This window comes from Nicotiana tabacum, chromosome 8 (genome assembly GCF_000715075.1).
Source record: "Nicotiana tabacum cultivar K326 chromosome 8, ASM71507v2, whole genome shotgun sequence".
Classification (NCBI taxonomy): domain Eukaryota; kingdom Viridiplantae; phylum Streptophyta; class Magnoliopsida; order Solanales; family Solanaceae; genus Nicotiana; species Nicotiana tabacum.
Genome location: NC_134087.1, coordinates 115,516,245 through 115,588,333, shown reverse-complemented (window position 1 = coordinate 115,588,333; position 72,089 = coordinate 115,516,245). Strand labels below are relative to the sequence as shown.

Here is a 72,089-nt window from a genome sequence, read left to right as displayed (position 1 = left end):
CGGGGGGGTTCTGGGGTGTATTTTTGGGAGTGATTGGAGCCGGCCCCGCCACCGGAAGGCGGTGGGGAATGGCGGTGGCTGGTCTCTAGGGTTTGGGTGAGGAAGATGAGATGGGGGGTTATGAGGGGGTGGGGTCTGTTTGGTCAAATATATACTGGGGTGAAATTGGATCCAGGCCGTTAGATCAAACGAGATCAACGGCGTGGATCATCTGATTAATTAGAACGACGTCGTTTGAGTGATTTAAAGACTGGATCAGTCTCAGATAAAATGGGTCGGGGTCGGGTAATGGGCAAAGCTTTGGGGCCGTTCGATCAAATGAAATTGATGGCCCTGATAAAAACGTGTCCAAACAACATCGTTTGGTTCTGGTAGGGGTGGACCGGGTATGGCAGACAGGTCTGGGCTGGTTTGGGGTGGGTTTGGACGGGTTTTGTTTTGGGCTTAGGGATCTTTTGGCCCAAATTTGATTTCCTCTCTTTTATTAACTCTTTTTCTTTTCTTTTCTTCTTTTTCTTTCAAAAAAATTAAAACTAAAATCCTAATTAAATTTTAAAACACCAATTTAACTTTAAAATACTAATTAACTCTAACTAATAATTATCACAAATAATTAAATGCCAAATTAAAAGAAAATCACACAATTTGACTAAAATTACAAAAATATGTTATTTTTTTTTTGAATTTTCATTTTTGTAAAACACCTAATTATTAATTAATTCCAAAAATGTAAAAATCAAATCTTAAATGCCAATGCTATATTTTTGTATTTTTAATGCATTAATAAAATTAAACATGCCCATAAATATATGCAAACAATCAGGAAAATCACACATAATTAAAGACAAGACCTAATTTTGGGAATTATTTTGGAGTAATTCGTATGAGGCAAAAATCACGTGCTCACAGCTGCCCCTCTTTGTCCGGAAACACGAAGAGTTTTTGTGCAAAGATAAAGTGAGCGGATACGAGCGATTTTGCCTGTTTGAATACTCCGTGGGAAGCATTTTTTGAAAGATTTGACCGAACCTCTGCTTCAAAGGTTTCCTACATATCCTTGGCTATAAAGGAATCAGGTCAATGTAGTTCAGGAAGTTTTGGCGGCTGGGACTACCATGAAGCTGCGGTTTTGCTGTTACTGTTGTTGTTACTGCTGATACTGCCTACTGACCTCCTTATTACACCATGACAAATGAAGAAACTAGACTAAGCTATAATCTATACTTTATAAAGATTTATTTTCAAACTTGATCTTGTGACCGATGTTGCCTCGTTGACTTGTATTTTCCTCAGAAGTTCCTTGGTGGCCGACTTGAATGGTATTCTTTGAAATGCTTTCTCTTCTTCTCCAGGCGGGCACCTGACTGCTGAACCCCTTTAAATGTCTTCCTTTGACTATTGTTTCCTTTCCTCTGTTCTCCAGGCGGGCTCCTGATTATTTGAAATTTGAATTGCTTCTTCCCTTCGTTCTCCAGGCGGGCTCCTGACTACTTGAAATTTGAATTGTATTCCCTTGTTCTCCAGGTGAGCTCCTGATTGCTGAGACTTGAAATGTATTCCCTTGTTCTCCAAGTGGGCTCCTGATTTCAACAAAATAGACAAAAGCAAAGAAAATTTTCTGCCCCAGTTTGGTAGATGGGCATATATAATCATGTTACCAAATATCAGTAAGAACTTGAAAGTGAAAACTTGAATTGTACTCCCTTGTTCTCCAGGTGGGCGCCTGATTGCTGAAACTTGAATTGTTATTCCTTGTTCTCCAGGTGGATGTCTGATTGCTGATACTTTAACTGTTGTTCCTTGTTCTCCAGGTGGACGCTTGACTGCTGATACTTTAACTTGTTGTTCCTTGTTCTCCAGGTGGACGCCTGATTGCTGAATCTTTAACGGTTATTCCTTGTTCTCCAGATGGACGCCTGATTGCTGATACTTCGACTATTCTTTCTTGTTCTCCAGGTGGACGCCTGATTGCTGATACTTCAACTGTTGTTCCTTGTTCTCCAGGTGGATGCCTGATTTCAACAAAATAGACAAAATAAAAGAAAATTTTCTGCCCTAGTTTGGTAGCTGGGCGCATCTGTGAGTGTTAAACTGAATCATATTACCAAATATTATTAAGAATTTAAAAGCTATGTCCCATTATCCAGGGGGGTCCTAACAACTCTTAACTAAACGACAATTTTAAATCTAAGCTATATCTTTTAAAGGCATGACTTCTGCTAAATCTTGTTATCTAAACCAATTTTAAACTATGTCCCATTATCCAGGAGGGTCCTGATAACTCTTATGCGAACTTTGAAACCAACTTATATTCCTTTTGGTGCCTATTTGTCCTATATTTACTACTTATGATTGTTTTAGGGTTTAACCTAGGTCCCATTTTCCAGGAAAGTCCTAAAAACTCTTAATTAACGACTATCCTAACAATAAAAGCTTTAAAGCCAACTTATATTCTTTTGGGGTACATTTATACTAGATCTTGATACTCATGATTGTTTTGAGTTTTAAACTGGATCCCATTTTCCAGGAGGGTCCTGATCAAACCTGCATGGTACTTGCTTTCCTCACAGGGTACTTCCTGAAACAAATGCCATCTTTGCCCCTGTTTCAAATCAAAGAAAATCTTGTCAGTTTAAAATGTGGTAGTTAGTTGCGGCATTCTTGCTGGGGAGGGTTTTCTCTTTGCCATGCTTTGCTTCAACAAACTGCCTTGAACCGGTCGAAAGGACTGTTTTGACCTCGTGATTGATCCTTAACTGCAGGATCCCCAACTGTTGTTTTCACTTCTGACCCTTCTGTCTGAACTTGTATATGTCCCATGACATTACTGAACCATTCCACCGATTCCACTTTTGCTTACACCCTATGTCTCATTTTTCATCATATTATCTCCAGCATGTCCTAGCCGTATTTTGCTTTGTGCAATTTTGAATCTTGGTAGTATACTTCGAAATTCCTTCTTATTTGTTGGAACAATGCTAACCTTGGAAGAGCTTTAGGGGGGAGTAAAAATTAACAGCAATGAAATGCGACGATTTTGAGAATTAAGAATAAAGAAGAAAATCCAGATTTGGATGACTGTTGGAGATAGGAAAAAGGAACTTATCTGAGTGCAGTCACTGGCACCAATGATCATGGTATGAATTTTGGATTAATCAGCCCAGTCTATTTAACCAATCTCCTTTCCAACTGTTTTACTTTGTTCTCCAAGATTTCCACAACCCAATTTTACTTTCCGCCAACTTACGGACCTTGTTCGACTTGTGGTGCCCTGAAGGATTTTCACCGACAAACCTCTCTCATTTGTTTGTTCCTCAATTCCTTGTCGCCTTATGGTGCCCACGAAGGTTTTCACCGATAAGACTATCTCATTTTTACTTTCTCTCAGCTTTTGTCGCCTCATGGTGCCCGTGAGGGTTTTCACCATTAAGACTCTCTCATTTTCATTACTTTTCCTACTTGGACCAGAGTGTTATCCTGATATGAATCACCTCTATTTGCTCAAATTGGCATCTCTCGAAGACTGATCGGAAGGTCTTTATTTGGACCGTAATGTGGGCTTTTGGATGTGGTTAGAAAGAAAAGGGTATCGAAGGCTCAAAACAATTTGACATGGGTTTAAAATTACAACTCTTGGAATCACATTTCTTATTACAAGTACAACTTCTGCCCCAGTTTCTTGCTTGGGGATCTTTTGATATTTTATTTTACTATGACCGAGCCGTGAGGCTGCCTATGTATCCTTAACAGGAATCAGGTCAAACGTAGTTCACACCTGAATTTCCTTGTTGTTATACTTTCTCTTCACTTCTTTTCTTTTCTCTTTTCTCTTTTTCTTTCTTTTCCTTTTCTTTTTGTTATTGATTCCAAAAGAGGGGTATGAAAGAAACAAATGTGGTTCAAAAAGGGGGAACAGAGGGTAGAGTGTTTAGATAGCAGAATAAATTGCCTTCGTCATTTCAATCTTCGAAACGATGCCAAATACAAACAATCAACAATTATAACAAAGAAATCATACATAATATCTCTTGACTGCATCGGAATTGATAGCCATGTCTATGCATTTTCCTTCAATATTTGTTAAACATAAAGCACCATTGGACAATACTCTGGTCACAATGAATGGCCCTTGCCAATTCGGGGCGAACTTGCCTTTTGCTTCAACCTGATGTGGAAGAATACGTTTCAGCACTTGCTGACCCACTTCAAACTTTCGGGGACGCACCCTTTTGTTGTATGCTCTTGCCATTCTTTTTTGATATAACTGGCCATGACATACTGCTGCCAATCTTTTTTCATCAATCAAGCTCAACTGCTCCAAACGGGTTTTGACCCACTCATCATCATCAATCTTAGTCTCAGCGACAATCCAAAGGGAAGAGATTTCAACTTCTGCAGGTATTACTGCTTCAGTGCCATATACCAACAAATAAGGAGTTGCACCTACCAAAGTGCGAACAGTAGTGTGATATCCCAACAACGCGAATGGTAATTTTTTGTGCCATTGCCTCGAACCTTTTACCATTTTTCGAAGTATCTTCTTTATGTTTTTGTTGGCTGCCTCGACTGCTCCATTCGCCTTGGGACCATATGGGGTAGAATTGCGATGTGTAATCTTAAACCGTTGACATACCTCTTCCATCAAGTTACTGTTAAGATTAGCACCATTATCTGTGATGATCACCTTTGGGATTCCGAATCGACAGATGATATTTGAGTGAACAAAATCGACCACCGCTTTCTTGGTCACCGATTTGAATGTTTTGGCCTCAACCCACTTGGTGAAATAATCAATGGCTATCAGAATGAACCTGTGCCCGTTGGATGCTGCTGGCTCAATTGGTCCAATAACATCCATGCCCCAAGCAATGAAGGGCCATGGTGCCGACATTGTGTGTAATTCCGATGGTGGAGAATGAATCAAATCTCCGTGTATCTGGCACTGATGACATTTGCGCACAAAATTGATACAATCTCGCTCCATGGTAAGCCAATAATAGCCTGCTCGGAGAATTTTCTTTGCCAACACATATCCGCTCATATGTGGTTCGCAGACTCCCGAATGTACTTCGGACATAATAGCCGTAGCTTGTCTAGTATCTATGCATCTTAATAATCCAAGGTCTGGTGTTCTCTTATACAAAACTCCTCCACTTAAGAAGAATCCATTTGCCAACCGTCGAATTGTTCTCTTTTGATCCCCCGTGGCTTGCACTGGACATACCCTCATTATGATGTACTCCTTGATATCATGGAACCATGGTTCGCCATCAAGTTCTTCTTCAATCATGTTACAGTAAGCATGCTGATCTCGGACTTGAATATGCAGAGGAACGACATAAGCTTTGTCTGAATGGTGCAACATTGATGTCAGGGTAGCCAAAGCATCGGCGACCTCATTATGGACCCTTGGAATATGCCTGAACTCCACTGATCGAAACCGTTGACAAAGATCATGTAAATATTGTCGGTACGGTATGAGCTTCAAGTCTCGCATTTCCTATACTCCTTGGATTTGATGTACCAGAAGATCCGAGTCTCCCAAGACCAAGAATTCCTGGACATCCATGTCTGCAGCTAGCCTTAGACCCAAAATACAGGCTTCATACTCAGCCATGTTGTTGGTGCAATAAAATCGAAGCTGAGCCATAACAGGATAGTGATGCCCTGTTTCAGAAATAATCACAGCTCCTATCCCGACTCCTTTCATGTTGGCAGCCCCATCAAAGAAAAGTTTCCAGCCTGGTTTTTCAATTTACTCCAGTTCATCGATATGCATCACTTCTTCATCGGGAAAATAAGTTCTCAATGGCTCGTAATCTTCATCAACCGGGTTTTCGGCCAAATGATCGGCCAATGCTTGGGCTTTCATCGTAGTCCGAGTCACATAGATGATGTCAAACTCTGTGAGCAATATATGCCATTTCGCAAGTCTCCCTGTCGGCATAGGCTTTTGAAAGATATACTTCAACGGATCCAATCGCGAAATGAGGTAAGTAGTGTAGGATGACAAATAATGTTTCAATTTTTGAGCCACCCAAGTTAGGGCGTAACATGTCCTTTCTAGATGAGTGTACTTAACCTCATAAGCCGTGAACTTCTTGCTAAGATAGTTGATGGCCTGTTCCTTTCTGCCGGTGATGTCATGCTGCCCCAGTACACAGCCAAATGAATTTTCCAAGACTATTAAATAAAGAATCAAGGGTCTTCCTAGTTCTGGCGGAACCAGCACGGGTGGGTTTGACAAGTATCCTTTTATCTTATCAAATGCTTCTTAACACTCATCAGTCCACTTGACCGCAGCATCCTTCTTTAGTAATTTGAAAATAGGCTCACAAGTTGTCGTGAGCTGAGCAATAAACCTGCTGATGTAGTTCAACCTCCCTAACAGACTCATCACTTCACTCTTGTTCCTCGGATGTGGCAATTCTTGGATGTCTTTGATCTTTGATGGGTCCAACTCGATGCCTCGCCGGCTGACTATGAATCCCAACAGCTTTTCGGATGGAACACCAAATGCGCACTTGGCAGGGTTAAGCTTGAGGTTGTACCTGCGAAGTCTCAGGAAGAATTTCCTCAAATCCCCAACGTGGTTGGCCTGATGCTTTGATTTTATGATCATATCATCCACGTATACCTCAATCTCCTTATGTATCATGTCATGGAACACTATAGTCATTGCTCTCATGTAAGTTGCCCCGGCGTTCTTCAAACCAAATGGCATTACTCGATAGCAATAAGTTCCCCACGGCGTGATGAATGTCGTCTTTTCTGCATCTTCTTCATCCATTAGAATTTGATGATACCCGGCATAACAATCCACAAAAGATCTTATCTCATGCTTGGCACAATTATCGATCAAAATATGGATATTGGGTAATGGGAAGTTATCCTTCGGACTTGCTTTGTTGAGATTGCGGTAATCAATGCATACTCTGATCTTGCCGTCTTTCTTTGGCACAGGCACGACATTAGCCAACCAAATAGGATATCGAGTGACCCGAATGACCTTTGCATCCAACTGTTTGGTGATTTCTTCTTTAATTTTCACACTCATATCAGTTTTGAATTTCCTCAACTTTTGCTTGACGGGAGGAAACACTGGATCGGTGGGCAATTTGTGGACCACTAAATCAGTGCTCAAGCCCGGAATGTCATCATATGACTATGCAAAAACATCTTTGAATTCGATGAGTGCTTTGATTAACTCTTCCAGGATCTTTGGCTCGAGGTGGACACTTATTTTAGTCTCTCGGATATTATCTATGTCTCCTAAATTGATGGCTTATGTATCATTCAGGTTGAGTTTGGGTTTTTCTTCGAAGTGAATTAACTCCTTACTAATCTCTTTGAAGGCCTCATACTCATCGTATTCTGATTCGTAATCACAATCTACTTCTTGAATTATTATTTCGAAATCAGATTGATTTTTAAGACTGGGCTGAGGATTCCTTATGCATGCCATATCACTAGAGCCAGCGTAAAAAGAACTGTACAAAAAAGAAAAATAAAAGAAAAACTATCAGGAATGATAAAGAAAAGGGAAATAGCATTTCATTGAATGATGAAAAGATAACAAGGTTTGCACACTTCACACAGACTGGAAGATAAAAATCTGGATTACAACCCTGGAATGATCCAGACAATCTGAAGGAAAATCAAAATAAACTACCAAGACTCCTTTCGAGTGGGGAGAGGAGTGGCTTTCCAATTATTAAGCTTTGTTTCTGGCCCAACGAATTGAATTTCTGTGTTGTTAGGACCTTCACCACTTTCCACCATGTTCACACCATCAAACAACTTTTCAAATCTTTCAATTAACTCCTCGTCAGGATTAATCATAGAACTGGGAATTGTTGTTACCGGGCGACTTCTGGTACCGGACTTGACAAATGATTTGGAAAGACGTGGGACTGGCTTTGGAAGGACCCATGCCTTCTGTTTTAGCTTTCTGGCCTTTCTTATGTCTGCGGCAGTGGGCTTGAATCCCAAACCAAATGTTCCCAAGTTTTCGGGAAGAGACACCGGCTGTATGATGCCTTGCAAAGATGAGCCCAAACCTTTACCTAGTACAAAACCATTCTTTAACATCTCATAGGCTACCATGACTGATGCGGCGGTTATCTTTGGATTTGGAATGTATTTCCCCTCCGGAACTTTCTCTACCAACATCGTGTCCGAAACCTGGTAGACCCATGGTCCCTGGTCATCTTCCACTTCAATGACTGGTACAATGGCATTGCTGCGAGCACATAATCTGTCTTCCCCATGCATAACTATTTCTTGTCTATCCCATTCAAATTTGACTACCTGGTGTAGTGTTGATGGGACTGCTTTAGCGGCGTGTATCCATGGTCGACCCAACAGTAAGTTATAGGAAACAGCTATATCCAGCACCTGAAACTCCATTGTGAACTCGACTGGCCCTATCGTCAGCTCCAGCACTATGTCCCCAACTGAATCTTTACCTCCGCCGTCAAATCCCCGCATGCAAATACTGTTCTTATGGATCCTCTCCTCTTCTATTTTCAACTTGCTTAGAGTGGAGAGAGGACAGATGTTTGCGTTTGACCCGTTGTCAACCAATACCTGGGTCACCACAGAGTTTTCACATTTTAATGTGAGGTAAAGAGCTCTGTTGTGCTCAGTACCTTCTACAGGCAATTCATCATCAGAAAACGTGACTCTGTTTGCTTCGAAGATTTTGTTGGCTATTTTTTCCAAGTGATTCACGGAGATCTTATCGGGAACGTGTGCCTCATTCAAGATCTTCATTAAAGCTTGACGGTGCTCGTCCGAATGGATCAATAATGACAATAGGGAAATTTGAGCGGGCGTCTTTCTTAATTGTTCCACGATAGAGTAGTCATGCAGCTTCATCTTCCCTAAGAATTCTTCTGCTTCTTCTTCAGTTACGGCTTTCTTCATTGGTTCTGGATTATTTTTAGCTCTTCTTAACTCCTCGAGAGTAAAACACCTTCCTGAGCGAGTCAAACCCTGTACTTCACAGATTTCTTCCTTGACTTTTTTCCCTTTGTACATCACCGTTACCCGTTCGTAATTCCATGGAATAGCCTTGCTGTTGATTACTGGTATCTGGGTTACTAGCTTGATAATAACTCGATCTGCGCGGGCTCCTTCCACGATTATGATGGGTTTGCTGGCCGCTCCCAGTACAATCACCTTTACCCCTTCCAGTTTTGTTGCAACTTTGCTTAAAGACCCCTTCTCTACTGCCATAGATGGCTCAACACTCTTTTTGCTCTGCTTGAGCATCAACTTCTCATCTGCTAATTGTTCATCTATCTTGACTCCACTGGACCGAATCATCATGACGGTCTGTGATGGATTCTTGGGTTCCCCCTCCGCATACACTATTTCGATCATATTTGCCTCCTAATGGGCTGGCATCGAATTCCTGTTGATATTGGGTGCTTCGGGAGCTTGAACTTCAATTCTATTGGTATCAATCAGCTCCTATATCGCACTTTTCAAGTGCCAGCACTTTTCTGTATCATGACCCGGGGTACTAGAACAATACTCACAACTGACAGTATAGTCAAGATTCTTTAGAGGAGGATTTGGCAGTTTAGATTGTATCGGCCTTAGCATATCTAGCTGTTTTAGCCTGTGGAACAGACTAGTGTAGGATTCTCCCAACGGAGTAAAGGTTTTCTTTTTCTGCAACCTTTCACCCTTGAGTGCTTGACTCGGCCTGAAACTTGGTCCGGGAGTGTTTTGGTAGGCTCGTGGATGTGGATAAGTATTTGGTAGGATATGAGCACGCCATTGAGCGTGGGCAGGAGGTTGGTTGTATGCTTGTGCATGGTGGACGGAAAAATGAGGTTCTGGTGGGGGATAGTAGTGTTGGAGTGGATTGTGGTGATAAGTTTGTTGGTAGGGTCGAGGTTGATTGTAGTGGTAAGGTGAACCTCTGGATCCGGACCAAGTTCCTGAATCAACCATTGCCACTTCCTCTCTTTTCTTCTTCCTAATCCCTCCTATGCCGCCTTGAATAGCCTGAGTAGTCGCTTTGATAGCCGAATAGCTCATGATTTTATTTCGACTTGAGGCCTTCTTCTACCATGCCCCCCATCTTTACTACTTCGTTGAATGACTTTCCCACAGCTGAGACCAAATAGCCATAGTAAGTAGGTTCCAAAGCCTGTAGGAAATAATCTACCATCTCACTTTCCTTCATTGGGGGATCTACCCTTGCTGCTTGTTCCCTCCACCGGAAACCATATTCTCTAAAGCTTTCACTGTGCTTCTTCTCAAGTTTAGTCAAGGATAGTCGATCTGGAATGATCTCAAGATTGTATTGGAAGTGACAAGCAAATGCTTGCGCCAGATCATCCCATGTGTACTATCTCCCATGGTCTTGGCGGGTGTACCATTCCAATGCTGATCCACTCAAACTCTGACTGAAGTAAGCCATTAACAATTCATCTTTTCCTCCAGCTCCCCTCATCTTGCTGCAAAAACCCATCAAGTGGGCTACTGGATCGTCGTGCCCGTTATATAGATCGAACTTGGGCATCTTGAAACCTGCCGGTAATTGCACATTTGGGAACAGACATAGGTCCTTGTAGGCCACGCTGACTTGCCCTCCTAACCCCCGCATGTCTCGGAACGATTGTTCTAAGCTTTTAACTTTCCTGAACATCTCCTCCTGTTTGGTATTTTTGACTGGTTTATCAACTTCTATTGGGAGGTCAAAGCGAGGAGTATATGAATGGGTTTCTGAAGCTTTGAAAGTGGGCTCCGAAGGGTAGTATTGGTTGTCCTGGACCTGGAACATAGGCTCGCTAGGATATTTGTAGAGTGTAGCTGGTGGAGGTGCTACGAAGACAGGAGTTACTGGTGGAGGAGGGTATGGAATTGGTTTAGGGGGTGGCGATTGTGGTGTATGAGAAGTGGTGCCCCGGTAGTGCTGGTAAATGGGAAAGCTCGGGGATAGATCGGTGGCAGGATGATCCTGAGTTTGAGCTGGTGGTGGGGTTGGAAGTAGGGTTAGCAGGGTAAGCTGGGGGTGATTGTCCTTTAGACCAGGCCTGATACATCTCGGCCATTTGTTGCTTAAGTTTGAGCATCTCCTCTTTCATTTTACTGACGTCCAACTCCTCTACCTCAACACTTGTGTCGACATCCGGGATAGACATGATTTCCGGTATTGGTCCTTTTGATCTGGTTTGGTAATGATAATGTGCCAGTATACTCTAGATAAACTAACTGCTTGAATTCTCTGGAAAACAACAAACTTGTTAGTTTTTAGAGTTTAACACATATGCAATTACACGTTGGGATGCAATGCACCTAGGCAATTAACCATTTTCTATTATGTATTTGCTCGGTTGCTTGTGTCATCCCAACTTTTCCTGATCTTTCCTTTTATTGTCACTCACGCCTATCTTTTATTTCCCTCCCCTTTTCATTCATTTTATTCTTTTCTTTTGGTTGTGGTCGAATCTTATGAAGATTGCCTACGTATCATGACCCTGCATGAATCAGACCGAGCGTAGTTCTGGTAGAAACAATTATTATTATTTTTAACAAACGAAACAGTACAAAGACAGAAATGTCATTACATTTGGACAACACTTTAAGAAAATGGTTTAAAAGACTTGACATGGACTCAAACTAAAACATGACTATTATATGAAAAGTTTCAACAACTATGACTACGCTTCACTCCACAATCTTTTGCTTTTGATTACTGGAACATCTGCTCATGGTGGGGCTTGACCCAGCTGACCTCCTAGTGTACGGTACATTCTTTCTAACTCCATCACAAGATGACGGGCAAAAATAGGTGCATGCTCTAGAAACCTTCCATAATCCATCCCTTGGCAGTTTACATAACTTAGAGAGGTGTAAACAGCCAAATCATGGATTTGTGCTCTGAAATCTTGGAGATTTTGGTCTTGGTTTTGCAATCGCTGTTGGCGAGTGGTGGCTATATCTCTTATGCGATCTTCGCGATCTAAAGCTAACTCTAATTGAGCTCGAAGTCTGGCCTGATCGAGTCTTGCCTGTGCTCTTTCCCTATCAATATATGCGTGCTGATGTTCTCTATTGTACCTTCTCATTTCTTCTAACTGTGCATGGAGTTGAGCTTCTGAATGTATCCAATGGTCTTTCTCTCTCTTGAATTGAGCCATTTCTTCTTCACATCTCAATGCTTGGCGTTCCTTACTAGATTTGGCCTCCTCATTTAACTGTATGATTTTCTCCTTAGCTTTGTCTAACGCCTTTTCCGTCTTTGTCAAGATGGAGTCATAATCTTGCATTTTTTCCATCAGATTGGCAATGATTTTCTGATCTTTCCAACTTCTCACTGGCGCTTCAGAGGCTTTCTTCATTTGTTGAAACTGAGCGCGGAGAGTTTTATTCTGGCTAATCAGACTCTTTTTTCCCCTTCTGTTTCTTGTGCTTGTAAGTCTCTCTCCAAATGGAGGCTCCTCAGGCTTTCTTCTAAGGCACGAATAGTTGCTTTGTACCCCTTCTCCTTTTCACCCCAAGCCAACCGTTCTTGGATTTTGTCATCAAAGGCTTGAACATGCGATCTTTTTATGGGCCTTCGAGGATCAGGTTCTGGTGCATCATCCACATGGGATCTTTTCTCAAACCACCTAACATAACCTGGATTTATCTTACCTTTCGTAGGATCTGGAACTTGGGTATCATCTTTCAAGTATCGACAACCATTCCAAATCTGCTGGATTAAAGCCTCAGGGAGAGTGGCTTCGGGGTGTAGTTCGATCACTTGCACACTTAAATCTTCATCATCAGGCACCACTTGGTATCTTCCTAGCTGTCTTAGAACTCTCTGTGGCGCATACGGCTGGACACTTCTTAAACCCAACAACAGCAAATAACTCTTTGAGGTTGACATGTATATCACCTCTTTTACCGGGAGCCACCCCAAAGTCCACTCAATTTGACTCGCCATTAAAGATATTAAGTGGGATATCCAGGCTTCCACCCCTTCTGGAGATTTATAATCTTTTATTCTTTCTTCATAACTCTCGATGAAATTGTCCTTGCTTGGACCATACTGCATAAACTTGGGGTGATGTCGGAGATGTTTAGTCAACCACATTTGCAACAAAATATTACAACCTTCGAAGAATTTTGCCCCGGATTTACACAAAGTCAACGCCCGATAAATGTCTGAGAGAATGATCGGGGCAAGAGTGTGATGTTATTTGGTAGTGAGGACTTGTACAACTCTGGCTATGCGAATATCAATCGCCCGCTCTTTGTTTGGGAAAACCATGATTCCCAGAAAAGCCACCATGAAAGCGAAGCGTCGGTGAATCTGCCAGGTGTCTTTGTTTTGTTTGTTAGTAAGGCCCTTTTCATGAATTTCAAACCCATCCGGCTTTCCGAACCTTGAATATAGGAAGTTGAAAGAACAACACCCTTTGACAACGTTGCTTTTTCTGATTTGATTACTGATATTCAGAAGACCAAAAAATCGGTGTACAGAGGGAGCCTTTGGGAATATAAGATTCTGGTTTCTCAAATCTCCATCAAAACTGGAATATCCAACTATTTCTTCTAATGTGGGAGTAAGCTCGAAATCAGAGAAGCGAAAGACATTGTGAACAGGGTCCCAAAAAGTCACTAGTGCCGTAATCAAATCATTGCGCGGTTTAACTTTCATAATATCTGTGAGAGCTCCCAAATACTTAATGACCCGTTTCTGACCATCTCCTCCTAACTCATTCCACCACATCTGAAGCTGAAATAGAAACTCATCGGTATCTGTGAACGGTGAGTTTTGGATGGTGCTCATTTTGTACCTGTGAGCGATGTTAATTTTAAAAACCCAAAATCAAGACTCATTTTGAAAAAAATTATTAATATTAAAAAAAGATTCATATATAAAAAAAACACTTCAATGAAGAAGGTTTAAAGGCTGTGTTTGCTAACCGGCAAAATAGATTATTTTTTTTTAAGAAAAATGACCAAAGGCGGCTGTTCTTGCAAAAACAGCCTTCTGGCGCCCTTTTGGGGACATTCGGCATATTTTGGACAAGAATGACATCGCCTTACTTATGACAACACAATGACATTTATGTACCCACATTTTTAATTATTTATTATTTATTATCTATTTTTTTCTTTTTAAATAGTTGGGCCCGATGTGGGTTGCCTACGTATCTCACATCCGGCGAGAATCAAACTTACGTAGTTCGAAATAATAAAACCATTTTTTAAAAGAAACACGACATTTCCTTTCCTTTTCAGGATTTCAAAATATTTTGGAAATTATTATTATATTTTTTTTCGAGAACAGCCAATTTTCTTTCTCGGTTCTCACATTGATTTTCCTTTTCTAACTTTTTCCTATAAGCTGGTCAACATGCAAATCCGAAACAAATGAATGCACAAGTAGCAAGTAAGATGCATCAGGATGGTCTTTTCATTTCGGGTACACCTATCCTAGACAGACCCAACCCCTGTGTTGAGTCTCCGAAGTCAAATGTACATGATGCAAACAAATGTTCCTACTAGGGATCCGGCATGAAGCTGAGTTATTCTAAGTGTAAAACCTGGGGTATATTGTTCTAGACCTGGCTTACCCAAGCGGACAACTCGAGCCGAAGTGGGGGCAACGTACCGGGAGCACGAAAGTCTACTCGGCCTAGTTACTTGGCCCATCTTCGTTCTATTTGGTATGACTTTTAACAGAAAGGTGGGCCACGCGCACGTGTGCACCATAAATTCAGAAGACTCATAAAGAAGAAGGGTTTCGTAGCAGTTTAATATACAGTTAAGATATTATCAAAGCGGTAAAACGCAACATTTAGCACATTAGGCCCAAACATGTGAGTAAAACAGATAATAAATAAAGCCAAATATAACAATTATTCTAAGCTCAAATTTTTGAACCCTGAACCAGAGATTCTGGGTTCGGTCCCCAACAAAGTCGCCAGAGCTGTCACACCTCCTTTTTACCTACACCCGCAAGGGCATAAGAGAGTTTTTCCAATTAAAGGACAATCGAAACGAGATTTATTATTAAAGATTTAGAGTCGCCACTTGGGAGATTTATGGTGTCCCAAGTCACCGGTTGAATCCCGAATCGAGGAAAAGATTGACTCTGTATTACAGTCCGCGAAGCAGAAATCTGAGTAAGAAATTTTGTTAACCCGGGAGAAGGTGTTAGGCATTTCCGAGTTCCGTGGTTCTAGCACGGTCGCTCAACTGTTATATTTGGCTTAAATTATCTGATTTTAACAATTATGAACCTATGTGCAAATTTTAACCTTAACCGCTTTTATTCATTTTTAAAGAAAATTGCAACGTCATTAAAACAAGTCTTGAACCACGTCACATAAATGCACCCGTGGTTTTTGGACATACTTTAACATCGTTGGGATTTGGATTTGGGTCACATAAATGCGCACCCGAGTTTAGGGAGGTAATGTTATTAAAATACGCGCCTAAAGAGACTAACGCGTTATTATTTTGGGGAAGGCCGTGAAATTCGCTAAACGGCCCGTCCCGAAATCTAAGTATTTTAATATATACAATTATCGAGGGCCCCGCAATTTATGTGTTTTGTTTAGCGAGGCTCATCCCGATTTATTATTTTAAAGTGCAAACCTAGAGCAATCTATAGTTTTCTACTTAATTTGTCTCTAATATAAAAGAAAGGCCATAATTAATTTGTTACTGGACTGATGCAAACTAAGTAATATTTTTGCACCAACATCCGACCATTGGGCTCCGATGTGAGCCCAACAAAGGGAATTTAAAACCATATATACACCATAAAATCGGCCAAAACAGACCTTGGCCCAGGCCTAAATGAGAAAGGGGTCAAAACTGGCCTAGGTCGTGCATCAATTATCCTGAGGCCCAAACGTTTAGGGACTAGCCTGTTAAGCCCTGTCTTTTACACTAAATGGAATTTCAATTTAATTAAGAACACAAATCTGATGAATCTACTACTAAAATTAACTAGCCAGTAAAATAAATTCAATGCAACATTAAACAAGAGTTGGAAAGCAACTGATTTCAGATTTCATGACCCACGTAAACTGCCTATGATCACAATTTCAAACATGGTGCATACTAGTTCAAATTTCAAATTCCCTACTATGACTCATTTTTATTAAAATGCTGACTCATGAACTTTGATTAAACACTAACGTGACCACATATGAGAATTGAAACTCGAGAATTAAGGATGCTGGACGAAAATGGATTGCCTAAATTAACCTTACGAATTACATATCTCATATCTACTTTTAACTTTCTGATTTCGAACCCACACACAACTACTCAAACTCAGAATTATAGATTAACTCACATCATCACTACTAAATATAAAGCTCTCATGATCAGAAGAAGTATCACACTACTTTAACAGTCTACAGCCTAATTAATCACACCTTGAAAATACCATTTATACAGATCTAGGAAAACCGGAAATTAACTAAACTAATAGAAACTATTATGTTAGTCCAACATGGAATTATTACAACGAATACTCAACTAAACTCATATGCATTTCTAAATATCTAACACACACTTAACGGTTCAAATGCACAAACTTATAATTAACAGTCCATCAGTACGGTTATTACAATATAATGAAAGCAGTAAATCAACAATAGGCCTCCACTTCAACAACAATAGGCCTCCACGTCATTCATTTTCAACTGGATATTTACATACATCGAGTTTCAGGACATGTACCTGGTATGTAGAACAGAAAAATGGGGTAAGCAATCAGCAACAACAAACAGCAAAATACAGCAGCAGAAAGCCCAACACAGTAGCTTCAACACCTCAATCCAGAAATCCCAGCAACACGGAGAAAACCAGTAAAAATGGAGAAGAAAAATAGTCCGAAAATCTCTCTTTGTTTTCTCTTTCTAGATTTGAACTCTCTCTGGTGTTCTTCCGCTCTCAATATTTCAGAAAATTTGGTTCTATCTTCTTTACTCTCTCCAAAATGAATTCTGCCACTGTATATCCAGTGTATCCAGAGTGTATATCGAGTATATACCGCTCTCTCCGCCCCCTTCTTTTTTCTTTTTCAGCTCCCTTAAATGGACATTCAATTAGTGCATTTTCCACTACCAACTTAACTTTTCATTTCTTTAATCCTCCACTCCATTGTCCACTTAATTATTTAATCCATTAGTGTAATCCTAACCCTACTATCCACTAGAAACTTCTTAAGTAGTTAAACCCTTGAATTACTTATATTAATCAGTTCTTATTGACACAATTAAACAAGAACTTAATACCAAACTTATTTAACTAATCCTACTTATTTTGACTGAGTGATTAACGAGATACAATTTCACTTTACAATAGCTGATATCCTAATTATACGAAACAAATCTATAAAACCAAATCTTAAAGAAACAATAGTGAACAGAAATAATTCATACCAAAGAACTGATCGAATTTCAAATGAAATTGACCAGAAAAAGAAAAAGAGACGAGGAAGACGAATATTAGAATAACACTAATGAAAATAAACAAAAACTAGGAAAGAACTCACTGGATAGGCTCGAACTTGGATTTGGTACTCTGAATCAGCCCAAAATAATACCTAACGTTTGTTCCTGATGTAGAACAAACGAACGTTATTATTTTGTGATGAAACAAGTTTGAATAAGCCCAGAAATCCAACCAAATGATCTTTCATGCATTGGTCGAAATTTTAAGGTTCTAAGGCTCGAACTCAGATTCGATATTCGAGGAGTTCTGGATACATTCGAGGGAAACTAATGATATATTGGGCCTAAGGGGGTTGTGGAGGTTGTGTGGTGTTAATTTGGGAGGGATTAGAGTCGGCGCCGCCACCGGAGAAAGTTAGGGCGGCGCTAGAGTTCATCCTTTTGAATCGATATTCGAAGGGATTCAGGCATGTTCTAAGGTAAAGGGTTACGGATCCGGGAAGAGGGGATCGAGGGGGTTCTGGGGTGTATTTTTGGGAGTGATTGGAGCCGGTGCTGCCACCGGAAGGCGGTGGGGAATGGCGGCGGCTGGTCTCTAGGGTTTGGGTGAGGAAGATGAGATGATGGGGTTATGAGGGGGGTGGGGTCTGTTTGGTCAAATATATACTGGGGTGAAATTGGATCCAGGCCGTTAGATCAAACGAGATCAACGACGTGGATCATCTGACTAATTGGAACGACGTCGTTTGAGTGATTTAAAGACCGGATCGGTCTCAGATGAAATGGGTCGGGGTCGGGTAATAGGCAAAGCTTTGGGGCCGTTCGATCAAATGAAATTGATGGCCCTGATCAAAACGTGTCCAAACGACGTCGTTTGGTTCTGGTAGGGGTGGACCGGGTATGGCAGACGGGTCTGGGCTGGTTTGGGGTGGGTTTGGACAGGTTTTGTTTTGGGCTTGGGGATCTTTTGGCCCAAATTTGATTTTCTCTCTTTTATTAACTCTTTTTCTTTTTTTTTTCTTCTTTTTCTTTCAAAAAAATTAAAACTAAAATCCTAATTAAATTATAAAACACCAAATTAACTTAAAAATACTAATTAACTCTAACTAATAATTATCACAAATAATTAAATGCCAAATTAAAAGAAAATCACACAATTTGACTAAAATTACAAAAATATGTTTTTTTTTGAATTTTCATTTTTGTAAAACACCTAATTATTAATTAATTCCAAAAAATGTAAAAATCAAATCTTAAATGCCAATGCTATATTTTTGTATTTTTAATGCATTAATAAAATTAAATATGCCCACAAATATATGCAAACAATCAAGAAAATCACACATAATTAAAGACAAGACCTAATTTTGGGAATTATTTTGGAGTAATTTGTATGAGGCAAAAATCACGTGCTCACATATGCTGCAAATGAACAACAACAAATGATAACATGTGAAAATACCACTATGAAGTTTAGAAAAAATGCATTACAAAATTACAAACAACATGACAAAAACTTAAGCATATTCAGTTTGAAGTGTTAGGCTGAAGTTTTAGCAAATAAGTTAAAAAACTTCAGCACTTTACTATGAATAAAGCTGAAGTTTTCCAAATTACAGTGCAAAAACTTTACTATAAAAAATAAGCTGAAGTTTTGGGAAATACAATTGAAAACCAATTCAAAAAACAAACTTAATAACTTACTTCATCCACAAGATCAAAGTCAGGATTCATAAGCTCGGTAAAGAGTGATTTTGCAATATCAAATCCAGCTAATCTGAATCGATTGGAATCATATTCACTAGCATCCATCTCCAACCACTCTATAAATCTTTTGATCAATCCACTATCTTGATTAACATAATAGAAGGGACACCTTCTTGTATTCTTTCCTACTTTCCAATCTTGTCCCCTGTGCTTTTTTTTATAAACTACATAAGGAGATCTCAACCAAATACTCTCCATACGAATCCTTTTCCCTTTTTTTATCTGGTTTTCCTTTTGCTTGCTCTTCCTGCTGTTCCGTCACAACTAACTGCTGCTGCTCAGCAGCAAGGGGGGAAACTACAGCTATCGTGGCAGATGCTTGACCAACTCCCTACTGTTCACGACGTTCTTGTGTCTCTTCATGAACAACAACAACAGCAGAATTACCTTCTGAATCAGTCCCTTGTGTACTACCAAGTGAAAATGAACATAAATTAAAATTGAGGATATCACTGGTGTCACACATAGGAGAACTGGAAATCTTCCTTCTCTTAGGTTTTGGAAGAAGTTCTGATGCATCAGATGAGATCTGCAAAAGCAAGGAAAATATAAACATAAATAAAACTGATAGAAAACACACATTCAAAAAAAAAAACAACAACTTGTAATTGAATTGCAGAAAATAACTACCTGGTCTAAGTGTTGCGACACAGATGATGTTTGCATTCCAACAGATCCTGTATCTTCATGCAAAAAAAAACTAAATAATACTGACTAAATTTTATAAAATAATACCAACACACTTCACACCTGTCTGTGAGACAACAGGTGTGAATATATGTATTTCTCCTTTTTCATATAGCTGCATAAGCTCACCAAATTCTTTTTGAGCTGCCTCGAGTCTTTCTGAAAAATTATTCAAAAACATAAAAAAGAAAATAAAGTATGTAAAATTTCAAACTGTAAAAAATATACTTCAATCAAATATAATAAATTCATGATCTATAGAATACCTTGACGTTTGTCTTCCGTTGTGATTTCCCTAGGCTGCATGCCTTTGTCAATATCAGCATTTACAGCTTTATTCATTTGTGAACCAACGTCGAGGAGCATTGGAGTATCCTCTGGAAGGTTTTTCTCAACTCTATCTTCATTCAATTCAGCATCATCTGAGAGTTTTTGAGTTGTGTCAATTGAAGCACAACTAGTTTCAACTTCCACTGCATATTCATAAAGAGGGTGAGTAGATCAACTAGTTTTTCTATATTTATAACATAGAAAAAATTTATACTTGTAGTGAAAATTTCACTACAGGATATTATAAAAAAATAGTTAAAACTTCAACTCTAAGAAGGCTGAAGTTAGACAGTCACAAACAAAAACTTCGATAGTTACAAAAAAAAAAATTCAGCTCTAGAGCTGAATTTCACCAGTTACAAAACAAAACATTCAGCAAAAAAACATGCTGTAGTTTTTACAAAAAACACAAACACATGAAACAAAACTTCAGCTCCAATCTAAGGTATCATTGAAATATTATAAACTTCACACTTTGTACCTGTAGTAACAATTTCTTGTGTATCACTACCTAGAAATTCTTTGCAAATAGTAATCCTGCATATCGATCATCTTTCCCAGTAGTACTAGACACATCACTCGTTTTCAGTTCTAAAGTACAAACAGGTGCTTGATATCCATCGCCAAATAAATTGCCTTTTCCAATATCACTTTCCAAAGGACAACTCGGTGCATGTTTCTCAGTGCCAAAAACTTGATCATCTGAACCTTTCTCAGTTATTAACTCTTCATCATTTCCATCTTTACTCTGTCTACAAACACTGGATTGTTCCTCTACACCTTGTTGTTGAACATGTTCATCGACTTCAACAGCCGCTTCCTTATGTGTAGCATTATCATCTGTGACTTTACACAATGTATCATGAGCATTATGTTCTTCAGTCTCAACAACTTGATTATATGCACCTTGCTTGCTTCCAATATTCTCAGTTGATAACTGTGCTTCATCATTTCCATCTCTGCTCAATCTATCAGCACTGGGACGTTCCTCTTCAAATTGTTCTTGAACATGTTGATCGCCTACAAAAGTTGTTTCCTCACGTGTAATATTTACATCTGCGACTTTATCTAATGCATTATCAACAACATTAATATTCGATGGATGTTCGTAACAGTCGTTCCCCCTATCATATTCTCGATGGTTACTCAAATCAAAATTGCCATCATCCATTCCATTTGATTTGTTGACAATCTTAAACAACTGTTCAAACTTCTCATCGAAATATTCCTAGAAAAAAATTAATAACAATGATTAATCTAAATAACATCAGCAGAAATAAAAAATCTTCTCTATAAATTAGCTTACCTTCACTTTTACAAAAACCGCATCCACAAAAGCAGACCGCTCCTCCTTTTTAAACTTATCAAAAACTTCTTTCACGATTGTGCTTCTTTCCTTTTCTACATGCCTTTAAACCTCCATCATTAATCTCTAGAATAGACACACAACAAAAATTTAGATATAGAACAAAACTTCAGCTCAAAAACATGTTGTACTTTTACAAAACACAAAACCAAAAAACTTCAGATCAAAACTTACAGAACATATTGTGTCGAGTAATTCATTATCATCAAAGTCACTTGTAGAACGGTAAGAACGACTTTGGGTACGAGATGATTCGCCAATAAAAAAAGTTTGATTCGCTTCTTTTGATCGACTCCGACTACGTGGTAATTCACCAATAACAGGAGTTCGATTCGATTCTTTTGATCGACTCAGAGTACGTGGTGATTCACCAGTTGGAGGACCCGCGTTAAGTACCTTTGAACGAATCCGGTTGCATGGTAATTGGCCAATTAAAGGCATTGAATTCAATTCCTCTTCTGTAGGAATTATATCCAATACCCTAAAGCTGCGATATATTCGTTTAATACAAAAAGGTATATTATGAGAAGAAGAAAACTAATACGTCAACATATTAACACAAAGACAAAAAAAAGTAACTTACTTCATGACTACTGAACATCTCAAAATGTCGGGAAATTTAGGCTCTCCCACACATACATAACGTAACATCCTGGGAACCTGAGGGGTATCAAGGTACTCATCCTCTCTTATATACTTCTCCCGAATATCTGGGAAGCGCTCATAGAACCAAACACATAACGGATAAGGAAATCCACCAAGTTTATACTCAGTTGCATGGAATTTGTTCTGCTTGTCTAATGCATGTTTCAGTGAGTAAATGAGCTTCTCATAAGCCACATTACCCCAAGGATATTCAGCACAAACCTTATCATCTTCAACAATAGATGCATACTCCTCCATCACAGATGACTCGGTTTTTTTCCCAAACAAAATAGACTCTACAACAAGAATTTCCATAAGCTTCACAGCATCATCATCGCTCTCGCATACGTGTATGTGATTCACAACATTCTTTGGAATTTCATTCCGAGTCAAAAAATCTCGAATATCCTTCAAAGTCACACCCTTAGACTTACCAAAATAGCGCTTCAGAATATTGCTCTCTCGATTAATTGGTTTTTTAACATTATGTGCTGTGATCCGCAAACCACACATAATGTGAAAGTCTTCAAGGATGAAGGAAACATCATGGCCAAAAATCTTGAAACTAATCGAGTCTCGATCATTCATGAATATTCGAGAAAGACACAGACAATGAACCAACTTCATGTTGCATTTGAAATTCTCCATAGCCATAATGTATCGAAATGTACCATTATGAAGCTTATCCCATTATGTAGGAGTCAAGAAAGTTGCAATTAATTTCTTCAAATCGTGGTTCCCCTTCCAGTAACTCTTAGAGTTAAACCAATCTCGAAACTCAAAATATCTTTGACCTGGTCTTGTAGGTGGAGGGGCAGGGACATAAGGACCTGGGGGTATTACAGGTAGTCTAGGTGTTTTAGGTGCATTAGCTGCTTTGCGTACTTTAGCTGCATTAGGATCTTTAGGTGCTTTAGGTGCTATCTGTTCAAAAAAAGTAAAACATACAAAAAATAACATCAGGACATTATCAAAAAAATCAGTTAAAACTTCAATCTATAAGAAGGCTGAAGTTCGATAGTTACAAAACAAAACTTCAGCTCTAAAGCTGAAGTTCGCCAGTTACAAAAACAAAAACTTCAGCTCTAGAGCTGAAGTTCGACAGTTACAAAAACAAAACCTTCAGTTCTAGAGCTGAAGTTCACCAGTAACAAAACACAAAAACTTCAGCTCACCAGTTACAAAACACAAAACATTCAGCCCCATGTTGTAGTTTTTACAAAAAACAAAACACAAATTCAAATCCAAAAATAATGCCAAAACATGAAAAAAAAACTTTAGCTCCTATCTGAGGTATCATCACTTTAATAGTATCATCTATTTAACTCTCAATTTTTTTTTTTAAAATTTGGACGTCTAATCACTGAAGAATTTATAGAATTTTCATCAACAACATAAAAACTCGTTCAAAAAACCTAGAAACACAATCGTAAAAGTAAAACTAATGCACATATCAAACTAAACACTAAGAAACTATTTAATCATAAATACATGACTATCAAAACCAAAACCAGAAAAAAACACAGAAAATCGTAAAATAAAACCCAGAAATTAATGCAATGTACATGTGATTAAATCGTAATGTGAGAACAATGACGAATAGCAGTTGAAAAATCAAAACAACAACGAAAACCCTTTGATTTCAGAAAAGAACAAATCAAAAAACACGAATAACGGGAGAGAGAGACAGTAAATGACCATCGTATACTTGGAGAGAAAGTAGTTTTTTAATGAAGAAGGGCAAAATAGTCTTTTTAAAAGACTTTTAACAAAAAAATGAGTACGGGTGCAAATAGTAAGACAAAACAGGTTAAAAAGGGGGCGCCCGTGCAATTTTTACCAAAAAAGAGTACAATCTAATCGTCGCAGGTTTGGACTTTTGGACCGCGGGTTGGGCCCATTACTCGTACCGGAATCAAAGACCCAAAGCCCAATCACACTACTCTAGGGTTTCCTTTGTATTCCACCAGCCCTCCATTCCCTTTATTTAGTGCCGTATCCTCTTCATCAATTGACAGGTTCGTTCTGGTCAGGAAGTAAAGAGCAGTCCCTTAAGTCGTAGCTGATTCACCATGAGAGCTAAGGTGCGTGGACGTGCCCATCTCTTCTTTTGTTTTTTGTTTTGTTTGTTTCTTTTCGCATTTGTATGCGGATGAATCTTGAATTTTAAGTCGGTCGATGCAGAATAACACTGCAACGACTAATGATTTATGACAGAGTGTGCGAAATTAGTGTCTCTGTGTGTGTACGTTTCTAGTTAGTGTTGTTCAGTAATGTTTTAATATTCACTTTATTTTTTTCGCACTTTTTGTTAGTTATTTCGCATGTTTATACAGATGAATCTAGATTTAAGTCGATCGATGCAGAATAACACGTAGAACTACTTACTGATTGATGAAAATGTGTGCGAAATTAGTGTGTGTACGTTTCTAGTTAGTTTCAGTAATGTTTTAATACTCACTTTATGAGTGGTCGCATTTTTTGATCTTCAGTGGAAGAAGAAGCGTATGAGGAGGTTGAAGAGGAAGCGCCGAAAGATGAGGCAGAGATCTAAGTAAAAGCCTTTTCCGCACGCCTCAGCATTCTTAGCTTTTGGCGTATCTTCTTTTGCCTTAGGTTATTGCGTCTTTTTGTTTCCTTTTTCAGAACTTTGCAGTTAATTTCTCTAGTGTTTTTTTTGCTAATGGCACCTAATGTACTGCTTTTGAGGTATATTGAAACTCTGATAGCCATTTTCGCTTTTCTTTTATGATATTTACTCCTCAATTTAGTAATCTTCACCCGATTTATTTTATTTTGTTCTTCGTAACCCTTTTTATCTTTACAGCCTCTAGTGGTCTCCATTCGCCTGCTAATTTTGTGTTATGAATATCTGGCAATTTCCACAGCAGTGTGAATTAAGATGGTTGTATTGTCAAATCAAGTTTTTTGCTGCATCTCTAGTTTAGGTTCTCGGCGTCCATGTAATATTTTGAAAATTGGCTTTTTTATTGAAAATTACGACTGTTGGATTCTTGGCTTTTTTATTTAAGCTATGCATGAGAGATTGTCCAAGCAAAAAAGTAGTGTAGTTGTGCGTGATCGTATTCGTGGCACTGGTGGGAGCAGTGCGATATCGTCAAAATGTTTATATGTTGGTGGATAAATGGGGATTGGATTTGGACTCCAAAATTTGGATAAAATCCTACTTTCTCCTCTAGTCCATTTTTTCAGCAACGAAAAGTTTACTTCTTCTAGGACATGATGATCTGGGAGTTTTGTAGGTGCCTCGAATGGTTTTGACTTGATCTATTTTATGCATTGCTTTGTCATTTTCAGGACCTAATATAATGCCTTAATTTCATCTCATAGTTTAAAACAGTTGAACATTTTTGTAAGCAAATGCCAAACAATCTTAAGCCCTTTCTGTCTAGTGATTGGTGGTGTCTGCACTGCGTTAACCCTGTAATTTAGGATCCAAAATCTTTTATGCTGAAGAGTAAATATTGCAGAAATTTTCTGACCTCTTCCTTGGTGGTTCTACTCCACTCGTTTTATATTCCATTAGGCATAAGATCTGCAAGGTGAAAGAGATTTTGTACAAAGATGTATCTGAGGATGGCACTTGATTTAAAGGGAAATTTAATAAGATGCTTTCTAATTGACCATATGGCGGTCTGCTATTTAGAATTCAAGGCTAATTTCAAATGTTTGAAGATAGCTATACGATTCAGAGAGAAATAGAGATTCGAATTTCACAGGCAATTTGTCAATTGTGTAGTTTCATCGTAGCTAGTTAACTGTTTAAAATGTCAAATTTTAAATTTAATGTAAATATGAAAAGCCTCGTTTTCTTTTAGCATGACCAGGAACACTGAGTAGAATGTTTAATAAACCGAGTGAAACTATAGCAAATAGAGCTAATAGTTCCAAAAATCCATTTTATTAAATGGTAAACAGCTTTCTAATCACTCGAAACTTGAAAGAGATCTAATACTCTCTTTGAGGCAATGAAGAAAGAGCTAGCTCGGGTGCGTGCAAGCTGGCCTCAACAACGCGGTTATCATTCTAGATAAGATAAAACCAGACTCTTGACTCATTGAGGGTTTGGTGGACGGCCGTTGGCGGAACACACCCTGGAACCCCATTCAAGCAGCTCTTTGCTAGTATCATCCTTGTGAACAATAACTTCAATGAAGCATAAACAATCCTTCTTCTCTCCAGTTGCAGTTGCAATTGCTTCTGTGAGCTCCTCTTCAGTCCTTACCTGCAATCCAGTCAGAAACAATTTGAAAACAATGGCGTATTTGTCAATGTATGGATGCGTATTTCTATACAATAACACTCACCTTCATGGTCCAGCAATTGCCTTCACCATTGTGAATAGCATCCACTAAGCCAGTGTAGTTCCAGTTCTTGATCACATTGTATGGCCCGTCATGGATTTCAACCTCAATTGTGTAACCACCATTATTAATCAAGAAAATTATGCTCTTTTGCTCACAACGGATCATTGTTGACACGTCTTGTGCAGTAACCTGTGATCCAAATACCATTTAGTTCTACACAGTAATATTGTTGTACTAACATATTGGGTGTTTTTGGTAATGACGGAAGTCATTTTCCAAGAAAGTGTTTGTCGTTTAGTACCTGAAAACTTCCATCACCGATGCAAGATATGACACGTTTTTTAGGTACAGATTGCGCATAGCCCAAGGTAGCACCAACAGACCAACCAATGGAGCCATATTGCATCTGGAATTCATACCTGCAACACGAACTTTTTTCTTCTAATGTCTGTAAATAAAATGGATACCAGGCTGATAAGCTGTTATTAGTCACATACCCACATCCTTCTGGTAACTTAAGCTTCTGGCAATTGAACCAAGAATCCCCTGTCTCAGCAATCACTGCTGTTTCATCTGAAAGCATCTTCTGTATATGCTGGAACAGAACATTTACTCTTAGTGGTTCATTAGGCTCTGATTTTAGAGGTGTTCCTTCAGGCACAAATATCCGACGATAGTTTTCATAAGCAGTTTCATTTTTCTTTATTTTCTTTGCTAGTTCAGATAGGAAATCTTTCATTAGGACACAACCAAAAGCTGGTCCATTGCCAATTACAACTCTATCAGGCTGCACGATGATCGATTTCTCTTTCTTGATCAGAAGTGAATATCCAACAGAGCTGTAGTCGTTAAAGATTGGACCAGCAAACAAGTAAGCATCAGCTGATTCAACAATTTCTGCGCAATAGGATGTGCCTACTGCACCCCAGTAAGTGCCAATGAAGTGAGGGTGTTGTTCTGCGACTAGCCCTTTTGCGGAAGGCATCACTGCCATTGCATAACCAGAAGAATCAGCCAATTCAACAAAAGCATCACAAGCTTTGGCTACTCTTAGCTTTGGCCCTCCAATCATAACTGGTTTCACTGCCTTGCTTAGAAAGGTAACTGCTGCATCCACTGCAGCTTCCAATCCCCTCTTGTTACTTAGCCTGTATCAGTAATTTAGGATTGTAAGTTACAGAACATTTTCTCATGCAGCAGTAGCAGATCCTTGACTTATCAGTGGGTTCTGCTCTTTATATTTTTTTTCACACACATATATACTCGCTGCGTCTAGTCTAGATCTGACACTGTTGAGTTCTGATTATAAGTTGAAGAAGAGATCTCATGCAGCAGTGGCGAATCTAGGATTTAGAGTCAGCTGAGATCTGCTCGTTAATTTTTTTCACACGCACTTATATAGTCCGAGCTAAACACAATGAGTTATGTCGAACCTGTTGCTTCTAGTCTAGACCCGACACTATAAAAAATAGATAATAAGGTAATGCTCATACCTAGGTGAAAGAGAAAATGGGATGGGATCCCTGCTGAAAGTTGGATGAGGAATGGCTGGCAAATTGCAACTTATACTGATGTATACTGGTTTGCTTTCTTTTAGAGCAGTGGAAATGGCTCTATCAATTTGTTCATGTGCATCATCCAAGTTGTTTACAACGGCCTAACACAAAAGCAAACAAGAAAACATAAAAATTGTTGGATATGTAAGGTATTGTATTTCTATTGGAAAAGAATTATTCAACTTTCACATATAGGACCTAAAAGTCTTTAAGATGAGTCTCGCCCATGGCTAGATTTCTCCCATTATATATTTACTGCTTATGATTAGCTTATGTATAAACATTCAATTCTACCTTTCATTACAAATTTCCAACATTGCAAGAGAATTAGATTATTAGTCTTGAAAACACATGATGATGTGATTAGATATCTGCACCACTAATGATACTGTATCATGTTTCATACAAACTCATGCTAGGATTATTTAGGAAGCTAACATTTAGCAACTTCGACGGAAAAGCAATACAAAACGATGGGAAAGACAATTATATATACGCTCACAGTTTAGAAAAAATTCTACTAATAGTATATTTTAACCTATTTGCCTCATTTACCAAGTTAATAATCTCACTTATTAGGGACAATTATCTTTTAGGTGACCGTAAGAGTACTTTTACACTATCCGTATATAGAAATTAAACTCAAACGGAAGCTAAGTATGAATTTTGTAAGATTTAAGCACGGGGGTTCAAATTAAAAGCTAGATCAGATACCTGATAACATGTAACAGTCTGAAAACATCTTAATTCTTGGCTGAAATCAGGCAATCCAATGGTATGATGCAGTATTCTATTAGTTCCATAATCATTTGTATTAGGACCTCCCACAATGCAAATAACAGGTAGGTTTTCACTGTAAGCACCAGCTATTGCATTAAGCACACTGAGCCCACCAACAGTAAACGTGACAACACATGCACCAACTCCGCGAGCTCGTGCATAGCCATCAGCAGCATATCCAGCATTGAGTTCATTGCAACAGCCAATATTCTTGAGCCTTGGTTCAGCAATGAGGTGATCAAGAAGTGTGAGATTGAAATCACCAGGCACTGAGAAAACATCTTGAATGCCAATTTCAACTAGCCTACGTGCCAAATGGCGCCCGAGAGTGGCATCGGTGTTCGCGATAACAGAAGAAGATTGAGAATCTTGGATACAGGACGTGCCTTTGGCTACTGAGCCGTCCATGTTATGAATTTTTGATGAAAAAGGAAAGGTTAAAATGGTAGTGAGAGAAGTAATGCAGAGGAAAATGGTGATGGCTAATGGTTAAGATGAGGAATATATATGTAAGAATAAAAGTCGGTATGTTCAGATTCGAAAAGGTAGGAAAATGTTGATTGAAGAACAAGGTAGTGGTTTCTCGTATTTTTCTTGGAGAGGTGGTCAGTTTTTTTCTTTTCTTTTACTGCTTCAAATATCAGGGAACCCAACACAGGGCGAATGTCTTGCCTCAATGATCGGAGTTACGGTCTAATTGTTGTACCATTTTAATTTATATCATTTAGGTGTAATATTTCAGCAGGTCATCTATATCTATATCTATATCTATATCTATATCTATATCTATATCTATATCTATACTATATTAAAATCACGAAGAATCTTAGCGAAATATTGTTCACCTTTTTATTCCCTCTTAGTGTACTTTATGTTGGATAAAATGATAAATACAAATAAATATTTATTCTTTTGAGAAAAGGTTGCCGTAAAATAAAAAGGAAACTCTTTCGCAATTAATATCCCTAATGACAGAACGTAAAAACGGAATGTTATAAAGGAAAAGAATAAGACAATAAGTAGAAACTCATTATTTAATATACATATTAAAAGGTAAATATGTATAGGTTAAAAAGGACGAATAAATATAGTAAGTAGGAAACTCATTCTTTAATATTCCAAGAGTGTAAAAAAATAAAATAAATTAATACCCAATTTTATTTTACATAAACGTTCTCTTTTAGTTTTATGGTTGGACATTGCTTTCATCAACCTATATTGTTTTACACTTCTTAAACTAGAATTTTGAAACTAAAGTCATTTAGAAAAAGGAGGAGCTGAATACTTCTATAACATAAGGCAATATTTCATATTTTTTATCAAAAATTCTTGATAGTGTTGAGGTCTGGGAAGGTAAAATTGCTTTTGTTTTGAGGTGAACTTTCTGACTTTTAAATTATTTTTGAAATTTTGTAATAATATACGTTCTTCAGTTCTGTAGTAACAAAAGTTCTTGTTTTGTACATAGCTATCAATTCAAGCAAGTAATTTAAAAGTTAAAATATTTATTTTTCGTGAGCATATAATTTGCAGTTTTATGAAGAACTTATGTATAAAAACAAGTAACTACATGAAGTTAAACAAATAATGAGCCTTAAATATTCTAGAATTGCGCAATCAAATTTCATGGAGAAAAATATAACAAATTAGAATGTTTATTTTCCGTGGACATATAATTTGTTATTTTATAAAAATAAAAAGCAATTACATGAAATTAGAAACAATGAGCCTTAAATATTTAAAAATAGAACAATTAAACTTCTTAGAGAAATATATAATAAATTTGGTATAGTTGGTAGTGTGCGTGGCTGTAACGACCCGATCGGTCGTTTTGAACTCTAGCGCATCGTTCAGCAGTTTGAGGCCATAAGTAGCTTCACATCAGGCATTATGATTTGCACGCATGGTCGGAATTGAATTTCGGGAAGTTCGGAGTTGATTTGGAGAAAATTCTCATTTCGGAAGCTTTAAGTTGAAAGAATTGACTAAAGTTTGATTTTTGAGTAAACGACCTTGGAATCGGGATTTGAAGGTTCCAATAGGTTCGTATGATGATTTTGGACTTGCGCGTATGTCCAGATCGGGTTTTGGATAACCCGTGAGCGTATCAACGCCTATTGTAGAAGTTGGCATTTTGGAAGAATTTCATAAATTTGGGTTGTAGTGCATTTCAATGTTATTGATGTCCGTTTGGAATTTCGAGTCTGGGAATAGCTTCGTATGGTAATTCTGGTGTAAAGAGCGCGCCCGAAAGTGGATTCGGAGGTCCGTAGGTCATTTTGGGGTCATTTGATGAAAGTTAGAAATTTGAAGATTTTTGAGAAGTTTGACCGGAAGCGGACTTTTTGATATAGGGGTCGGATTCCAATTCCGAAAGTTGGAGTAGGTCCGTAATATCGAATGTCACTTGTGTGCAAAATTTGAGGTCAATCGGATGTGATTTGATAGGTTTCGACATCGAATGTAGAAGTTTGAAGTTCTAAAGTTCATTAAGCTTGAATTGGGGTGCGATTCATGGTTTCGATGTTTGTTTGATGTGATTTGAGGCCTCGAGCAAGTTCGTGTCATGTTTTGGGACATGTTGGTGTGATTGGACGGGGTCCCAGGGGCCTCGGGTGTGTTTCAGATCATTTTGGGCTACTTTGGATGCAAAATCTGATATCTGGTGTTGTTCTTCACGTTCTCGAGGATACTCTCGCATTCGGGAAGAAGGATTTGGCTTCTGGGATTTTGTTCTTCGCGTTAGCGAAGAAGGAAATCTCTGTTGCACAGGTTTGAATTTAGAGGCTCATATCTCGCGATCTATAAGGAATTTGGAGATAATCCAAAAATGAAAGTTGTAGCCCTTTGTGTCTAGTTTTCAAAAAGTTAAACCATTTGTCATATGGGGTTTTGTACAAAAAGTTATGACCATTATACCAGAGGTTGTTTAAGAAGAGTTTGGGAATGGCTTTCGAGAATTTCTTTCATCGCGAACGCGAAGAAGGGTTGCCTGGCAGTGTATAAGTTTGCAAAAATGGGTTTGGCTCATTTCATATCATTTCCTCCATGGAAGACGACCTAGGAGCGATTTTGGAGCTCCATTTTCATCATTTATGTCAAGGTAAGTGATTCCACCTATTGCAAGTTAATTACTTGGATTATATCTAGATTTTAACACGGAAAATCAGTGAAAATTTGGGGGTTTTGAAGAAAAACGTAGAAATTTATATTTTTGGATTTTGACCACGAAATTGGACATGAAACTTGGAATAAATTATATATTTGAGTTCGTGGTGTTATGGGTAAAGTTTTTCTTAAAAAAATTTCGGAATCCGAGCAGGTGGGCCCGAGGATGGTTTTATCAACTTTTCAAGCGAAGTTAGAAATTATTGTAAATAGAATTATAATGGGTATTTGAGTATATATTAACGGATTTGCATAATTATTGACTAGTTTTGGAGCATTGGGCATCGGTTTGAGTCGTCGGAAGGGCTTGGGAGTCGGTTATAGAACTTCGGAGCAAGGTAAGTCTCCTTTTTAACCTTGTAAGAGGGAATTAACCCCATAGGTGAACTAAATTATTATGTGCTTCTATTTATGGGGCCTACACGCACGAGGTGACGAGAGTCTGTATGTAGTTACTGGCTATGCCCATGTCCGGATAGTTTTAAGCTTACATCATGCTTTGTTGATATTGTTATTGATTTATGTTTATTGTTTGCCTTGAGAAGAAGCAAGATTGAGTTAGCTTATTAAATGTTTTTGAAAGGAGTCGAAATTGAGGAAAGGTTGGGAACTTAAAAGTTTTCATTTGAAATTCGTAATTTAAAAAGAATTGAGGAATACTTTAATAACTTAAAAAATCTATGTGTAACCGCATCGCATGTATGATCCGCGAGCGGGATAATTTCTTAAACTTATACTTGACAGCGTCGCAAGTATGATTCGCGAGCGGGGTAACTCCTTCTACCACTCTCATGAGAGCGGGCCGATCGCCTCGGTAGGTTAATAGATGCATCTATGTTTCGCGCCGTTCGACTCTCGGCAGTGCACAGTTTACTTTTATGTTGGATCAGGCCGTACGCCTCGGCATTTCCTATAGGAAATGCCTAATATTTGGCAAGAAGCCAGTATATCTGAGGGTTTTTTCCTGATTTGAATTATGACAACCTTTTTGATGAAATCCACTGTATCTATATATATGCTCCGATTATGGAGGGAACTTGCTAGTTGAGAGCTTGAGTAAATTGTAAAGAGAGGAATTGTACCACATATTTTATACTCGTTTGTTTCTTATAATTACTTTGTTTCATATTTATTCACTTCTTTACTGCACATGTTATTATTGGACCACTAGTAAGTATCGAAGTCGACCCCTCGTCACTACTTCTTCGAGGTTAGACTGGATACTTACTGAGTACATGTTGTTTTCATACTCATACTACACTTGCTGTACATTTCAGGCATATGTATGTCTAGTGGCCTCGTGGGCGCGGCGGCATGGTTGATACAGAAACTTAGGTGAGCTGCATCTTATGAGACGATCCGCAGCCAGCAAAGTCTCCTTTAGAGTATTTGTATTTTCTTTTCTGTCCAATTTGTATTCCGAACAGTTGTTGTATTTTATTTTATTTCTTAGTAATTGCTTATGCACTTGTGACACCAGATTCTAGGATGATGATGGGATGTTCAGTAATGAAATGGTAAACTTTTTTATTTATTTTGTAAAGTTCATCTGTTACTAGTGAAATTGAAGAAAACTTTATGATTTCAAAAATATAAAAGGAGAATTTAATTAACTATTTAATGTTGGCTGACCTGACGACTTTTAATGAATTTGGATGGTGACAGTGGCTGAAGAATACGAAAGAGATGTGATTGGCCTCATTACTTGTAGATGCTAGGAATATAAATGCCACAAAATATATACAATCTTATAATATAAATTCAGTAATAATTTATAAGGATCTAAAATACATCTGCACCTTAATGAGGTCATTGGGCTTGGCCAAACTCTCAAAATTTATTTATGTTTTTTGAGTTATTTTACGGTTCTTATAGTATTTTTATTAATTAAAGAAATAGAAGAATTTATATTATCCTCTCGATGAAAAAAAGATTTTTGTTAGTTAGTTGACCTTGATTGTGTTTATAGAATGAATTTAAAAACGTGCACCTTTAAAAAAAATCATAAAAAACTCTTAAATCTTCAAGTGTTTATGTGTTCGTACTAAAATTAAAAAAGAAGCATGATTTTTTTTTGAAATACTAATGAAATTATAAAGATGGAATAAACTTTTAGTTGAATATGTTGACCAAGAGGATTAAGGACCTATGTGTCACGGATTCTTTCTTCGTTAAATTAGCTATATAGGACAAAAATAATTATTTTTTAGGAACTTACTTTTTCTCCCTCAACTATTTTATTGTTCAAATACTATTCGTTAATATAATATTAATGTGATTTTTAAAGTTATGTACTTATTAAGACGGGTACATGCGCAACGCGCGTAGCCTAAAACTAGTTATATTAAAAAGACGAATGCCCTTAGCGAAATGTCATTCATCTTTTTTACCTTTCAAAACTTATTTTCACACTAGATAAAATAATAATTTAAGTTAGTTTTCTAATATTTAGGAGTATACATGGCGGATGCACATAGAGAGTTGTGGGTGCTTAAGCACCCATTAACTTTGACCATATTAATTAATTTATATAGGCAACAATACAAATATTTAGATAAATATTGAGTGAGCACCCACAAGTAAATTCATTTTTCCTCTTCTTTTGAAGTTTTTATCGGCGAGCACCTATAACTTTAAAATCCTGGATCCGCCACTGAGTATACATAACACATTTAATTATTTACCTAAAATTTTAGGACTTCATCCCTTTCCTTTTAAGTATGTAGGAGTCTTTTTTCCCTTATAAAAAATGAAACCTACTAAACTTTAATAATAGCACGACTATAAAATATATCCATGAGTTTCGGATGAACGCCGCAATTGTTCCTAAGTTGCATGTTCACGTTTTGGCACAACAGGTTAGTACTATCTCATCAAAGAATAATTGATCGCAGATTTTTTCTGAAGGTTGATTAATTAAGAATTTTAGACAATATTTTTCTTTAATCATGGTCAATATTTTTTAAACATTACTTTCTTCTTTTATTTTGGTGTTTAATCTGCATAAGTTTCATAGTCATACAAACGCATACCAATCCACACGTTGACCATAATGCTCTCTATATGAAGGATCATGTTCTACTGATAATTTTATTTTCTTTATTACATGAATTCGCTCTCGAAAATAAATTCCATGTTTCTGTTTCAATCAAGAACAAACGATGAGATTTGGTATGCCTTCTTGCTTTTGTTGTATTATTTATTATTTATCCTTCTTCATACTCTAATATTATTGCATTGATTAATAGTAGGCTTTCTCAATCATTGTCGCACGAGAATATAAACAGTCCTTTAGAAATATTTTAATTCGTTTTATTGGTTACATAAATTTTCTTTCAGAAATAATTTTGCGTATCTTAGTGGAGAATAATTAAGCCGACGTTTATAGTGTTATCCATTGTTATTTTGAAAGATAATTTTATAAAAGTTTATAATCTTCTACATTTTGAGTCTTAGAGTTATACACCTCAAGTGTGTGGGTAACGGATCTATTGGGAATAACCAAATAATACTCGTCAATGATTGCCTAATTACCCATAGTTGTAGTAGACAAACTGATGTTGTTGTTCTTTTTAATCTTTGTTTTTATTAAATTAAAACTCTCAAACTTTGCCCTCATAATTATTGTAATAACAAAGATGTTTGGCAAAAGAAAATAAATAGGAGGGAGGGAGAGAGTTTTAACATTCAATCTGCACGTACGAGAGACAAAGAATCAGGACGAAGTGGTTTTCACTGTTGATGTAGCTTTGCAAGAATCTAACTTTTCATGCCTGAAGTTAGAAACTTAAATACTTTAATCTGTAGCCATAAATTTATGCTTTTGCGTTGTGCCTTGGATATTGTATACGGTCAAAATCGGATGCCTCCGATTTATAGGTTCGAGGGTCCGTCCTGAGCCCGAGTTTGCGCAAGGCCGAGTTCGAGCCCAATGAATCAGATTCGAGCTTGAAGGTAAGATGCAATGTCCGAGGATCAAAGTATAATGGACGCCAAGGGCCGAGTGTGCTCGACCCCGAGATAGTACTGTTATGGATTTGTAACAGAATGGGCTAGATTCTTGCCACGTCCCCAAGATCATGGCGCAAATCCCGGAATAGGATTGTACAATTCCGTACTAGGCGGTTAGACAACTGTATCAAGAATATTCCTTACTATAAAAAGAAATATACCTTATTTAGGGTCCCCTACTATATAAAGGGGACCCCAATCATTTGTAACATCATCTAATCATTGAGAAAATAATATACTTTCTACTTTTTGCCTACTGTTCATCAGAATTGTTCTTTACATTTATTGTTCTTACTTTATTGCTCTTAATCCATCTCGAGGTCACTAAGCTCGAGGTCACTACTGCTGAGTAACATTGGTTTAATTCACTTGTTTCTTTCATTTCTACTTCATATTTCTTGATTATCAATTGGTATAGAACGAAATCACATATCTTTAAAACCACTAATTAAGTTTAATTGTTACTCGTATTTTCGAGGTAAATAGTTTGGCGCCTACCGTGGGGCTAAAGATAATAGTGATTATTTCTTTACTGATTCTCATTATACACGTTGTTTTTATACTTTTTCTTGTCAAGATTTTTTGATTCTCAGGCTGAAACATGTCTAGCTCACAAAACGCACCTATTCATGACAACGAAGGTCTTGGAGAAAACTGCAATGCAGGAGTCTGTGTACCACCGATAAACCCAGGGGAAGTGCCAAATATGGAACCAGTTGATGTTAGTTCACACATTGCTCTAAACGCGGATTCAGGCATAGACCCCAAAGAGAATGTACGTAGGGAAGCCTGATCTAGTGGCCAAATAACACAAGGAATGAGAGACGGGGAAGTCAGCCTCCAAGTGATATTCGAGATGCTGCAAGCTCCGCAAATCGTCATCGCTCAACTTCAGAATCAAAATAAAACTCCAAATACAGCCGAACCAGTAAACATTCGGCATGCTGAACCAACGCTAGAAAGGCCCGATGAAAGTGGCTCGGGGACTGACCCCGTGATTATGAGGATGCACGAAGAGCTCACCAAGAGGATCGAGATTGGGGAAAAGAAAATTGAAGACAATGACAAAAAGTTGAAAAGTTATAACTCCCATGTTGACCAAATAACGGGGGTACCTCCAATTTTGAAGGGTTTAGACGCCAAAAAGTTCATATAAAAACCATTCCCTCAGAGCGCGACTCTGATGCCCATTCCCAAAAAATTTTGCATGCCCAATATACCCAAATATAACGGAACAACCGACCCCAACGAGCATATTACTTCATACACTTGCGGAATCAAATGAAATGATTTGAATAACAATGAGATCGAATCAGTCTTGTTGAAAAAGTTTGGAGAAACGTTGTCAAAAGGAGCTATGATTTGGTGTCACAACTTAGCTCCTAACTCTATTGATTCTTTTGCTATGTTAGCATATGCCTTTGTGACAGCACACACCAGGGCCATAAAGGTGGCCACAAGAAAATCGGTCATCTTCAAGATAAAACAAAGGAACGACGATATGTTGAGAGAGTTCGTGTCTAGGTTCCAGATGGAGCAAATGGAGTTACCACCGGTCTCGGATAACTGGGCAGTACAAGCTTTTATGTAGGGTTTGAATGAAAGGAGTTCGATTGCATCTCGACAATTAAAGCAGAACTTGATCGAATATCCAGCCATGACATGGTCGGATGTGCACAACCGCTACCAATCAAAAATTAGGGTCGAGGATGATCAGTTGGGATCCCCCTCAGGTTCAGTTCATCCTAACAGGTTCGCAGCCAAGCCCCGAAGGATACAGACAGGGAATCGAGATCGAACAAGAAGTGGTATCAGCCTTATGTCGATCGTAGGAACCACGACTCGGGTTGAAATGCTCCTCGAAATAATCAAAGAAACGATCGAGGTCAAAGCTCTCGGGGACTCATGAGTAAGAGTGGGTTCGATAAGCATACCGACCCCGCAAAGGCACCTCGATTGTTAGAGTATGATTTCAGCGTATAATGCATCAGGGATCATGTCAGCTATTGAAAGAATCAAAGACGCCAGGTAGCCCAGGCCCATACAAACTGATCCTTCTCAAAGAAACCCAATCTTGATGTGCAAGTATCATGGCACACATGGTCATAAAACCGAAGATTGTAGGCAGTTGAGGGAGGAGGTAGCTTGGTTGTTCAACGAGGGTCACCTTCGAGAATTCCTCAGTGATCGAGCCAAAAACCACTTCAGGGAGAGAGATGCAAGGAAAAATGAGCAAGAAGAACCACAATATGTAATCCACAGGATCATTGCCGAAGTCGATGTGCCTCAACGACCTGTATTCAAATGCACCAATGTGTCGATCACCAGAGAAAAATGGACTCAGAACTATGTTCCCGAGGACGCCCTATCATTTGACGATGAGAAAGTAGAAGGCATATCTCAGCCGTACAATGACGCCCTGGTAATTTCTATCCTTTTAAATAAAATTCAAGTTAAATGTGTTTTAGTGGATTCAGGTAGCTCAGCAAACATAATTAGATCAAGGGTCGTCGAACAACTTAGCTTGCAAGATCAGATTTTACCTGCATCCCGAGTCCTAAATGGCTTCAACATCACAAGCGAAACAACAAAGGGAGAAATTATCCTGCTAGTAAACGTAGCCGGGACAATAAAAGATACGAATTTCCATGTCATCGAAAGTGACATGAGGTATAACGCACTCCTCGGGAGACCGTAGATACACAACATGAGGGCAGTGCCTTCAACTCTTCACCAGATGATGAAGTTCCCAATAGAGGAAGAAGTAAAAACAGTCTACGGAGAGCAACATACTGCAAAGGAGATGTTTGCAATCGAGGAAGTGGTACCGATTTCGGAGCTTTCGACCTTGGAGAAATCGAGTATCGAAGGTAAACAGGTGGCCAAATAGCAATCACCGCCTCCAGCCTCGACGAAATCGGAACAACAGGTAATCAAAGACGAAGAAGAGGATTTTCTCACTCCTCTAACCTTAGTTGTTCCTGAAGAGTCCGATGCAACTAAGTCAATGATCGAGGAACTGTAGCATGTCATATTGATCGAATACATGCCCGAGAGAAAGGTATACTTGGGAACGGGATTAACCCCCGAACGTAGGAAAAAATTCATTCAATTTCTTATTGATAATATGGATTGCTTTGCTTGGTCCCATTTATATATGATAGGGTTTCCACTGGAAATCACCACACATCGGTTAAGCATCGACCCCAGGTTCAAATCGCTGAAACAAAAAAGAAGGCCCCAGTCCGAGGTAAAACATTGCGTTCATAAAGGACGAGGTAACCAAACTTCTTAAAATAGGGTCTATTCGGGAGGTAAAATACCCCGAATGGTTAGCCAATGTAGTTGTAGCTCCTAAAAAGGGAAACAAACTTAGAATGTGCGTAGATAATAAGGACTTGAACAAAGCATGTCCAAAAGATTCTTTTCCCTTGCCAAACATCGATCGTATGATTGATGCCACGACTGGCCACGAGACCCTAACTTTTCTCGATTCCTACTTCGGGTACAATCAGATTCAGATGAACCCGGAGGACTAGGAAAAGACCTCGTTGTCACACCTCCTTTTTCACCGCGCCCGCAGGGGGCGTAGGGAGAGTTTTTCCAATTAAAGGACGATCAAAACAGGATTTATTATTTATTTCAGAGTCGCCACTTGGGAGATTTAGGGTGTCCCACGTCACCAGTTTAATCCCAAATCGAGGAAAAGAATGACTCTGTATTACAGTCCGCGAACCAGAAATCCGGATAAGGAGTTCTGTTACCCCGAGAGAAGGTGTTAGGCATTCCCGAGTTCCGTGGTTCTAGCACGGTCGCTCAACTGTCATATTTGGCATATTTATCTGATTTTAATACATTTTGAACCTATGTACCAATTTTAACCTTGAACCGCTTTTATCATTTATTATTTAAAGAATTGCAATGTCGTGAGAATGCATCTTGAATTGCGCCACATAAATGTACCCGCAATTTTCGATACGTTCCAACTTCGTTGAGATTTGGATTTGGGTCACATAAATGTGCACCCGAGTTTAGGAAGATAACATTATTAAATACGCGTCTAAAGATACTAACGCGCTGTTATTTTGAGAAAAGCCGTAAAGTTCGCTATGCGACCTGTCTCGAAATCTAAGCATTTGAAATAACTATCCGTTGGGGGCCCCGCGATTTGTAATTTATTCGGCGAGGCACGCCTCACTTATTTTTAAAAGGGCTAATCAGTCACTTATATTATTTATTATCTTTAAAGAGATTGCGACGTCGTGAGAATGCATCTCGAACTGCGCCACATAAATGTACCTGCAATTTTCCAACTTCGTTGAGATTTGGATTTGAGTCACATAAATGTGCACTCGAGTTTAGGGAGGTAACATTATTAAATACGCGCCTAAAGATGCTAACGCGTTATTATTTTGGGAATACCGCGAAATTTGCTAAGACGACATATCCCGAAACCTGAATGTTTATCATAAGCACCTATTGAGGGCCCCGCAGTTTGCAACTTATTAGGCGAGGCACGCCTCATTTATTTTAAGGATATCCTAAAAGCGACTATGGTTCTCTATTTACTTTTGTCTCTAAAGATAGAGAAAAAGGCCTAATTAATTACAAACGTGCAATGTCCCAGCTTTTGTTGTTCGAACCAACAACTTGACGATAACGCACCTCAACGACAATGCATATCATTTTAATTGATAGACATGAATTCCAAAATTCCTAAACCAATTTATCATACCCATTATCTATTACGAACCATGAGTTTTAATGAACCGATTTAATGTAAATGAGCCTTTCTTTTCCTGACTTTTAACTGATGTCAACACTAATCTACCAACAACAATTCAGGTTTTGCTTACTATCAAATTCAGAAATTGTTATTCAAACGAAGACATCCTAATACACTATCATGATTAATGATAAAATTACTAGCGAGTAGGATGAATATTACTAGACCAGCTCATGAATTGAAATCCTATTACAAGTTCATTACCCTTTTAACCTGACATTAATCTAGATCCACCTATTACTGATGACAATCGAGTTCCTCCAAACTGATCCAACAATCCCATTTCACAAACCTATTGAACTGACTACACTTCATGCCATTCCAAGGGTTCAATTTAACAGTTCAATGTTATACAATGTTTAACAGATAACCCACCTTAAGAAACAGTTTTGATTATACACATAACTACCATCTATATAACAGGAAAACATCTAAACTACTATCAATTAAAATGCAGGCAGTCCTCAGTTGAACAATAAATGTGTTCGAACATTTCATTTCAAACTTCAACGAGCTTACATCAATGTGGTTCAGGGTAGTGTACCTGGTATTGGAATACAAGAAGAAGAAGATCAGTAGAGTAGTATGTAACACAACAACACCAAAGCAAAGAGCAGAGCAACAACCAGCAGAAATAACACCCATCACAAGCAACAACACAAACAAACCAACACAGCAATAACAACACCCAAAATAAACCTAACTTGACACCAACTTCAAACCAAAAGAGTAGCAGAAAGCAGTCCAAGAGTCAACTTTAACTAGACAACACACTAGTTTCAACTTCCGGAAGGAAACCAAACAGCTACAACAGACCCAGCTTACTCAAAATCAAATCAACAACAACTCTGGACCCCAATGGCACAGTAACAAACTCCATGAATGCCTAACCTTTTTTTTCCTTTTAAACTGATTCTCCCAAGCTAAAGAAGAAACAAGAACTGACTTAACATCTATCCTAGACTGATTTTAGGACCCTTTTCCATTGATTTTCAAACGTGTGACTTCTTGAAAGAGTGGTGTTTTCAAAAGCCAACCCTTTTTAAACTCTCAAACAATGATCTTTTTTCCAGATTCCAAAAGCCCTCCCCCTATTATGTCCAAACTCTGCTCTATTTATCTGCAAACTAGACCCTCCCCCAACTCTCAAAAGCACCCCAACTATTATTAATTTCTACCCATCATCTCTAAAACCCCACTAGAGTATGTTTTCCCTCCTTTTAATTCATTTGTTCCCGAGTACCAAATGTCTTGTCCCCCACTATGTATTAAACAATGCCTTATTTTAATATTATTAGTGCTTAGTGGACAAAGCACTCAAATTAATCATTTTTTAAAATTTTAAATCCCAAAATACCCCTGAAACTACTGAAATTACCATTCTACCCCATCAACTATATCCAATCCTCCTAATCAATTAACCAAACTATAGCAGCTATAACCAATCTTAAGTGAGAAATCCTAACAATTGACTAATCAAATCATATGAGACTAACTCCCAATTGACAACACTTAGGAATCAGTTCATCATGGTCAGATTCATATCAACATTCAAGATCAGATTCATATCAGAACACCATTAAGATTCATCAAACTCAAATCACAATTTAAGCTTGAAACTCAATTCAGACCAAATATCATCAAAATAAAGATTCAGTGATTAAACTAACACACTTCTAGATTAAACCTAAACAAGAACAAATGAACACTGTCAACATACTGAATGAACACAAACTGACTTCATATGCAAGAAATGATGAACAACGACAAGAAAAGAAACAACATAACATAACTAAGAAAAGATAGAAACTAGAACGAGGCAAGATAATTAAAACAAGCAAGAAGAACTATAGATTCATGAACTTGTACTGCTGCTCATTACGTTCGATCATGGAAATACGCAGCTCATTGATATCAGTTTAACCAAAAGACAAGATGAAAATAAAAAGGAAATGGACCTTAATTGTTGCCAAAATGGATTTCCTAAGTGATTGAATACAGAAAACTCTTTGAGCAGAGCTGTACAGCAAAGGCAAATATCGAACAAAAGCTTTAAGCTAATGTTCCAAGAAATTCGAGCAAATCTGGAACCAAGACCCCGTCGGAAACTCGAACTCGCAGACTGAAAATGAGTCATTGTCCTTTTTTAATGGAGGGTTTTGAAGGTTTTGAGCTAGAGTTTCATGGCTGCTCGAGCATGATGACTGACGAAGTGTTTGGTCGTTTCTGTAAAGGCTGCTGGTCGATGACTGTGGAGCTGGAGTGGCGGACTGTTGGTGACTGGTTGACGAGTGACGACGTTGGGTATGTTGGTGGCGTTGGACGTCGATAGAGAAGGCTGGCCAGTGGTCAGCAGTGCAGCGACGGGCGGACTGGCTGGAGCTCATGACTGGAGGGTCGTTGGGCTGTATTTTGTCGACGAGAGCTTGGAGATGGCAGTGGGGTGGTGGCTACGGGGTCAGCTGGTCATGGTCGGTGAAGGCGGATGAACGGGTGGTCGTTGGTTCGAAGAAGAAGGAGGGCAGCCATGGATGTCGAGGGAGCTGGAGGGGTCGTTTGGAGAAGATGAAGAGAAGAGGGGGCGAGTGTTTTTTAGAGTTTTTTGCTAGGGGTTGGAAATGAAAATGAAGTAAAGAAAGGGGGTGGTCGTTTGGGCTATGGGGAAGACCGGGTCGGGGATGGGGTATGGGCTGGGTATCTGGGCTGTCTTGGATGGGTTTCAATTTCAAAAGGGGAAGAAAATTGTTTGGGATGATGGACTTTAAATTGATTTGGCCCAAATATGACTTAACACTCTTTTATTTTGCCTTTCTTTTTCTTAAACTAATAAAACTAAAAATTCCAAAAATCCTAAATTAACTTATAGGACTAGATTAATTTATAAAAGTACTAATTAACTTTTAATAACAATTAACACACACAATTAAATAAAATCACATAACTTGGACATGAAATGCTAAAAATGCAAAATATATTATTTTGTGATTTTCTTTCTCTTAAAAACAAAACATGGTTCAATTAATTCCTAAGTGCACAATTAAATCTTAAATGTGCATGCAACATATATTTTTGTATTTTTAATTAATTAAAACAAGATAAACATTCACAGACAAAATACAAACAATTATCCACAGATGCCACGCAAATTCTTAAAATTGTACCTAAAGGACATTTGTTTTATTTTTTCTTTCGGAATAATTTCCGTGAAGCAAAAATCACGTGCTCACAGCTGCCCCTCTTTGCCCGAAAACACGAAGGGTTTTCGTGCAAAGATAAGGTGAGCGGATACGAGCGATTTTTGCCCGTTGGACTACTCCGTGTGAAGCATTTTTTGAAAAATTTAACCGAACCTTTGCTTTGAAGGCTTTCTACATATCCCTGGCTAAATGGGAATCAGGTTAATGTAGTTCGGGAAGTTTCGGTAGCTGGGACTACCATGGGACTGCAATTTTGCTGTTACTACTGCTGCATGCTGTTACTACTACTTTCCGGCCTCCTTACTACACCGTGCTAAAAGAAAAACAAGAAGCTAGACTAAACTAGGGATTACAACATCTTATCTATCTTCAAACTTGCTCTTGTAGTCCTCCTTCTGATTTCTGCAGCGGAATTTATGCTGGGGATATTTTGTTGTAACCCTTCGCTTTACTGACTTCTGACTTGAAATCGAGTGTAGTCCTCTGTTCTACAGGCGGGCTCCTGACTTCAAACTAGAAGTTTATTCCTCTGTTCTATAGGCGGGCTCCTGACTTGTTTTGAAATGTACTCCTCTATTCTACAGGCGGGCTCCTGACTCCAACAACAATTTAAAGATAAAACACCTCCATTCTCCAGGCGGGCTCCTGACTTCAACTACAACTTAAAAATATAACACCTCCATTCTCCAGGCGGGCTCCTGACTTCAACGAACCTTAAAATAAAACACCTCCATTCTCCAGGCGGGCTCCTGACTTCAACAACGACTTAAAAATATAACACCTCCATTCTCCAGGCGGGCTCCTGACTTCGACTACAACTCAAAAAATATAACACCTCCATTCTTCAGGCGGGCTCCTGACTTCGACTACAACTTAAAATATAACACCTTCATTTTCCAGGCGGGCTCCTGACTTCAATTACTTCTTAAAACATAATACCTCCATTCTCCAGGCGGGCTCCTGACTTCAACTATAAATATATAATACCTCCATTCTCCAGGCGGGCTCCTGACTTCGATTACAACTCAAAAATATAACACTTCCATTCTCCAGGCGGGGTCCTGACTTCGACAACAACTTAAAGATATAACACTTCCATTCTCCAGGCGGGATCCTGACTTCAATTACTTCTTAAAACATAATACCTCCATTCTCCAGGCGGGCTCCTGACTTCAACAACTTCTTAAAAAATACGTTTTATTGCTGTTGCTCCTTCCTGCCTCCTGGACCATTTTCCTTCTAACTTGAAATTATCTTCTTTCAGAACTGCTTCCCTCAAAACTGGTGTTTCATTCCTCTGAAAATCGCTGGGGATAACACCGGTGTTTTGTTCAAAAATATGTTATTTTCCTCCTTCAAAGACTACTTCCCTTAAAGCTGGTACTTTCCTTCCACTGGAACTACTTCCCTTAAGACTTGTGTTATCTTCCTTCCGAAATTGCTTCCTTTAAAACTTGTTTGGCCTTCTTCTGAAAACTGCTGGGGATACCATATTTCCCCAAACTTGTGTTATCTTGCTTCTTCCCTAAGTGGGTATCGGACTTTCAGAAAATTTTCAAAATGAAAGAAAATTTTCTGCCCCAGTTTGACAATCTTTCTTGTATCATGATGTCTTTTCATCATCTATAACATTTCCTGTCCCTGCTTCAAATCAAAGACAAAAAATTTTGTTAGTTTAAAACGTGGTGAGTGGTCGTGCCACTCCTGCCGGGGATGGTTTCCTCTTTCTCCTTTTCCAGCTTTGTGTTCCATTACAGTACCAAAGCTTGTTGGGGAAGAGATTATTTGTTGGGGATGATATCCCTATTGGCGATTATATTCCCGCTGGGGGATGGTTTTCCCCCTCTTCTTTCCCTGCTCCGTGTTGTCCGACCCTCTTGGAACTTGGTCGATAATCTGCCAGGGATGCTCTTGTTTCTTGACGATTCTTTATTCACCAATTGTTGCTTCCCACTTTTCTCCATACTCTCCCCAAAATCCTAGACCAATCCATCATTTGGTCTAGCAACGAACGTCTTTCTTGTTCCATTGCATTATCTTTGGCCCGTCCTATCCACATTGTGTTTTTGCACCATCTTGGCAACTGGTAATAAGCTCTGAAAATCCTTTTCAAAAACAAATTGGTGGGAGATAAAGTCTTTAAAAATAAAAAATGATGAATTCAAGAAAATAAGAGAAGAATAGTTTTCTGAATGGTACAACCGATCCCAATGATCACGTCGTGCATTTTGGATTAACCAACCCAGTCTATTTATATCAATCAATCTTTTTGATGGCCTTACTTTGTTGGGGATATGTAAGCGCCCAATTCTTTTGTCGACTCAACATCTTTGCACTGTTTGATGCCTCGACGGGTCCTTTCCGTTAATCTTATCTTGTTTGCCTCTTTTGACCCCTTGTCGCCTCATAGTGCCCTTCGAGGGGTTTTCACTAATAAGACTCTCTCATTTCCATCAACTCCCGTCGCCTTATGGTGTCTGTGAAGGTTTTCACCGATAAGACTCTCTCGTTTTATTTCTCTCAACTTACGTCGCCTTATGGTGCCTGTGGAGGTTTTCACCTATAAGACTCTCTCATTTTTTTTTTATTGTTTTCCAGCTGGGGATTGGAGTGTTACCGATATGACTCTCTCTGTTGGGGATTCTTTCGGTTATCAATTCATTTCCAGCTTATGATCCTCTTCTCTGCTGGGGATCAGAGTGTTATTCCCGACTTCCATTTGCATGACTTGGCACTTCTCGGATACTGACCGGGAGGTCTTTTTGGACATCAATATGGGTTTTTGTGTATGGCTAAAAGAAAAGGGGTATCAAAAGGTTCAAAATAATTTTGATGGGTAAAACAGTACAACTCTTGGAATCAAACTTCCTTCCCAAAATTACAAACACAACTTCTGCCCCGGTTTCTTGCTAGGGGATTTTTATTTTTGTTACACTATGACCGAGCCGTAAGGCGCATACGTATCCTTTTTGAGGAATCAGGTCAAACGTAGTTCCCAATTCCTTTGTTTTTCTTGTGACTTTTCTTTTGTCTTTATTATCATTATTTTCTCTTCTCTTTTTCTTTCATTTTCATTACTGATTCCAAAAGAGGGGTATGAAAGAATAAATAAGGCTCAAAGGGGAAGCAAATGTTGAAGTGTTTGGATGGAAGAACAAATTGCCTCCGTCATTTCATTCTCCGATACCATGCCAAATGCAAACAAACGACAATTATCATTAGAAGAAATCATACATAATATCTCTTAACTACATCAGAATTGATAGCCATGTCGACGCATTTCCCTTCGATATCTGTTAAACATAAAAGCGCCATTGGACAACACTCTGGTTACAGTGAATGACCCTTGCCAATTCGGGGCGAACTTGCCCTTTGCCTCAGCCTGATGTGGGAGGATGCGTTTCAGCACTTGCTGGCCCACTTCAAACTTCTGGGGACGCACCTTTTTGTTGTATGCTCTTGCCATTCTCTTTTGATAAAACTGGCCATGACACACAACTGCCAATCTTTTTTCATCAATCAAGTTCAACTGCTCCAGACGAGTTTTGACCCACTCATCATCATCAATCTCAGCTTCAGCGACAATTCGAAGGGATGAGATTTCAACTTCCGCCGGTATTACTGCTTCAGTTCCATATACCAACAAATAAGGAGTTGCCCCTACTAAAGTACGGACAGTAGTGCGATAACCCAACAATGCAAATGGTAATTTTTCATGCCATTGCCTCGAACCTTCTACCATCTTCTGAAGTATCTTCTTTATGTTTTTGTTGGCTACCTCAACTGCTCCATTCGCCTTGGGACGATATGGGGTGGAATTGCGGTGTGTAATCTTAAACTGTTGACATACCTCTTTCATCAAATTGCTGTTAAGATTAGCACCATTATCCGTGATGATCACCTTTGGGATTCCAAATCGACAGATGACATTTGAGTGAACAAAATCGACCACTACTTTCTTGGTCACAGACTTGAAAGTTTTGGCTTCAACCCATTTGGTGAAATAATCAATGGCTACCAGGATGAACCTATGCCCGTTGGATGCTGCTTGCTCAATTGGTCCAATGATATCCATGCCCCAGTCAACAAATGGCCAAGGTGCTGACATTGTATGCAATTCTGTCGGCGGAGAATGAATCAGATCTCCGTGTATCTGACACTGATGGAATTTCAACACGAAACTGATACAATCACGCTCCATAGTGAGCCAATAATACCCTGCTCGAAGAATCTTTTTCGCCAATACATATCCACTCATATGTGGCCCGCAAACTCCAGCATGTACCTCTATCATAACTGTCGTGGCTTGACTAGCATCTACACATCTCAGCAATCCCAAATCTGGTGTTCTTTTGTACAACACTCCTCCACTGAGGAAAACTCCATTTGCCAGTCGCCGAATGGCTCTCTTTTGATCTCCGGCCTGCTCCGAGTATATCCCCATCCTGAGATATTCCTTGACATCATAGAACTATGGTTCGCCATCCAGTTCTTCCTCTAACATGTTGCAATAAGCATGCTGATCACGAACCTGAATATGCAATGGGTCAACATGAATTTTGTCTGGGTGGTGCAACATTGATGCTAAGGTGGCCAAAGCATCGACAATCTCATTATGAACTCTTGGGATGTGTCTGAACTCCACTGATCGAATCGCTTGCTCAGATCGTGCAAACATTGTCGATATGGTATGAGCTTCAAATCCCTTGTTTCCCATTCACCCTGAATCTGATGCACCAGGAGGTCCGAGTCTCCCAAGACCAAGACGTCCTGGACATCCATGTCTGCAGCTAGCCGTAGACCCAAAATGCATGCCTCATACTCAGCCATGTTGTTGGTACAATAGAAACGCAGCTGAGCCGTAACAGGATAATGATGTCCTGTTTTAGAAATAAGTATCGCTCCTATTCCAACTCCCTTCGCATTTGCGGCTCCATCGAAAAAAAGCTTCCATCCTGGTTCCTTGGTCATTTCCAACTCATCTATATGCATCACTTCTTCATCAGGAAAATACGTTCTCAAGGGCTCGTATTCTTTATCAACAAGATTCTTGGCCAAGTGATCAGCCAATGCTTGGGCCTTCATGGTCGTCCTCGTCACATAGACGATGTCGAATTCTATGAGTAAGATCTGCCATTTCGCCAATTTCCCTGTGGGCATAGGCTTCTGGAAAATATACTTCTGTGGATCCAAGCGTGAAATGAGATAAGTAGTATATGATGACAAATAATGCTTCAATTTTTGGGCCACCCAAGTTAGGGCGCAACATGTCTTCTCGAGTTGAGTGTACTTAATCTCATAGCCTGTAAACTTCTTGCTGAGATAATAGATGTCTTGCTCCTTCCTTCCTGTAATGTCGTGTTGCCCCAGTACGCAGCCAAACGAATTCACCAGGACCGTTAGATAAAGAATTAACGGTCTTCCCGGCTCAGGTGGAACCAACACAGGTGGATTTAATAAATATCCTTTGATTTGGTCAAATGCTTCCTGACATTCTGCCGTCCATTCTACCACAACATCTTTCTTCAGTAGCCGAAAAATGGGTTCACAAGTTGTTGTGAGTTGAGCAATAAACCTGCTGATATAATTCAACCTTCCCAATAGACTCATTACTTCTGTCTTGTTCTTCGGCAATGGCAAATCCTGGATGGATTTGATCTTTGACGGGTCCAACTCAATGCCTCACCGACTGACGATGAATCCCAATACCTTTCCAGATAGAACACCAAATGCACATTTGGCCGGGTTGAGCTTAATATCGTACCTTCAAAGTCTTTGGAAAAACTTCCTTAGGTCTGCTATGTGGTCTTCCTGATGCTTGGATTTTATGATCACATCGTCCACGTATACCTCAATCTCTTTGAGTATCATGTCATGAAACACAGTAGTCATTGCTCTCATGTACGTTGCCCCAGCATTCTTCAAGCTGAAAGGCATTACCCGGTAGCAATAAGTCCCCCACGGCGTAATGAATGTCATCTTTTCTGCATCTTCTTCATCCATCAGAATCTGATGATACCCATCATAGCAATCTACAAAAGACCCGATCTCACCGGCACAATTATCGATCAAGATATGGATGTTGGGTAATGGAAAGTTATCCTTGGGGCTTGCCCTGTTCAAATTGCGGTAATCGACACACACTCTGATCTTCCCATCTTCCTTCGGCACTGGCACCACATTAGCCAACCAATCAGGATATCGAGTGACCCGAATAACCTTTGCCTGCAGCTGCTTGGTTACTTCTTCTTTAATCTTCACACTCATATCTGTCTTGAACTTCCTCAGTTTTTGTTTGACGGGAGGGCACGCCGGGTCAGTGGGCAATTTGTGAACCACTAGATCGGTGCTTAAGCCCGGCATGTCATCGTACGACCATGCAAAAACATCTTTGAATTCAATGAGTGCTTTGATTAGTTCCTCTATGATGTTTGGCTCAATGTGGATGCTTATTTTGGTTTCCCTGACATCGTCTGCATCCCCTAAATTGACAGCTTCAGTGTCGTTCAAATTGGGCTTGGGTTTCTCTTCGAACTGGCTTAATTCTCTATTTATCTCTTCAAAGGCTTCATCCTCATCGTATTCCGATTCATCATCATAATCGACCTCTTGTACAATTAGTTCGGAATCAGATTGATTTTTTAGACTAGGTTGAAGATCCGTTGTGCATGCCATGTCATTAGAACCAGTATAAAGAGAACTTTTCAGAAAGAGAAAAGAAGAAAAAGAATTAAAACAAAATAAAGAGAGAAAACTTTCACTTTATTAAAATGCGGGATAACAGAGTTTCACGCTTTTCTCGAATACAAAAATAAAACAAAACTGGATTACAACTCTGGAATAATCCAGAAAACAAGAAAGAAAATCCAGAGCCTACTACCAAGACTCACTCCGGGTAGGAAGAGAAGTAGCTGTCCAATTGTTGATATTGGCCCTAGGCCCCACAAATTGTATATCTGCCCTACTGGAACCTTCTCCAGCTTCTATCACGTTGACGTCGGTGAACAGCCTTTCAAAACCATGATTCAAATCTCCATCTGACCCAATCAGAGGTTCGAGAATTTTGGGGACTGACAACCTTCTGATACCTGCTCTGACAAAGGATCTGGAAAGATGTGGAACTGGATTGGGAAGAACCCAAACTTTCTTCTTCAACTTTCGGGCCCGCCTTACATCCGCCACTGTAGGTTTGAACCCCAACCCAAAGGTATCCAGATTTTTGGGCAAAGAAACCGGCTGAACAATACCCTGAAGATCAGACTCTAAACCTTTGCCTGGCACAAACCCGTTCTTCAACATCTCCGAGGCTACCATGACAGTTGCAGCTGCTATTTTGGGAAATGGGATGCTTTCACCTTCGGGAACTTTGTCCACTAAAATCGTATCGAAAACCTGGTAAACCCACAGTCCCTTATCATCATCAGTCTCTATGAAGGGCACGATGGCATCACTTACGACGCTTGCATTATCTTCCCCATGTACTACGATTTTTTGCCTATCCCACTCGAATTTGACCATCTGATGTAATGTAGAAGGCACTGCTTTGGCGGTGTGGATCCAAGGTCGCCCCAACAGAAGATTATATGACACTGCCACGTCTAACACTTAAAACTCCATGGTGAACTCGATTGGACTAATTGTTAATTCAAGTATGATGTCACCCACTGTGTCTGTACCACCACCATCAAACCCTCGAACATAGATGTTGTTCTTGTGAATCCTGTCACCATCGACCTTCAGTTTGTTCAATGTGGCCAAAGGACATATATTGGCACTGGACCCATTATCAATCAGTACTCGAGTGACTACCGAGTCTTCACACTTCACAGTCAAATAAAGGGCTTTATTATGTTCTGTACCCTCCACGGGCAACTCATCGTCTGAAAAAGTGACCCTGTTGACCTCGAAAATCTTGTTTGCTATTTTCTCCAGATGGTTCACAGAGATCTTATCCGGAACATGGGCTTCATTCAGAATTTTCATCAATACCCGGCGGTGCTCATCTGAATAGATCAACAATGATAACAATGAGATCTGTGCCGGGGTCTTCCTCAACTGCTCCACAATGGAGTAATCTTGCGCCTTCATTTTCTTTAAAAATTCTTCCGCCTCTTCCTCGGTAACTGGATTCTTTGTCGCTACTGGATTGACCCTTCTTAACTCTGCGGGAGCAAAATACCTTCCCGAACGAGTTAACCCCTGTGCCTCACATATTTCCTCTACAACTTCCTTCCCCTTATGCATTACCATTACTTGACTGTAGCTCCATGGCACAGCTTTCTCGCTGATTATTGGCAACTGCATTACTGGCCTGATAACAACTGGTCCTGTGCATGCCCCCTTCATGGCTACTAGCTTTCTTGATATCCCTTGCACCGTTACTTTAACCGGCTCTGGATTCTTGGCAACATCAGACGAACTCTTCCCCATCACCACCACTGGATTGCCTTCTACCCTTTCCGACTGTACTACCGCCTTTCCACTGATCGACTTTTCTTTCGGACTGGCACAGATCATCATTACCGTTTGTGAGGGCTTCTTGAGCTTCCCTCTTTCGTGCACTAGTTTGATTATGTGGGCTTCATGGTGTGCCGGCAATGGGTTCTGATTGATGTTAGGTGCCTCTGGCTCCTGGACCTCGATCCTATTTGTGTCAATAAGATCTTGTACGACAGTCTTCAACTTCCAACACTTCTCAGTATCATGCCCGGGAGCCCCCGAACAATATTCACAACTTACCGAGTGGTCCAGATTTTTGGGAAGGGAATTTGGCAATTTGGGCTCCACAGGACTCAATAGGCCTAACTGCCTCAATTTGTGGAACAAAGTAGTATAGGTTTCTCCCAGCGGAGTGAATGTTCTCTGCCTCTGCACCCTTTCATTCCTGAAAGTCTGATTCCCATGGAAACCTGGTCCCGAAGGATTCCTGTAGGCCCTTGGTGGTGGATATGTATTTTGTGGAGGTGGATATGTGTTTTGTGGAGGTGGATATGTATTCTGGGGAGCCAGCGCACGCCATTGCGTGCGAGCCGGAGGCTGGGTGTAAGTTTGGGCGTGATGCACAGAGAAATGTGGCTTTTGTGGTGGGTAGTAGGGCTGTGGAGGGCTGTATGGAATGTGTGGATAATTTGAGTGATGGGGTCTAGGTTGGTAGTGAGAGGGGGGACCTCTGGATCTGGACCAAGTACCTGCCTCGACTGTTGCGATGTCTTCCCTTTTCTTCTTTCCAAGCGCACCTCCCGTGCCGCTCTGGATGGCCTGAGTGGTTGCTTTAATCGCCAAATAGCTCAGGATTTTGTTGGACTTAAGTCCTTCTTCAATCATACCGCCCATTTTTACTACTTCGTTGAAAGATTTGCCAACTGACGTCACCAGGTGACCGAAGTAAGTTGGCTCCAGAGTCTGTAGAAAGTAGTCCACCATCTCCCCCTCTCTCATCGGAGGATCAACTCTTGCCGCCTGCTCTCTCCAGCGGAACCCAAATTCTCGGAAGCTTTCCCCGGGCTTCTTCTCAAGTTTCAGCAATGAGAGACGGTCAGGGACGATCTCAAGGTTGTACTGGAAGTGGCCTGCAAAGGCTTGTGCCAGATCGTCCTAGGTGTACCACCTGCTAGGATCCTGTCTTGTGTATCATTCCAGTGCAGACCCGCTTAGACTTTGACCAAAATGAGCTATCAACAGCTCGTCTTTTCCCCCGGCCCCTCTCATCTTACTGCAAAAACCTCGCAGATGTGCCATTGGATCACCGTGCCCCAGTATAGATCAAACTTTGGCATCTTGAACCCTGCCGACAATTGAATGTCGGGGAATGGGCACAGATTTTTGTAGGCCACACTGACTTGGTTGCCTAACCCATGGATATTCCTGAAGGACTACTCCAGGCTTTTAAACTTTCGAAGCACTTCGTCTTGCTCTGGGCTCTTAGCCGGCTTTTCGGTCTCTACCGGGATCTCGAAGTGAGTATTATAAGTATGAGGCTCGGGTGCTTTTAAGGTTGGTTCAGGGGGTAATATTGGTTATCGTGAGCCTGAAACAACGGCTCGTTGGATGATCTTTGCAGTGTGGCTGGTGGGGGTGCCACGAAAATAGGAACATTTGGTGGAGGAGGGTTCTGATTGGGTTGTGAATCTTGGGGATCATAGACATTTCTTCCCTGATAGTATTGGTGACTGGGGAAGCTTGTCGAAAGGCCGGGGGAGGGTATTCCGGCGGGTGTCCTGGTGGGAGAGTGGGAGTAACGGGAGGGTTAGGCACTTTTTGTACCCTAGCTAAGGCCAGCTGCATTTCTTTCATCTTCTGTCTCATCTTATCCATCTCCTCCTTCAGCATTTGATTCTCCGTCCTCTCATCCTCGACACTTTGGTCTGAACTAGTTATGCTTTTTAGTATGGGCCCTTTGGATCTTGTTTGGTAATGGTAATCTGCCAGAACGTTTTAACAAACTAACTGGTTTGAAATCTCTGGACTTGTTAGCGTTAGAGTTTAACACATATTGCAATTTCACGTTGGGGGATGCAATGTTCCTAGGCAGTTTAACCATTTCTAACATGTCTTTGCTTCGACCGCATGCGTCATTCCGGCTTACTTTGTTTGTGCCTCATTTAAGTGTTTCTGAAACTTTCTTTATCTCTCTTTTTATTTCTTTCTTTTCCTTTCTTTTATTCACTTTGTCTTTCTCTTTTTTTAAGTGGTGGTCGAATCTTATGTGGATTGCCTACGTATCATATCCCCGCATAAATCAGACCGCGCGTAGTTCTGCCCTATAAGTGCGAAAAGTAAGGAGATAATTTTTGGAAAATTTTTGATTTTTCATTAATAGACATTCTATTACAAACCAGACGCTTTTTGGAAAGGAAAATAATAGACTCGAAACCAAACCAAGTACGAACTCAATAACTACTGACAGAATCTGACGCGAAAGAAAGACAGACTCTAATAGACAACAGACTCTAGGAAAAAGAAAAATGCAGATTCAAACTATGAACACATTAAAGTTTTAAATTTGGGTGCCCGCGGGGCGTCATTCGGCCTCGCCACGGGTTTAGGTGTAAGGTTCCTTTCCAGCTGTTCCAATTCATACATGATTTGCTTCACAAATATCATCACCGCCGAGAAGAAGATAGTGCGGGTCATGTTTTCACACTCCCGACATTTCCTGGTAATAGCATAAGCAATAGTCAAAATCTTGTTCCTGGTTCGGTCTTTCTCTAGGAGTAGGCATTTTGTCTGATCCCCTCTAGCCTTCAAAACCCGAGAATCATGCAGATGTTATTTCCGTAACTGTTGTATTTCATCTTCCATCGAAGCCATCAGATTATAGCAGTGTTTACTCTCGGTTTCAAAAGCCTTGGCTTGTTTAGCCGCCTTGCTCTCTAGGGTGGTCACCTTCCCTTTTAGACTGACAATGATCTTTTCATAATCTTTCCTCGCCCGCTGTAAGTACTGTGTGCGCTCTTTCGTTCTCTTTGCCCATTGTGCCTGGAGTTGTGTTATGGTATCCTCAGATTTCTTCAAATCGTCCTGGCACTCATCGATTTCCCTTTTCAATCCTTTTATTAACCGCTCATCCGACCGACTCCTTTGTTGTTTGTCAGCATCTCTCCTCATTTGTCGGATTTGGGCTTTCAGCGCCTCATTTTCTTGGGCCAATTTGCTCTTTTCTCCCCGATCGACATCAACTTGCAGACTATTTTCAAATTCCAGGTCTCTAATCTGTTGCCTCAGCTTGCCTATTTCTGCCTTGTAACTCTCTTCTTTAGCCAACCAATCCCACTGTTCTTGCGACGCCTGGACAAACTCCTGGAGATGGGGCCTTTTGGCCGGTCTCCCAAACTCGATTTCTTTCCTAAACCAAGCAAGGTATCCCGGCGATACTTCACCCTTGGACCGATCACATACACATGTATTAGCTATTAAGTATTGACACTCGCTCCAAATTTGTCAGACTGCTGCTTCAGGAAACTGTCCGTTAGGCCCGATCTCGACTACTTGGCCACTAAGATCTTTATCTTTCGGAACTATTTGGCATCTCCCCAACTGCCTCAAAACTCGATATGGGGCATAGGGCTGGATACTATTGAGCCCCATCAAAAGGAAATAGGGTCCAGTGGTTGGCATATATACAATTTCATCCACAGGTAGCCATCCAAATGTCCACTCTATTTGGCTCGCAATGACAGTACGGAGGCGCACTGTCCACTCTGTGACCCCTTATGGTAAGCTGATTCCGTCAACCATCGTAGGAAATTCCTCTATGCACATTTTATCCGTCGACCCATAACTCATAAATTAAGGATGACGACATAGGTGTTCGATCATCCACATCTGCAGCAACGCGTTGCACCCCTCAAAAAAGTTTTCTCCGACTTTGCAGGCTGTGAGAGCGCGGAAGATTTCCGCTACTATCATGGGTGCGAGGGTGTTGTTGGCCTGAGTGAGTAAAGTGCTGACAACCCCAGATACCCGTATGTCAATGTTCCCGTCTTTTCTAGGAAACACCAGGAGTCCCAAAAAGTCTACCATGAATGCAAAACACCTATGTTCTTCCCACTTAAGGCGGTTTCCTTTGCTACAAATTTTGTTTTCCGGCTTGTTGAACCCCTCTACGTGGCCATATCTGTTGTATATAAACCGCAAAGTACAAAAACCAGCTGCCAAGTCGGGATTGTGGACCCCCTGCTTATTTTCAAAGAGTCTAGGAACATGTGTACGGTTACGGCCCTTGGAGCGATCAGGTACTGGTGTCTCAGAGGAACCTTGGGACCCCCAATGTATCCGGCTATTTCTTCCAATGTTGGGGTAAGTTCAAAATCCGAGAAGTGAAATACGTTGTGATCCGGGTCTCAGAATGCGACCAAGGCCTTTATGACATCCCCCCTAGGATTGATCTTCAGCAACCCAGTGAGGCCTCCCAGGTATAGATTGACTGTGTCGCGCCCTGATTCGCCCAGGTCATCCCACCACATGTGCAACTCCAAAGGGATCTTGTTCACAATTGTTACGTGTAAATTCTGACTTGTGCTCATTCTGCACATTTATAAGGGTGGTTAAGCAAAAATCACGATTCAATTGACTCAAAGATAACATGGACACTTTTTTTTTCATTTAATATAAAACCCGGTTTCGCCAATACAACCTTTCAGCATCTCGGGGTCGAAGATTTTAAGGCTACGTCGGTTAACCGGTGAAAACCTAAAAAATGACCTCAGGCGGCTGTTCTTGCAAAAATAGCCTTCTGGCGCCCTTTTAGGGACATTCGGCTATTTCTAGCAAAAATGGCGTCGCCCTAATTATTTTCAAATAAAATTTTAGTTATTTTGGCTATTTTTGCAAAAAGTGAAGTTGGACCCGATGGGGGTTGCCTACGTATCTCACACCCTGTGGGAATCAAACTGGCGTAGTTCGAGCCTATAAAACAAACTTCTTTTGAAAACAAGACTCTTTTCATTGGCAAATAAAACTATTTTTTTTTCTTTTTTTTTATTTTCTCAAAAATTCGGCAGAGTTTCGACACTATTTGGACATTGGTTTTTTTCAAACAGGCAATTAACTCTCTTTAACCCTCGTACCTCTACCTCTCTTTCCTCAAAATATTCAAAACCCGGTCAGCATGCAAGTCCGAAGCAAACAAATGCACAAGTAGCAAGTAAGATGCATCAGGATGGTCTTTTGTCATTTTGGTACACCTGTCCTAGACAGACCCAACCCCTGTGTTGAGCCTCCAAAGTCAAATGCACGTGATGAAAACAAACGTTCCTACTAGGGATCCGGCATGAAGCTGAGTTTTTCTAGGTTTATAACCTGGGTATTTGTTCTAGACTGTGTACCTGAGCGGACAACTCGAGTCGAGGAGGGGGCTACGTACCAGGAACCAAAAGGCCATCCGGCTTAGTAACTTGTCCAGCCTCTTTCTTATTTCAGGGTATGACACTAACAGAATAGGGAGTCTCAACCAGTAAGCACATCCCCGGAGGTAAGAAGAGAAGGGTTTCGGCACAGTTTATATACAGTTCAGATAATATCAAAGCGGTAAAAGCATCACTTAGCACATTAGGCCCAAACATGTAACAAAATCAGATAAAGCCAAATATAACAATTTATCTAAGCTCGAATTCTGAACCCTGAACCAGAGATTATGGGTCTGGTCCCCAGCAGAGTTGCCAGAGCTGTCACACCTCCTTTTTCACCACGCCCGCAGGGGGCGTATGGAGAGTTTTTCCAATTAAAGGACGATCGAAACGGGATTTATTATTTATTTCAGAGTCGCCACTTGGGAGATTTAGGGTGTCCCAAGTCACCAGTTTAATCCCGAATCGAGGAAAAGAATGACTCTGTATTACAGTCCGCGAACCAGAAATCCGGATAAGGAGTTCTGTTAACCCGAGAGAAGGTGTTAGGCATAACCCGAGAGAAAGTGTTAGGAAGATAACATTATTAAATATGCGTCTAAAGATACTAACGCGTTGTTATTTTGAGAAAAGCCGTAAAGTTCGCTATGCGACCTATCTCGAAATCTAAGCATTTGAAATAACTATCTGTTGGGGGCCCCGCGATTTGTAATTTATTCGGCGAGGCACGCCTCACTTTTTTTAAAAGGGCTAATCAGTCACTTCTATTATTTATTATCTTTAAAGAGATTGCGACGTCGTGAGAATGCATCTCGAACTGCGCCACATAAATGTACCCGCAATTTTCCACCTTCATTGAGATTTGGATTTGAGTCACATAAATGTGCACTCGAGTTTAGGGAGGTAACATTACTAAATACGTGCCTAAAGATGCTAACGCGTTATTATTTTGAGAATACCGCAAAATTTGCTAAGACGGCATATCCCGAAACCTGAGTGTTTATCATAATCACCTATTGAGGGCCCCGTAGTTCGCAACTTATTAGGCGAGGCACGCCTCATTTATTTTAAGGATATCCTAAAAGCGACTATGGTTCTCTATTTACTTTTGTCTCAAAAGATAGAGAAAAAGGCCTAATTAATTACAAGCGTGCAATGTCTCAGCTTTTGTTGTTCGAACCAACAACTTGATGATAACGCACCTCAACGACAATGCATACCTTCATTTTAATTGACAGACATGAATTCCAAAATTCCTAAACCAATTTATCATACCCATTATCTATTACGAACCATGGGTTTTAATGAACTGATTTAATGTAAATGAGCCTTTCTTTTCCTGACTTTTAACTGATGTCAACACTAATCTACCAACAACAATTCAGGTTTTGCTTACTATCGAATTCAGAAACTGTTATTCAAACGAAGACATCCTAATACACTAGCATGATTAATGATAAAATTACTAGCGAGTAGGATGAATATTACTAGATCAGCTCATGAATTGAAATCCTATTACAAGTTCATTACCCTTTTAACCTGACATTAATCTAGATCCACCTATTACTGATGACAATCGAGTTCCTCCAAACTGATCCAACAATCCCATTTCACAAACCTATTGAACTGACTACACTTCATGCCATTCCAATGGTTCAATTCAACAGTTCAATGTTATACAATGTTTAACAGATAACCCACCTTAAGAAACAGTTTTGATTATACACATAATTACCATCTATATAACAGGAAAACATCTAAACTAATATCAATTTAAAATGCAGGCAATCCTTAGTTGAACAATAAATGTGTTCGAACATTTCATTTCAAACTTCAACGAGCTTACATCAATGTGGTTCAGGGTAGTGTACCTGGTATTGGAATACAAGAAGAAGAAGATCAGCAGAGTAGTATGTAACACAACAACAACAACAATAACCAGCAACAACCAGTAAACCGGTAAAAATTCCCAGCAATACCAACAACAACACAAACAAACTAACACAACAATAACAGCACCCAAAATAAACCTAACTTGACACCAACTTCAAACAAAAAGAGTAGCAGAAAGCAGTCCAATAGTCAACTTTAACTAGACATCACACTAGTTTCAACTTCCGGAAGGAAACCAAACAACTACAATAGACCCAACTTACTCAAAATCAAATCAACAACAACTCTGGACCCCAATGGCACAATAACAAACTCCATGAATGCCTAACCTTTTTTTTCCTTTTAAACTGATTCTCCCAAGCTAAAGAAGAAACAAGAACTGACTTAACATCTATCCTAGACTGATTTTAGGACCCTTTTCCATTGATTTTCAAACGTGTGACTTCTTGAAAGAGTGGTGTTTTCAAAAGCCAACCCTTTTTAAACTCTCAAACAATGATCTTTTTTCAGATTCCAAAGCCCCCTTAAGATTTCCAGAATGTTTTTTTTTCTAAGGTCTCCCCAAAAGTAAAGCCAAACCAGACTAAAAGGGTCCTCCCATCATCTCTAAAACCCCACTAGAGTATGTTTTCCCTCCTTTTAATTCATTTGTTCCCCAGTACCAAATATCTTGTCCCCCACTATGTATTAAACAATGCCTTATTTTAATATTATTAGTGCTTAGTAGACAGAGCACTCAAATTAATCATTTTTAAAACTTTAAATCCCAAAATACCCCTGAAACTACTGAAATTACCATTCTACCCATCAGCTATATCCAATCCTCCTAATCAATTAACCAAACTATAGCAGCTATAACCAATCTTAAGTGAGAAATCCTAACAATTGACTAATCAAATCATATGAGACTAACTCCCAATTGACAACACTTAGGAATCAGTTCATCATGGTCAGATTCATATCAACATTCAAGATTAGATTCATATCAGAACAACATTAAGATTCATCAAACTCAAATCACAATTTAAGCTTGAAACTCAATTCAGACCAAATATCATCAAAATAAAGATTCAGTGATTAAACTAACACACTTCTAGATTAAACCTAAACAAGAACAAATGAACACTGTCAACATACTGAATGAACACAAACTGACTTCATATGCAAGAAATGATGAACAACGACAAGAAAAGAAACAACATAACATAACTAAGAAAAGATAGAAACTAGAACGAGGCAAGATAATTAAAACAAGCAAGAAGAACTATAGATTCATGAACTTGTACTGCTGCTCACTACGTTCGATCATGGAAATACGCAGCTCATTGATATCAATTTAACCAAAAGACAAGATGAAAATAAAAAGGAAATGGACCTTCATTGTTGCCAAAATGGATTTTCCAAGTGATTGAATACAGAAAACTCTTTGAGCAGAGCTGTACAGCAAAGGCAAATACCGAACAAAAGCTTTAAGCTAATGTTCCAAGAAATTCGAGCAAATCTGGAACCAAGACCCCGTCGGAAACTCGAACTCGCAGACTGAAAATGAGTCATTGTCCTTTTTTAATGGAGGGTTTTGAAGGTTTTGAGCTAGAGTTTCATGGCTACTCGAGCATGATGACTGACGGAGTGTTTGGTCGTTTCTGTGAAGGCTGCTGGTCAATGACTGTGGAGCTGGAGTGGCGGACTGTTGGTGACTGGTTGACGAGTGACGACGTTGGGTCTGTTGGTGGCGTTGGACATCGATGGAGAAGGCTGGCCAGTAGTCAGCAGTGCAGCGACGGGCGGACTGGCTGGAGCTTGCGACTGGAGGGTCGTTGGGCTGTATGTTGTCGACGGGAGCTTGGAGATGGCAGTGGGGTGGTGGCTACGGGGTCAGCTGGTCATGGTCGGTGAAGGTGGATGAACGGGTGGTCGTTGGTTCGAAGAAGAAGGAGGGCAGCCATGGATGTCGAGGGAGCTGGAGGGGTCGTTTGGAGAAGATGAAGAGAAGAGGGGGCCGGTGTTTTTTAGGGTTTTTTGCTAGGGGTTGGAAATGAAAATGAAGTGAATAAAGGGGGGTGGTCGTTGGGCTATGGGGCAGACCGGGTCGGGGATGGGGTATGGGCTGGGTATCTGGGGTGTCTTGGACGGGTTTCAATTTCAAAAGGGGAAGAAAATTGTTTGGGATGATGGACTTTAAATTGATTTGACCCAAATATGACTTAACACTCTTTTATTATGCCTTTCTTTTTCTTAAACTAATAAAACTAAAAATTCCAAAAATCCTAAATTAACTTATAGGACTAGATTAATTTATAAAAGTACTAATTAACTTTTAATAACAATTAACACACACAATTAAATAAAATCACATAACTTGGACATGAAATGCTAAAAATGCAAAATACATTATTTTGTGATTTTCTTTCTCTTAAAAACAAAACATGGTTCAATTAATTCCTAAGTGCACAATTAAATCTTAAATGTGCATGCAACATATATTTTTGTATTTTTAATTAATTAAAACAAGATAAACATTCACAGATAAAATACAAACAATTATCCACAGATGCCACGCAAATTCTTAAAATTGTACCTAAAGGACATTTGTTTTATTTTTTCTTTCGGAGTAATTTCCGTGAAGCAAAAATCACGTGCTCACACTCGTTTATTACTAAATTTGGAACTTATTGTTACAACATAATGCCCTTCAGGCTAAAAAATGCAGGAGCTAGATACCAACACCTTGTTAACAAAATGTTCGAAGAACGAATAGGTAAAACAATGGAAGTCTATATTGATGATATGTTGGTTAAGTCCCTGCACGCAAAGGACCATTTAGTTCATTTGCAGGAAACATTTGCAATTTCGAGGAAATACAACATGAAGCTTAACCTGAGAAATGTGCCTTCGGAGTTGGCTCGGGTAAGTTCCTCGGCTTCATGGTGTCAAATCGGGGTATCGAAATCAACCCCAATAAGATCAAGGCTATCGAGGATATCACGATCGTGGATAGTGTGAAGGCTGTGCAAAGGCTAACAGGTCGAATAACTACTTTGGGTCGATTCATTTTGAGGTCATCAGATCGGAGTCACCGATTCTTTTCCTTCCTCAAAAAGAAAAAGGATTTCGCATCGATGCCGGAATGTCAGCAGGCCTTAGAAGAATTAAAGCGATATCTATCGAGCCCGCCTTTGCTTCACACCCTGAAAGTAGACGAAAAACTTAACCTATATTTGGCAGTATCCGAGATAGCGATGAGTGGGGTACTAATTGAGAAGAGCAAGATGCACAATTTTCTGTTTATTATGTAAGCCGAACTCTAGGAGATGCTGAAACTAGATACCCACACTTAGAAAAATTAGCACTTGCATTGATAAGCGCATCTCTAGAAAGCTAAAACCATATTTTCAATGTCATCCTATATGTGTATTAACCACTTACCCCCTTCGAAATGTTTTCCATAAGCCCGAGCTATCGGGCCGATTGGCCAAATGGGTCGTCGAACTTAGCGGGTACGATATCGAATATCATCCCCGGATGACCATCAAATCTCAAATCCTAGCTGACTTCTTAGCCTATTTTACGCTGACCCTCGTACCCGAAGTAGAGAAAGAACTCTTGCTAAGCTCGGGTACATCATCGGGGGTATGGACCCTTTTCACAAACGGTGCCTCGAATGTAAACGGGTCCGGGCTTTACATTGTCTTGAAACCACCCACGGGTGATACCATTGGGCAATCTATCAAAACTTCTAGATTGACTAACAATGAGGCCGAGTATGAGGCCATGATTGCAGGACTCGAGCTAGCTAAAATCTTGGGAGCAGAGGTCATCGAAGCCAAGTGCGATTCTCTATTGGTGGTAAACCAAGTAAACAAAAGTTTTGAAGCACAAAAGGATAGAATGCAACAACATTTGGATAAGCTACAGGTAACTTTGCACCGCTTCAAGGAGTGGAATCTGGATCATGTGCCTCGCGAACAAAATAGAGAGGTTGATGCACTTACTAATCTGGGATCCTCGATCGAAGAAGACAACATTGTCCCGGGGCTGTCGACTAGTTATCGAGGTCAGTGGTTGAAGAGGGTCATGCCGAGATAAATTCAATACTGGGGGGCATCACCCTCGGAGGTTATATTTTCAGGAAAATACTTTACTTCATGCCAAAGAGGGCCTCGATAGAAGAACTTTGTAATGGGACAAATGGTCAGATGAACCATGTCCATATAGAATAAACGAGCCCCGATGGCAAAACATGTACGCATGTATCAATTATTTGAAGAAATATTTTGTTTATATCAAAAACACTTTGTGTTTCAAAAGAAGTCTACTATTATATGAAGCTCTACACTTATAATCCAACGGGAAACGGCTCAAGAGTCGGAACACAAATACACCCCCAAATACTTGGGGATTGTCATCGATAGTCAGCACATCCGAGTCATCGAAAACTCAGACTCATAAGACCTCAAAGAGGCATCCCCTCGAAACAAAGGCCAAGGACAATATACTCGGGGACTAACTTTTTGGACAAGTTCGAAAAGTTATCGGGAAACAAGTCCAAGTGACATACCCAAAGGCTACGACCATATTAAATACTACGGTCACATAAAAAGTCTATGGCCAAAATAATGCGGATCGGAGACGTCCGACTTCCGCCATAAATTAAAGGCCTTCAAACACTATGAAAAAAACAGTTAAATCAGGCTATCCTCGGCAAAACCAAAATATAAAAGGCTTCGATAAATTCAGCCCTCGAATAATTTAAAGGTTTCGATAATATCAGCCTTCGAAAAAACCTCAAGAGGTATTCGATTATCATTACACAAACAAGTTACTAATAAGGTTACAATACGTCGAACCCTAAAAAAATCCAACGGGTACAAAAAACACATGCTAAGGCACACAAAATTTTTCACTAAGTCTTTTAGCCAAAAAGAGGGAAAAATTATAGCAACTTTAGAGGCCGAATCGGCCCAACTTAAATAGCCTAAGGGCCAATATATAAGAGCCTAAGGACCACTTTTAAAAGAGCCTAAGGGCCGGTATATAAGAGCCTAAGGGACAATCGTAAAAGGCTTAAGGTCCAAAACATATAGAGTTCGAGACCTCGTTCTCACTCGACTCGGACTCAAGAGTCCCATTATTCCGAGCTCACATCAAATCAATTTAAGCTTAACTTGAGGATTAACCAAATCCCTAAGAAGTATTACGTTAACTAATAAAAAACCTAAGGGTTTATTATGTTCTGAGCCCAATACTAGGACTGATCATTTAATTTATCCAATTGAATTTTCCACAAACGAGGGCAAAATAAATTTTAACACAAGTCAAAAATGAGACAAAGAGATCCTTTTGTATTTCCAAGAGATGATTACAAAAAATATTTACACAACAGGTGCTTGCACAAAAAACACTAAAACAAAAAGAAACCTAAAGTTACTCCGGAGCCGTATCTTTGGCAGCTGCATCTTCAGGAGCAACACCTTCGGGAGCCGCATCTTTGGGAGCCTCCTCTTCGGGGATGTTATCTTTATCTCCTCTTCTCTCGGAGCCACTGGCTAAGTCATCCTCATCAGAAAGTAAAATGGCAGCCTCTTCTTCCAAAGTCTTCGCCCTTTCAATATCGGTAGAGAGATCGAAGCCACGAGAATGCACCTCCTCGAGGGTTTCCCTTCGGGATTGCCACCTGGCATGGTCAAGTGCACATGATAACTTAACTTCGGCCGCAACAGGGATCTCCTTTTCCAGGGCATTAGCTGCTTCAGCATCGACTCAATAGGAAGATATAATTGCCTCATCGTCAGATTTGGCCTTGGCCAGCTCAGCAGGAAATTTAGCTTTAAGCTCCTTGATTTCGCGGCCTTTGTCACGACCCCAGTTCGCCCTCCGTGAACTAGCATGATGTCACCTAGTCTCTACGACTAGGTAAGCCTAACAAATTGCAGAAAACAGAAAATAACGGAATAAAACTAGCCATAAACTGCAGAAATAACATAATGAAGAGTTTAAGATGCCGCTCGACATATACAATAGAAACTCTCGAATTGAAACAATATTTCCCTAAACCCGGAATCTCATAAAATCATAAGCTATTAGATAACTACAAGTGTCTAACTCCGGAATGTCTAAACAAAAGTAAATACAGAAGGGCTGATACTATAAGGGAGAATGGAAAGGGACTCCTCGGTATGTGGACGCAGCAGATATACCTCGAAGTCTCTGGAGAATCGCCTCGCCTCAAGGGTAGTAGGGCTGAGTCGAAGTACCTGGATCTGCACATGAAAAACATGCGCAGAAAGGGCATGAGTACACCACATCGGTACTCAGTAAGTGCCAAGCCTAACCTCAGTCGGGTAGTGATGAAGAAAGTCAGGGCCCTACTGAGTTTAGATGAAAAACAAGGTATAACAGCATAACATAAGATAGTATAATTAAGTACAAACAGTAAGAAGTAACACATGATAGTAAGAATAACAACAACTATAATAGAGCCAAATAATCACAGAAGGAATACAACTCAACACAGAGATAACAACCGAGGATCTCCCAGGATACCGTCTTGTAGTCCCAAATATAAATATCTAGTGGATCTCCCAGGTGCCATCCCGTAGTCCAACTCATAATGCGCGGGGATCTCCCGGAATATCGATCTGTAGTCCCAAACGTAAATATCCAATACTGGAGGAATCTACCAGGTGCAGTCCCGTAGTTCCAATATAAAAGTTCAGGGGGATCTCCCGGAATACAAATTTGTAGTCCCAAAGTAAACATGCAGGGGGATCTCCCGGGATACCGTCCCGTAGTCCCAAAGTAAACACACAGCAGCAACACGAAGAACACTCAATTCAATTCAAATTTCATACCAAGGTAAAACAAATATTCCTAACCTAGCATGCTGCACAGAATCCAAATAAGGCAGTTTGAGCAAATAAAGCAATTAAGTCAATTAGGCATGCTTCCCTAAGCTAACAGTAAGCTTAAATTGCAAGTAGTATAGACAGGAAAAGAAGCACAATTATAGTTAATTAATAAAAACAGGATTTTCGACAATTAGCACAAGTACGCACTCGTCACCTCACGTACAAGGCATTTCAAATACCAACAATACCAAATCCTAAGGGGAGTTCCCCCACACAACGTTAGGCAAGCCACTTACCTCGAATCGGCTCAAATAATCAACCTGAAACCATGCTCTTGCCACGAGTACTCGACTTCAAATGCCCCAAATCTATTCAAATCAATTGCATAATGTAAATATAACTTCAAGTAACTGATTCCATAAATTAATTCTAAGCTAATATGCGAAATTAGGAAAAATGACCAAAACGCCCCCGGGCCCACATCTCAAAATCGGGTAGAATTTACATTTTTAGAATCCTCATACTTTCACGAGTTCAGTCATACCAAAAGTATCAAAATCGGACCTCAAATGGTCCCTCAAATTACTCCTCAAAGCTCTCTAATTAACCAAGCCCTAACCCCCAATTTACCACTGATTTTCCTTCAAATTTCATGCTTACAATGGTTAAAATTACCATAATAATGAGCTTAGGAACCAGGGACCTTACATCAATGAATCCCTCTGAAAACCCCCCTTGAAAATGCTCCCCAAAGATTCTTCCCGTTTGAAAAGTGATGAAAAATAACTCAAATTCGCGAAGGCATCTATTTATATGTTCTGCCTAGCAATACCACATCTGCGGTTCAATGCCCGCACCTGCGGGACCGCTCCTTCGCATAATCAACCGCTTCTGCAGTTTTTCATTAATCCTCCTTATCCGCACCTGCGCCCCAGGCTCCACATATGCGAGCTCGCAGATGCGACACAATCTCTGCATCTGCAGCTTCTACCTCCTTAGCCCTTGGCCGCATATGCGGATGGATCTCGCTTCTGAGGCATCGCACCTGCGGCTCCCTAACCGCAGGTGCGGTTATGATAGTAGGATCAACAGCTGAAGCTACTCCAACAATCTCCCAAACTCCCCGTTAACCATCCGAAATCATCCTGAGGTCCCCCGGCTCCACATCCAAAAGCACGAGCAAGTCATAAACCACTATCCAATTATACCAATCCTCAAAACACCTAAAACAACATCGAAAGCCTAAGAACTCCAAAAACTCTCAAATTACGCTTTCGATCAAAAAGTCTATCAAACCTCATCCGAATGACCTGAAATTTTGCACACACGTCACATTCAACATTACGGAGCTACTCCAACTTCCGGAATTCCATTGACCCCGATATCAAAATCTCATTATTGAACCGAAAACTTCAAAAATTCAACTTTCGGCATTTCAAGCCTAGATAAACTACGGACCTCCAAAACACAATCCGAATATGCCCCTAAGCCCGAAATTACCCAATGGAGCTAACGGAACCAACGAAATTCCATTTCGAGGCCGTCTTCACATTGCTTCGACTACGGTCCAAATTCTAAAGCTTAAACTCTCTTTTAGGGACTAAGTGTCCCAAAACCCTTTGAAACTCCAAATAGATCCTCCCGTCAACTCACAATAGCAGAAACAAAGACGGGGAATGCAGTTAATAGGGGATCGGGGCGTAAATTCTTAAAACGACCAGCCGGGTTGTTATAGCCTCGAGCTAGGCTCTCCTCCTTCACACTTTGAAACTGGCGTTCGAGTGAAGCCAGCTGCTCCCTAAGAGTTTCTTTCTCAGAGGCGAGATCGTCCATGCCTTGCCTCCACCCCAGGGTCTCGACTTCCTTCATCTTGAGCTCCTCTCAGAGTTGCTCCACCAACTCGCCCTTTTGTTGAAACTGCAAAGTAAAAATGTTAGAAGACCGATCGGGAAAATCCATAACAAAACTTCAGTGGGAATATTACCTTTTTGGTAAGCTCGATCTGCTCTTGGCGAGCTTTTTCCAGTTTGGCTCGAAGATCGTTGATCTCCTCCTCTTTCTTGACATAGAGGATTTTAAGACTGTCTTTCTCTTCTGAGATCTTCTTAAGCTTGGCCTCACATCGATCAAACTCAGTTCGAGACTTGGAGAATGCTTTCTTATGGAGCACGACAGCCTTCACAAAAAGGGATAGGTTAGACTCAGAACAACAAGGATAAAGCGTAAACATGATTTTAAAAGACAAATGAAAGAAACATATGGATCGGGACCATCTTCGATCCCTACAAGGCACTCCCGAAAGATATCGTGCCCTTCGTGACTCGTCCCCGCATCGGGAGTTCTCATAGTCTGGGCATCTCGGAATTGCCCCTCAAAAAACTCAGGACCAAGCGGTAAATCATCCACATTGATTACCCCAAGTAATCCACTCGGGAAGTTCTCTTCTATTTGAAGGGGATTGGGACCGGGCCCCTCGGTCTCACCTTCCAAATGATCTCCATGACAAGGTGCCCTTTTGCTGGCCGATGGCTCGGGTACTTTGCTCGAACTCCCCTCGGAGACTTCCTCAGTTCTAGAATAAACCACATCAGTCTCCATTGGCTCGGCAGACTTCGAAGCATTAGTGCTTCCTCTTTTACGAGCTAGCAACAAACAGTCATCATCTTCTTCTCTTCGTGGTCCCAAAGACGTTGGACCATTTCTGGAGATAAGGCCACAATATCGGCCTTGGGCTTTCGAGCAGCGCTTTCTTGGGCTTCGGGGGATTTGCAGGCGACCCCCTTTTTCTTTTCTTTTTTTTAGCAGGCTTTGGCGCCTCTTCTTCACCAGGCGGAGGCGGCCGCATAGCAACTGCGTCTCCGAGGCCTGCATAAAGATGAAGTAAGTCTTTCACTGAGAAACATAAGTAAGAAAACAAGAAATCTCACCATGGTTTTTAGCCTCCCATCGACCCTTGGCTAAATCTCGCCAGCAGCGCTCCGCATATGAGGAGGTAAAGGCCAGTTTTTGGACCCAATCTTTCAGGTCTGGATGGCATTGGGAAACCAAGCAACAACTGCACCAGCAAAAAGGGGGTTAGATCGAGAAAAAGTTGAAGTCGATAAAGAGAAGAGGAAGTAGGGTACAAAGTTGATATGTACTTACGTTTCATGTTCCATTCCTCGGGGAATGGCATCCTCTCAGCAGGAATCAGGTCAGAGGTCCTGACTTGGACAAACCGGCTCATCTATCCTCGGTATTTTGGTTATCAAACAGATGTATCGAGACATGGACGTACATCGGCCTAGTGTCGATACAGGTTTTTTGATCTTGAAATCGGACGTTATTTCACACGGCAGAGGAATATACTCCTCAATACGAGGTGGCACTATCGCTTTACTTTTGGTCGGTCGTGATGATGAAGAAGCTTTTTCTTTTTGAGGAATAGATTTAGATGTTTTAGCCATTATGGTGAATAGATTCCAAGAGAAAGGGTCGATAATAAAGTAAAGCCGAACTAAAGAGAAGGATGAAACTCAGAGAAGGAGCTAATGAAATTTTGAAAACGTTTAAAGAAGTAAAATTTGTGAAATGATGAAGTTGGCCTATTTATAAAAGTTACTCAAACGTATTGGGGAAGCTAAACAGGCGACCATCAGCCTCCTCCAATTAATGGCTTTGGGAACTACACGAAAGCGACCTTTCAGTCACTTCAGCTGCTGACATGATGAGATTGATATTGGGACCAAGGCATCGAAGCATTAAAGATCAAATCATTTCTTCTCGATCTACTCTAAGAAACGCGGGGACTATCTGTATATGGTCAAAATCGGATGTCTCCGATTTATAGATTCGAGGGTCCGTTCTGAGCTCTAGTTTGGGCAAGGCCGAGTTCGAACCCGATGGATCACATTCGAGCTTGAAGGTAAGATGCAATGTCCGAGGATCAAAGTATAATGGACGCCAAGGGCCGAGTGTGCTCGACCCCGAGATAGTACTGTTATGGATTTGTAACAGAATGGGCTAGATTCCTGCCACGCCCCCAAGATCATGACGCAAATCTCGAAATGTGATTGTACGATTCCGTACTAGCGGTTAAACAGTTGTATCAAGAATATTCCTTATTGTAAATAGAAATATACCTTATTTAAGGTTCCCCTATTATATAAAGGGGACCCCAATCATTTGTAACATTATCTAATCATTGAGAAAAGGATATACTCTCTACTTTTTGCCTACTGCTCATCAGAATTGTTCTTTACATTTATTGTTCTTGCTTTATTGCTCTTAATCCATCTCGAGGTCACTACTGCTGAGTAACATTGGTTTGATTCACTTGTTTCTTTCATTTCTACTTCATATTTCATGATTATCAATTGGTATAGAACTAAATTACATATCTTTAAAACCACTAATCAAGTTTAATTGTTACTCGTATTTTCGAGGTAAACATATATATAATCTGCTATAAATTATATAATATAATCTACGATGACTCTCAACGAAATGTCGTTCGTCTTTTTTACCTTTTAAAAATAAAGTTCACACTAGACAAAACTGTAATTAAAGTTATTTTCCTAATATTTAGGACTTTAAAGTCAACTAAATTTTTGGCTATAAGTCTTTCCTTATTTAAACTATCTACAAATTCTAAATATTTAAATAACTTAAAATCAACTAAAATCTTACTAATATATTATTTTCTTATTTAAATAATTTAAAATCAGTTTTGATTTATACATTAGATACGAACTCCTTAACAATTTGTGGTAGGTATTTAAACAGCTATCCTTTAACAAAATATTTAATACTCATGGTAAATCAATTCATTCACAATTCAAAAAGTGGTAAATCTTTTTAAAAGATATTCTTATTGGAAATATATAAATAGCAACTACATAAAGCTCTAATTCATGGTCAAAGAAGGAAAACTGAATTTAAATTCAATCCATTATTTTTCAAGATCTAATGATTTGAATTGATTTCCTTACGAAAATATGTTAGGTGTAATTGTAATTTCTTATATTTGAGTGTAGTAAATTATATTTGATAGAAAAGTTGGAGAAAAAAATATAATAAGTACATATTTGACTGCCCGTAGGACTACAATATGAAGTCACTAGGACAAATTACCTATTGATTTCACATTCAGAAATCTCTTTTTTCCTCTTTTTCGGTTTAAAACTTTTAATTATTTCTGCACATGTATTGCTATTACAATATTTTGTCTGCTCGTAAGATTCTTTGGTCAGTTATTAATTGTTGGATAGGCTTTTAAAAGTTATTTAGCTCTCTTCCGGATACATTTTTACAGAAAAGTTCGATTTTCTTCTCTTATATTTTTGTATTTGATATTTATTTATCTGATGAATATATTTATTTATTCTTTACTTTCTTTTCATCTTTTCTTGAGCCGAGAGTCTATCGGAAACATGCTCTTTACTTTCTAGGTAGGAGTAAGGTTTGCGT

General features: G+C 39.7%; 1 protein-coding gene and 1 long non-coding RNA gene across 3 annotated transcripts; one reads left to right on the top strand and one right to left on the bottom strand.

Moving 5' to 3' along the window:
• The first annotated feature begins 24,149 nt into the window (after positions 1 to 24,149).
• On the top strand, positions 24,150 to 25,001 carry LOC107758973 (uncharacterized). The gene is made up of 2 exons (XR_001642089.2): positions 24,150 to 24,311; positions 24,720 to 25,001. It is a non-coding gene; the product is annotated as an uncharacterized LOC107758973 (long non-coding RNA).
• On the bottom strand, positions 24,718 to 29,520 carry LOC107758965 (pyruvate decarboxylase 2-like). 2 transcript variants are annotated; one of them, XM_016576817.2, is made up of 6 exons: positions 28,826 to 29,512; positions 28,049 to 28,212; positions 27,053 to 27,703; positions 26,857 to 26,974; positions 26,556 to 26,744; positions 24,718 to 26,473 (listed from the first exon to the last, which is right to left on the bottom strand). In XM_016576817.2, exons 1-6 carry the CDS (start codon positions 29,297 to 29,299, stop codon positions 26,303 to 26,305), a joined length of 1,767 nt encoding a protein of 588 aa, XP_016432303.1. In that variant the 5' UTR covers positions 29,300 to 29,512; the 3' UTR covers positions 24,718 to 26,302. The 2 variants fall into 2 exon arrangements, with proteins under 2 accessions (XP_016432303.1, XP_075075658.1); XM_075219557.1 differs by having other exon boundaries at positions 26,857 to 27,703; positions 28,826 to 29,520.
• Between the last annotated feature and the right edge of the window lie 42,569 nt (positions 29,521 to 72,089).

Coding starts and splice junctions, on each gene's coding strand:
- LOC107758965 (XM_075219557.1), bottom strand. CDS start 29,299: ATGGACGGCTCAGTAGCCAAAGGCACGTCCTGTATCCAAGATTCTCAA. Junction 28,213..28,825: donor AGACTGTTACATGTTATCAG/GTATCTGATCTA, acceptor CTTTTGTGTTAG/GCCGTTGTAAACAACTTGGA. Junction 27,704..28,048: donor CCATTTTCTCTTTCACCTAG/GTATGAGCATTA, acceptor TTACTGATACAG/GCTAAGTAACAAGAGGGGAT.